General features: G+C 43.5%; 2 protein-coding genes across 2 annotated transcripts; both read right to left on the bottom strand.

Annotated features, from left to right (window-relative positions):
• Nucleotides 1–32,325: 32,325 nt before the first annotated feature.
• LOC123180521 (heavy metal-associated isoprenylated plant protein 35) lies at nucleotides 32,326–34,446 on the bottom strand. The gene is made up of 3 exons (XM_044592588.1): nucleotides 34,246–34,446; nucleotides 34,040–34,115; nucleotides 32,326–33,454 (listed from the first exon to the last, which is right to left on the bottom strand). Exons 1-3 carry the CDS (start codon nucleotides 34,285–34,287, stop codon nucleotides 32,523–32,525), a joined length of 1,050 nt encoding a protein of 349 aa, XP_044448523.1. The 5' UTR covers nucleotides 34,288–34,446; the 3' UTR covers nucleotides 32,326–32,522.
• An 8,803-nt stretch (nucleotides 34,447–43,249) lies between these two features.
• Nucleotides 43,250–53,646, bottom strand: LOC123180520 (starch synthase 3, chloroplastic/amyloplastic). The gene is made up of 16 exons (XM_044592587.1): nucleotides 53,299–53,646; nucleotides 52,277–52,340; nucleotides 49,106–51,808; nucleotides 48,630–48,847; nucleotides 48,022–48,292; nucleotides 47,072–47,247; nucleotides 46,850–46,957; nucleotides 46,494–46,603; nucleotides 45,496–45,598; nucleotides 45,061–45,231; nucleotides 44,807–44,935; nucleotides 44,536–44,718; nucleotides 44,287–44,418; nucleotides 44,079–44,190; nucleotides 43,865–43,988; nucleotides 43,250–43,783 (listed from the first exon to the last, which is right to left on the bottom strand). The coding sequence occupies exons 1-16, from the start codon at nucleotides 53,395–53,397 to the stop codon at nucleotides 43,651–43,653; spliced, it is 4,836 nt and encodes a 1,611-aa protein (XP_044448522.1). The 5' UTR covers nucleotides 53,398–53,646; the 3' UTR covers nucleotides 43,250–43,650.
• Between the last annotated feature and the right edge of the window lie 18,443 nt (nucleotides 53,647–72,089).

Below are 72,089 nucleotides of genomic sequence, written 5' to 3'. Positions count from 1 at the left end.
GACGGCAATACCATCCTTGGAAATGACATGCCCAAGGTAGGTCAGTTCGGGTAGCCAGAATTCACACTTGGAATACTTAGCATATAGTTGATGTTCTCGAAGCTTTTCCAGAACAAGTCGAAGGTGTTCAGCATATTCTTCTTTATTCTTGGAATATACAAGGATATCATCTAGATAAACTACGACGAACTTGTCGAGGTATTCCATGAATATATAGTTCATCAGACGAGATAATGTCGCTGGAGCATTTGTCAAACCAAAGGACATGACGGTGTACTCGTATGAACCATAGCGAGTAACGAAGGCGGTCTTGGGAATATCCTCTTCACGAACCCGAATCTGGTGGTAACCCAACCTCAAATCAAGTTTTGAGAATACTGAGGAACCAGCAGGCTGATCATATAGATCGTTGATTCTGGGAAGCGGATACTTGTTCTGAATTGTTGCCTGGTTGATAGGACGGTAATCTTGGACCAAACGATTTGTACCATCCTTCTTCTTGACAAAGAGAGAAGGTGCTCCCCAAGCAGAGGAACTAGGACGAATGAATCCCTTGTGAAGAGATTTGTCAATTTCCTCCTTAAGTTCAAGGAGTTCATGTGGCGGCATCTTGTAGGGTCGCTTGGCAATAGGAGTTGTGCCCGGTTTCAAGTCTATGACGAATTCAACAGCTCTAGTAGGGGGTATTCCTGGAAGTTCTTCTGGGAAGACATCTTTGAATTCACGAACAACTGGAATGTTCTCTATTCCCTCAAGAGGTGAAGCATTCAATGCATTCAGAACATATATCTGATTCTCGGCATCCTGAGCTGCTCGGGCTGAGTATTGGACTGTCTGACCAGAAGGGTGAGTGAGGTGGACTGTCTTGGTAGCACATTCAGTCAAAGCATTATGGGTTGTCAACCAATCCATACCAAGAATGATGTCTATGTTGGAAGGTCCGAGTACAATGAGAGAAGCCGGAAAAAGTAGACCTCCAACCTCGATTTGGTTGCGAGGGCATAACATTGTGGTTTGCCACTTGGATCCCGGAGATTGAATCGCTAAAGGAGTGGGCAAATTTTCCATATCTAACCCATGCAACTTAGCAAATTGTTGGGACACAAAAGCGTGTGATGCTCCTGAATCAAAGAGAACAGAAGCTGGCACTGAATTAACGCGAAGGGTACCCATCACGATTTTTGGGGACTCACGAGCTCCTTCAATCTTGACATGGGTGACTTGACCACAACTCATGGCAAGTGTCCTGGCACTACCTCTTCTGGAATGACGGTTTTGGCTGCTCTTCTTACAACCAACAGGAAGACATGATGCATTCTGCGGCTGACCCTGGTGACAATCGAGGGTAGGGTGTCCTGACTGTCCACCCTGAATCGTTAGTTGTCTCGACGGCGGAGGCACACGAGGTGCAACATAAGACGGCCTTGGTGTTCGAGCAGGTCGATGTTGAACATTGTGTGGGATCCAGACTCGACGTTTCTGAGCAGGCTGACTCGAGGATGAGCCAACATCTCGAGTACGCTTGAGCGATTCCTGGTACTCGGTCAGACCAGTTTCAGCTCGGAAAGCTTGGCTGACAAGCGTCGCAAAGTCTGCGCAATCATGAGCAACCAGTGCGAGCTTTATATCGGGACGCAGTCCTTCACGGAATTTCTCCTGCATGCGAGCGTCAGTGCAGACGTCATCCGCAGCATAGCGAGATAATTCAAGGAATTTCCTCTGATATTCATCCACAGTCATTGTGCCCTGTGAGAGTTTGCGAAACTCCTTCTTCTTCTGGTCCATCATACCTTGGGGAATGTGTCGTGCACGGAAGGCTAACTGAAATTCCTGCCAAGTGGTTACAGTCTCTGTAGGCAGCATACCCCTGTGGCTTTCCCACCATTGAGCAGCTGGACCCTTCAAGTGAAATGTCGCAAAGGTGACATAACTGGCAGGGGCAACATTAGCTGACTCCATCTCAAACAGGATGTCACGAAGCCAATCATCAGCATCCATAGGATTGGTGGAGTTGCGGAAAATGGATGGGTTGAGGCACACAAATTCTGGCAGTGTTATTGGGGCAGGCTGTTGATGAGCATTCTGGTTTGGAAACTGGGCCATTACCCCAGTCATAAACTGACGATTCAGCTCAAACTGATGCATCATTGTGGCAATATAAGGTGGAGGTGGAGGATCATCAGCCATCCTGCTAAAAACATCAGGGAGTAGCTTTAACAAGAGGTTGGAGCAGGTGTATGGAGTCATTCATGATGTAACTTGAACAATGCGCAAAGGCGCATTATGTACAAAGTAGTAGTCATTAAAGACATACATATACATCTACAGAGCCATTTACACGTTGTTAGTATGAGTTCGGACAAGAGAATCATCCTAGACATACTAGGCGGCACGCTGGCACGCGATGGAAGGATACAACAACGGGACATAGCGAAGGCTACATCAACGTCGGAGAGAACCACTAGAGTGAGGAATCTGCAGGGGACGACACAGGGTGCCCTCGATAAAAGGATCCTGCGGCCCGTGAACAATGTGAAGCAGATCCTGGCTTCCAATTCAAGAAAGGCATAATACAAATCTCCGGATGGATGTGATCACGAGACCCTAAGATAGAGTTAGCAAAAACATTTAACCCGAATAGAAGAGAAATCAGAGTCCCTGAGTATAGGCGAGGAATAAAAGATCCTAATACCACCCAATCGGCGACGTGGTCCCGTAAGCCACACAGCCATGTTAGTAAATCAGTTTTTCAAATACTAGACACAGCTTCGGCCAAGGAGTTGGAAAGGGGGATTCCTACAGGCAGTCGGCTCTAATACCAACTTGTGACGCCCCCGATTCGACCGTACACTAATCATACACGCAAATGTGTACGATCAAGATCAGGGACTCACAGGAAGATATCACAACACAACTCTAGACACAAATAAAATAATACAAGCTTCATATTACAAGCCAGGGGCCTCGAGGGCTCGAATACATACTCGATACACAAGCGTCAGCGGAAGCAACAATATCTGAGTACAGACATAAGGTTAGACATGACTGCCTTAAGAAGGCAAACACAAAAGCAATAACGATCGAAGAGGCAAGTTCTCCTGCCTGGGACCTCCTAACTACTCCTGGTCTTCGGCGGCCTCCACGTAGTAGTAGGCATCGGCGGTGGCACCTGGCTCCAGAGATCCACCATCTGGTTGCAATAACCAGAAAGGAGAAAGAAGGGGGAAAGGGGGAGCAAAGCAACCGTGAGTACTCATCCAAAGTACTCGCAAGCATCAGATCTAAACTAAGTATGCATTGGTATCAAATGGAAGGGTTGTATCTGTGGACTAAACTACAGAATGCCAGAATAGGGGGGGAAGGCCTAGCCTATCAAAGACTAGCATCTTCAAGCAGCTCCAAGCATCTTACAGAATGTGGAAGAGTAAAGAATAGCATTTTAATATTAACAAGCATGTTGTAGTAACAAAGCCCAGAGATCCTTCCTCGACTCCCTGCGAGAAAGCAATCCCGGAGCCACATATCTTAAGTATCCAATTCTAGTTGTAAGTCTGAACGTCCGTTACCGTGGACACGCCTATTAATAGATAATCTTCCCTGCAGGGGTGCACCACGTTTTCCAACACGCTTGATTACTCTGGCCAGACACACTTTTCTGGGTCAATGCCCGGCCTCGGAAAATCAACACAGCGTAGCCCTACCTAGGCTCAGCAGAGAGGTCCCCGCCGGTCTACATCCTAAGCACTCCGGGGTCTGGGCCCATCACCCATTGCACTCCGGATCGTTGCGCGCAGGGTGAATACCAGCACCGCCTCGGATGGCCAGCACGATCCGACCGTGCCGCAATGCTGAACTGGACGTCTGACAAAGCTTCGGCTGATACTACGTCGTCGAGGCCCATAACTATTCTCGCGTGGTGGTTAGTGCGTAAAGGCCAAAGGCCAACTCAGAACAAATACCCAAACCTGTTAGTGCATTAACAATTAAAGTAGACGGCTGTCGGTACAAGTCCGGAGCTATCACCCCCTCTTGGGTGATACCGCTAAATAGCCAGCCGCCACCGTCACATCGCACGGGTGCTCTCCGGGCCCGCCCGGCTTTCACAACGGTCTCAAGTAAAGTCAAGGTAACTGTGTGTCCAGACATCAAGGGGAAAACCCGAGGAATCACCCCCGGTGGATTCCACTCAATGTAATCATCAAGGTGAATGTAAGAGGGACCACCCTCGAGGTTCACACTTGAGGTGTTGCACGACAGAGCCGTATCGGGAATGGTGAAAGAGGAACCACCCCCGTTGACCACGACCGAATAGCTACACTACAGAATTATCATCAGGAGTGCGTTATGAGGGATCACCCTCGGCACTCGATAGTAGCTCTACAGAGTCGAGCAACAAAAGGGGCGTGATGTGATGTGAGGTGTCGGGCTCTGGTCGTCGATCATGTTGATCGAGTCGTCGATGATGAAGCAGGGGCAATAAGGACAAGGTGGGGGTCACTGATGGATCACTAACCAACCTATACTAAGCAGTTTAGGATAAGCAAGTAGGTACAATGAGCAGGTTACAAAAGTAGGCTATGCATCAGAATAGGAGCAAACAATAACGGTAGCAAAATCTAATGCAAGCATGAGAGAATGGAATGGGCGATATCGGGATGATCAAAGGGGGGCTTGCCTGGAAGCTTTGCTGAAAGGGAAGAAGGGGTCGTCGTCGATGTAGTTGATCACAGGGGTAGCATCAGCAGCAGTCTCGGGGTCTACCGGAGAGAAGAGGGGGAAGAAACAGTAAATACAAGCAAGCAAGTGCATAACAGGACAATGGGCAGAGCTAGACGTGTTCTAACGCGGTGCTATACGTTACCGGTGAAGGGGATAACATCCGAGAATGATTTCCCGAAGTTTGGCATTTTTGGACAAACGAAATGGAGGGGGAAAGTTCCATGTTCGCTATGATAGGGGCACGTGATAGATGAATGGAGAGCGTATTTGGATTCGTCTCGTCGTTCTGAGAAACTTTCATGTATAAAACTTTTTCATCCGAGTTACGGATTAATTTCTATGAATTTCTAAAGTTCTAACAATATTCTGAAATTAATATTAATTCAAAATTAATTGTTAAAATGCTAGGGGCACCCAGCACAGCGTACACAAAAGTGCACATAGTGGCTGACAGGTGGGCGAGGGGGTCCCAGTTGGCCAGTCAACTTTTGACTGGTCAACAGGGGTGGGGCCCCGTGTCATTGACTGAGCTAGTTAACTAATTCGGTTTTAACTAATCCAGTGATTTGGCTAATTAATCCCAAGTTAATTAAGTTAATTAACTTTTTACTTAATTAATTAACAAATTAATTAATATATTTTTTAACCTTTTTTTACAGGGGGGTTTGGGCCCCACGTGTATGTGGCCCACTGGGGGCCTTAGCGGGCGAGTGGAGCGGGGCGAGCGTAGCGGTTGCGGGCGGTAGCCGCTGCAGCGAAGCAGCAACGCTAGCCGGGGGCTGCGAGGGTGAGGCCCTGCCTGTAGGCGGGCGAGCGCGGACGGCGACGGCGGAGGGGCACGGCCGTGGGCGGGGCAGGCGAGGCGAGCGGGATGGAGGCCGAACGGCGGTGCTAGGCGCGGAGGCAGCGGCAGGGCTGCACGGGCGGCGACGCAGGTGGAGCAGAGCCGCGGGGAGAGGGGCGCGGCTCGCGGACGCGCTCTGAGGGCGGCCGGTGAACGGGGCCACTGCGGGCGGCGCGACAACGGCGAGGTCACGACGGGGGGGGGGGTTGCTCACCCGCGTTGAAGGGGAGGCCCGATGCAGGGGAACGCGACGGCGGGGAGGTGGCGCGTCAGGGTCGAGGAGGCGAGGTGACGCTGAGCGGCTCCGGCGAGCGGCGTCCGTCGACGAGTTCGGGGCGGGGAGGCCCTTTCGGATCCAGGAACGGGGAGGAGGATGGGGCCGCGAGTAGGACGACGACGGGGCAGCGGCAGGCGGCGTCGGCGAGGTAGCGCCGGCGTGGTGGTGCCGGGAAGGGCGGCGGCGGGGTCGCGGGATCGGGCGTCGGGGCGCCGTGGGATCTGGCTCCTCAGCCCCGATCCAGACGGGGGAGGAAGGGGATGGGGAGCGAGAGGGTGAGTGGGAGGGATCGTGGGGAGTGGGGTTGGGCTCTAGGGTTTCTGGGGAGTGGGAGGGTGGTTATGCAGGGAGAGGTGGGCCGGCCGGGGTGGGTTGCTTGGCCCAGTTGGGCCGGGGGCCTTCTTTTGTTTTATACTTTTTTTCTGTTTGCTTTCTCCTTTTCTTTTATTCGTTTCTGCTGTTTGATTTAAATTTGAATTTTGAAAACGAACGGGATTGAATCATCGCGAGGTTAACAACAGTAATTGCGGTGATGTGGCAACATTAGCATGGGATTACTATAGCATAAATATCTGGGCGTTACACATGACCGAGACACCTCTCCGGTCAATAACCAATAGCGGAACCTGGATGCTCATATTGGCTCCTACATATTCTACAAAGATCTTTATCGGTCAAACCGCACAACACAGACGTTGTTCCCTGATAACCCACAAGTATAGGGGATCAATTGTAGCCTCTTTCGATAAGTAAGAGTGTCAAACCCAACGAGGAGCTAAAGGTAGAACAAAATATTCCGTCAAGTTCTATCGACCACCGATACAACTCTACACATGCTTAACGTTCGCTTTACCTAGAACAACTATGACACTAGAAGTACTTTGTAGGTGTTGTTGGATAGGTTTGCAAGAATATAAAGAGCACGTAAATAAAAAACTAGGGGCTGTTTATATAAAGACACAATAAAGTTAGTATAGCGAGTGTGGAAAAGTGGTGGTAGGAGTTGCGAAATTGTCCCTAAGCAATTGACTACTTTACTAGACCGATAGCAAGTTTTATGTGGGAGAGGCCACTTCTAGCATGTCATCCCTGACTTGGAATTCTATGCACTTATGATTGGAACTATTAGCAAGCATCCGCAACTACTAACGTTCATTAAGGTAAAACCCAACCATAGCATTAAGATATATTGGTCCCCCTTCAATCCCGTATGCATCAATTTCTATGCTAGGTTGAAGCTTTTGTCACTCTTGCCCTCCAATACATAGTCCTATCAGCAACATAACCACAAGCAAATTAAATCAATCATAGCAATTCATCAACCACCGATAGGACAACGAAAATCTACTCAGAGATCATAGGATGGCAACACATCATTGGATAATAATATGAAGCATAAAGCACCATGTTCAAGTAGAGGGTACAACGGGTAGGGTTAGTTGCATGCTGATAGGACTATGTATTGGAGGGCAAGAGTGACAGAAGCTTCTACCTAGCATAGAAATTGATGCATACGGGATTGAAGGGGGACCAATATAACTTAATGCTATGGTTGGGTTTTACCTTAATGAACGTTAGTAGTTGCGGATACTTGCTAATAGTTCCAATCATAAGTGCATAGAATTCCAAGTCAGGGATGCCATGCTAGCAGTGGCCTCTCCCACATAAAACTTGCTATCGGTCTAGTAAAGTAGTCAATTGCTTAGGGACAATTTCGCAACTCCTACCACCACCTTTCCACACTCGCTATATTTACTTTATTGTGTCTTATCTAAACAGCCCCTAGTTTTTATTTACGCGCTCTTTATTATCTTGCAAACCTATCCAAAAACACCTACAAAGTACTTCTAGTTTCATACCTATTTTAGGTAAAGCGAACATTAAGCGTGCGTAGAGTTGTATTGGTGGTCGATAGAACATGAGGGAATATTTGTTCTACCTTTAGCTCCTCATTGGGTTCGACACTCTTACTTATCGAAAGAGGCTACAATTGATCCCCTATACTTGTGGGTTATCAAGACCTTTTTCTGGCGCCGTTGCCGGGGAGCAATAGCGTGGGGTGAATATTCTCGTGTGTGCTTGTTTGCTTTATCACTAAGTAATTTTTATTTGTTGTTCTTAGTTGTTCTCTATCTTTTGTTATGGATATGGAACACGAAATACCAAAAAAAATAGGTTTACTTGCTACTCATGGAGATGGGGAACCTCCTAAAACCCTTGATTCTGGTTATGTGAAAGATATTATGTACTACTTTGATAATCCTGAGAAAACCCCATTCAACTATGTAATGGGAGACACGTTGGATCAACGTGGATACTTTAGGTATTATGGCTTGACTCAGAAAGGGAAACTATTATGGGATCAAATTCATATGTTGCATTGGTATGCTAGGCAACTATGCTTGAGATATGATTATACTTGTTGCTCTAGGATGAAGGCTCCACACCTTCCCTTTTCATGCAAATTTAATGATAATGAAACCTTGGCTTCTTATGCTAGAGGTATATATGATTACTATGATGTGGAACAAATAGAAGAATTTGTTGCTTTTATGGGTGCTTATGAAATTGAATCTATGTTCAAAGAGTTTGAAAATCTTTATGATGTTGTTTATAGACCTGAAAATTTAGCTATCCTTAAATATTGCTATGCCAATTATGAATTCAATTCTGATATTGATGCATTTATTGAGAAAGTCTCCGCTGTCCAAGAAGAGACTAATATTTTGTAGGAGTCTATGGAGGAAGAAACTGATGAAACTATGAGCTCATTGGATGAAAAAGATGATGAGGAGAGAGAAGAACAAAAGGAGGAAGAGCGGATTAGCTACCCGTGCCCACCTTCTAATGAGAGTAACTCTTCAACTCATACATTGTTTAATTTCCCTTCGTGCTTACTGAAGGATGATTGCTATGATGATTGTTATGATCCCGTTGATTCTTTTGAAATATCCCTTTTTGATGATGCTTGCTATGCTTGTGGCCAAGATGCCAATATGAATTATGCTTATGGAGATGAACTTGCTATAGTTCCTTATGTTAAACATGAAATTGTTGCTATTGCACCCACGCATGATAGTCCTATTATCTTTTTGAATTCTCCCGACTACACTACATCGGAGAAGTTTGCACTTATTAAGGATTATATTGATAGGTTTCCTTTTACCATTGCACATGATGATTTTGACGAATATAATATGCATGTGCTTGCTGCTCCTACTTGCAATTATTATGAGAGAGGAACTACATCTCCGCCTCTCTATGTTTCCAACATGATAAAATTGCAAGAAACTGTTTATACTATGCATTGGCCTTTACTATGTGTGCATGAATTGTTCTTTTATGACATGCCGATGCATAGGAATAGAGTTAGACTTCGTCATTGCTTGATATATGTTACTTTGTGCTCACTACTAAATGCCAAATCATTGCTAATTAAAATTGGCTTTGATATACCTTGGGATCCGGGTGGATCCATTACTTGAGCACTAGATGCCTAGCTTAATGGCTTTAAAGAAAGCGCTGCCAGGGAGACAACCCGGAAGTTTTAGAGAGTCATTTATTTCTGTTGAGTGATTTTATATAGTTTAAAAACAAAAAAAATAAAGAGGGGAACCCAAAACTTTTCAAAAAGAAAAGTGAAAGTGAGATAGACGAGCATTGTGAAAGTGGGGGACGTCCTTGAACCTTGTTCATGCCCATGGAAACTTTGTGAATCTTAATTACAGAAAAATTTCAACAAAAATAATTATCCCCTTGTACAATTCCATTGTATTATAAAAATAATGTGCCAAGGTTTGCCTTTAGGATGTTTACAATGCTTGTTGGTTTGTACGGTGCAGGACAGAAACTTTGGCTGTAGTACGTGATTTTTCATTTTTTACTGAAACGTCAAACGGTTCTGATTCTTTTTGCACTGTCTTTATATACAGATTGTTTATTTTTCCTAATTTTGGCAGAATTGTTCAAATAGAATAAGTATGGTGAATGTTCAGATTATTACATACTGTTCTGTTTTAGACAGATTCTGTTTTTTATGCATAGTTTGCTTGTTTTGATGAAACTATCAATTTATATCAGTGGATTAAGCCATGGAAAAGTTATATTACAGTATCTACAATGCCAAAACAAAATATGAATTGGTTTGCAACAGTACTTATAGTAGTGATTTGCTTTATTATACTAACGGATCTTACCGAGTTTTCTGTTGAAGTTTTGTGTGGATGAAGTGTTCGATGATCGAGAAGGTCTCGATGTGAGGAGAAGAAGGAGAGGCAAGAGCTCAAGCTTGGGGATGCCCGAGGAACCCCAAGTAAATATTCAAGGAGACTCAAACGTCTAAGCTTGGGGATGCCCCGGAAGGCATCCCCTCTTTCTTCAACAAATATCGGTATGTTTTTGGATTCGTTTTGTTCATGCGATATGTGCAAATCTTGGAGCGTCTTTTGCATTTAGTTTTCATTTTTCTTTTATGCACCATGCTGGTATGAGATAGTCCTTGGTTGATTTATAGAATTCTCTATGCACTTCACTTATATCTTTTGAGTATGGCTTTATAGAATGCTTCATGTGCTTCACTTATATCATTTGAAGTTTGGATTGCCTGTTTCTCTTCACATAGAAAACCGCCATTTGTAGAATGCTCTTTTGCTTCACTTATATTTATTAGAGCATGGGCATATCTTTTGTAGAAAGAATTAAACTCTCTTGCTTCACTTATATCTATTTAGAGAGATGACAGGAATTGGTCATTCACATGGTTAGTCCTAAAATCCTACATAAAACTTGTAGATCACTGAATATGATATGTTTGATTCCTTGCAATAGTTTTGTGATATAAAGATGGTGATATTAGAGTCATGCTAGTGGGTAGTTGTGGATTAGTATAAATACTTGTGTTGAGGTTTGTGATTCCCGTAGCATGCACGTATGGTGAACCGTTATGTGATGAAGTCGGAGCATGATTTATTTATTGATTGTCTTCCTTATGAGTGGCAGTCGGGGACGAGCGATGGTCTTTTCCTACCAATCTATCCCCCTAGGAGCATGCGCGTAGTACTTTGTTTCGATGACTAATAAACTTTTGCAATAAGTATATGAGTTCTTTATGACTAATGTTGAGTCCATGGATTATACGCACTCTCACCCTTCCATCATTGCTAGCCTCTTCGGTACCGTGCATTGCCCTTTCTCACCTCGAGAGTTGGTGCAAACTTCGCCGGTGCATCCAAACCCCGTGATACGATACGCTCTGTCACACATAAGCCTCATTATATCTACCTCAAAACAGGCACCATACCTACCTATCATGGCATTTCCATAGCCATTCTGAGATATATTGCCATGCAACTTCCATCATGATCATATACATGACTTGAGCATTCATTGTCATATTGCTTTGCATGATCGTAAGATAGCTAGCATGATGTTTTCATGGCTTGTCCGTTTTTTTGATGTCATTGCTACGCTAGATCATTGCACATCCTGGTACACCGCCAGAGGCATTCATATAGAGTCATATCTTTGTTCTAGATATCGAGTTGTAATATTGAGTTGTAAGTAAATAAAAGTGTGATGATCATCATTATTAGAGCATTACCCCAGTGAGGAAAGGATGATGGAGACTATGATTCCCCCACAAGTCGGGATGAGACTCCGGACTTTATCAAAAAAAAGAGGCCAAAGAAGCCCAAATAAAAAAAGAGGCCAAAGAAGCCCACCAAAAAAATTAAAAAAAGGAAAAAAAGAGAGAAAAAGAGAGAAGGGGCAATGTTACTATCCTTTTACCGCACTTGTGCTTCAGAGTAGCACCATGTTCTTCATATAGAGAGTCTCTTGAGTTATCACTTTCATATACTAGTGGGATTTTTCATTATAGAACTTGGCTTGTATATTCCAATGATGGGCTTCCTCAAATGCCCGAGGTCTTCATGAGCAAGCAAGTTGGATGCACACCCACTTAGTTTCCAGTTTGAGCTTTCATACACTTATAGCTCTAGTGCATCTGTTGCATGGCAATCCCTACTCCTCACATTGACATCAATTGATGGGCATCTCCATAGCCCGTTGATTAGCCGCGTCGATGTGAGACTTTCTCCTTTTTGTCTTCTCCACACAACCTCCACCATCATATTCTATTCCACCTATAGTGATATATCCATGGCTCACGCTCATGTATTGCGTGAAAGTTGAAAAGGTTTGAGAACGTCAAAAGTGTGAAACAATTGCTTGGCTTGTCATCGGGGTTGTGCATGATGTGAATATTTTGTGCGGTGAAGATGGAGCATAGCCAGACTATATGATTTTGCAGGGATAACTTTCTTTGGCCATGTTATTTTGAAAAGACATGATTGCTTTATTAGTGTGCTTGAAGTATTATTGTCTTAATGTCAAAATATAGACTATTGCTTTGAATCACTTGTGTCTTAATATTCATGCCATGATTAGATATGTGATCAAGACTATGCTAGGTAGCATTCCACATCAAAAATTATCTTTTTATCATTTACCTACTCGAGGATGAGCAGGAATTAAGCTTGGGGATGCTGATACGCTTCCGTCGTATCTCTAATTTTTGATTGTTCCATGCCAATATTATACAACTTTCATATACTTTTGGCAACTTTTTATACTATTTTTGGGACTAACATATTGATCCAGTGCCCAGTGCTAGTTCCTGTTTGTTGCATGTTTTATGTTTCGTAGAAACCCCATATCAAACGGAATCCAAACGGAATAAAAACGGACGGAGAATATTTTTGGAATATTTGGAAAATATGGGAAGAAGAATCAACGCGAGACGGTGCCCGAGGGGGGCACGAGGCAGGGGGCACGCCTGCCCCCCTCGTGGGCCCCCCATAAGGCGGTTGCTGCTCTTCTTTGGCCGCAAGAAAGCTAATTTTCAGGAAAAAAAATCTCGGCGAAGGTTTCAATCCAATCGGAGTTACGGATCTCCATATATATACGAAACGGTGAAAGGGCAGACCAGAGAACACAGAAACAGAGAGAGACAGAGAGACAGATCCAATCTCGGAGGGGCTCTCGCCCCTCCCATGCCATGGAGGCCAAGGACCAGAGGGGAAACCCTTCTCCCATCTAGGGAGGAGGTCAAGGAAGAAGAAGAAGAAGAAAAAGAAGAGGAAGGGGGCCCCTCTCCCCCTCTCTTCCGGTGGCGCCGGAACGCTGCCTTGGCCACCATCATCATCACCGCGATCTTCACCAACACCTCCGCCATCTTCACCAACATCTCCATCACCTTCCCCCCTCTATCTACAGCGGTCCACTCTCCCGCAACCCGCTGTACCCTCTACTTGAACATGGTGCTTTATGCTTCATATTATTATCCAATGATGTGTTGCCATCCTATGATGTCCGAGTAGATTTTCGTTGTCCTATCAGTGGTTGATGAATTGCTATGATTGATTTAATTTGCTTGTGGTTATGTTGCTATCCTTTGGTGCCCATCATATGAGCGCGCGCGTGGATCACACCATAGGGTTAGTTGTATGCTGATAGGACTATGTATTGGAGGGCAAGAGTGACAGAAGCTTCTACCTAGCATAGAAATTGATGCATACGGGATTGAAGGGGGACCAATATAACTTAATGCTATGGTTGGGTTTTACCTTAATGAACGTTAGTAGTTGTGGATGCTTGCTAATAGTTCCAATCATAAGTGCATAGAATTCCAAGTCGGGGATGACATGCTAGCAGTGGCCTCTCCCACATAAAACTTGTTATCGGTCTAGTAAAGTAGTCAATTGCTTAGGGACAATTTCGCAACTCCTACCACCACTTTTCCACACTCGCTATATTTACTTTATTGTGTCTTTATCTAAACAGCCCCTAGTTTTTATTTACGCGCTCTTTATTATCTTGCAAACCTATCCAAAAACACCTACAAAGTACTTCTAGTTTCATACCTGTTTTAGGTAAAGCGAACATTAAGCGTGCGTAGAGTTGTATCGGTGGTCGATAGAACTTGAGGGAATATTTGTTCTACCTTTAGCTCCTCGTTGGGTTCGACACTCTTACTTATCGAAAGAGGCTACAATTGATCCCCTATATTTGTGGGTTATCAGGCATCCCCAAGCTTAGATGCTTGAGTCTCCTTGAATATTTACTTGGGGTGCCTTTGGCATCCCCAAGCTTGAGCTCTTGCCTCTCCTCCTTCTCCTCACATCGAGACCTCCTCGATCTTCGAACACTTCATCCACACAAAACTCAACATAAAGCTCGGTAAGATCCGTTAGTATAATAAAGCAAATCACTACTCTAAATACTGTTGAAAACCAATTCATATTTTGTTTTTGCATTGTAGCTACTGTAATATAACTTTTCCATGGCTTAATCCACTGATAGAAATCGATAGTTTCACCAAAACAAGCAAACAATGCATCAAAAACAGAATATGCCTTAAACAGGACAGTCTGTAGTAATCTGAACATTCAACATACCTATGGTACTCCATAAATTCTGAAACAATTAGGAAAAATAAAAATTTTGTATAGAAAGACAGTGCAAAATGTTTCAGAACCATTTGACGTTCCAGTAAAAAAATGTAAAATCGCGCACTACAGCCAAAGTTTCTGTTTTGCACCGCACAAACCAACAAGCAATCTAAACATCCTAAAGGCAAACCTTGGCACATTATTTTGATCTTTAAACTTTATAAAAGCACACAACAGAAATGAATGACTCTCTAAAACTTTCGGGTTGTCTCCCTGGCAGCGCTTTCTTTAAAGCCATTAAGCTAGGCATATAGTGCTCAAGTAATGGATCCACCCGGATCCCAAGGTATATCAAAGCCAATTTTAATTAAAAATGATTTGTGATTTAGTAGTGAGCACAAAGTAACATATGTCATGCAACAACGAAGTCCAACTCTCTTCCTATGCATCGACATGTCATAAAAGAACAATTCATGCACACATAGTAAAGGCCAATGCATAGTATAAACAGTTTCTTGCAATTTTATCATATCGGAAACATGGAGAGGCGTAGATGTAGTTCCTCTCTCATAATAATTGCAAGTAGGAGCAGAAGCACGTGCATATTATATTCATCAAAATCATCATATGTAGTAGTAAAACGCAACCCATCAATATAATCCTTAATAAGGGCAAACTTCTCCGATATAGTGTAGTCGGGAGAATTCAAAAAGATAATAGGACTATCATGTGTGGGTGCAATAGCAACAATTTCATATTTAACATAAGGAACTATAGCAAGTTCACTCCATAAGCATAATTCATACTGGCATCTTGGCCACAAGCATAGCAAGCATCATCAAAAAGGGATATTTCAAAAAAAAATAACGGGATCATAACAATCATCATAGCATTCATCCTTCGGTAAGAACGAAGGGACATTAAATAATGTATGAGTTGGAGAGTTACTCTCATTATAAGGTGGACACGGGTAGCTAATCCGATCTTCCTCCTTTTGTTCTTCGCTCTCCTCATCATTTTTTTCATCCAATGAGCTCACAGTTTCATCAATTTCTTCTTCCATAGACTCCTGCAAAATATTAGTCTCTTCTTGGACAGCGGAGACTCTCTCAATAAAATCATCAATATCGGAATTGAATTCATAATTCTCATAGCAATATTTAAGTATAGCAAAAAAATTAGGTCTGTAAACATCATCATCAAGATTTTCACAGTCTTTAAACAAAGATTCAATTTCATAAGCACACATAAAAGCAACGAATTCTTCTATCTGTTCCACATCATAGTAATCATATATACCATTAGCATAAGAAGCCAAGGTTTTATCATCATTAAATTTGCATGAAAAGGGAAGGTGTGGAGCCTTCATCCTAGAGCAACAAGTATAATCATATCTCAAGCATAGTTCCCGAGCATACCAATGCAACATATGAATTTGATCCCATAATAGTTCTCCTTTTTGAGTCAAGCGATAATCCTAAAGTATTCACGTTGATCCAACGTGTCTCCCATTACATAATTGAATGGGGTTTTCTTAGGATTATTAAAGTAGTGCATAATATTTTTCACATAACTAGCATCGAGGGTTTTAGGAGGTTCCCCATCTCCATGAGTAGCAAGTAAACCTAATTTTTTTGGTATTTCGTGTTCCATATCCATAACTAAAGATAGAGAACAACTTAGAACAAAAAATAAAAACTACTTAGTGATAAAGCAAACAAGCACACACGAGAATATTCACCCCACGCTATAACTCCCCGGCAACGGCGCCAGAAAAAGGTCTTGATAACCCACAAGTATAGGGGATCAATTGTAGCCTCTTTCGATAAGTAAGAGTGTCGAACCCAACGAGGAGCTAAAGGTAGAACAAATATTCCCTCAAGTTCTATCGACCACAGATACAACTCTACGCACGCTTAATGTTCGCTTTACCTAGAACAAGTATGAAACTAGAAGTACTTTGTAGGTGTTGTTGGATAGGTTTGCAAGAATATAAAGAGCACGTAAATAAAAACTAGGGGCTGTTTAGATAAAGACACAATAAAGTTAGTATAGCGAGTGTGGAAAAGTGGTGGTAGGAATTGCGAAATTGTCCCTAAGCAATTGACTACTTTACTAGACCGATAGCAAGTTTTATGTGGGAGAGGCCACTGCTAGCATGTCATCCCTGACTTGGAATTCTATGCACTTATGATTGGAACTATTAGCAAGCATCCGCAACTACTAACGTTCGTTAAGGTAAAACCCAACCATAGCATTAAGATATATTGGTCCCCCTTCAATCCCGTATGCATCAATTTCTATGCTAGGTTGAAGCTTCTGTCACTCTTGCCCTCCAATACATAGTCCTATCAACATACAACTAACCCTATGGTGTGATCCACGCGCGCGCTCATATGATGGGCACCAAAGGACAGCAACATAACCACAAGCAAATTAAATCAATCATAGCAATTCACCAATTACCGATAGGACAACAAAAATCTACTCAGACATCATAGGATGGCAACACATCATTGGATAATAATATGAAGCATAAAGCACCATGTTCAAGTAGAGGGTACAGCGGGTTGCGGGAGAGTGGACTGCTGTAGATAGATGGGGGAAGGTGATGAAGATGTTGGTGAAGATGACGGAGGTGTTGGTGTAGATTGCGGTGACGATGATGGCCCCGGCGGTGTTCCGGCGCCACCGGAAGAGAGGGGGAGAGAGCCCCCCTTCTTCTTCTTCTTCCTTGACCTTATCCCTAGATGGGAGAAGGGTTCCCCCTCTGGTCCATGGCCTCCATGGTGGCGGAGGGGTGAGAGCCCCTCCGAGATTGGATCTGTCTCTCTGTCTCTCTCTGTTTCTGCGTTCCCTGATTCTGCCCTTTCACTTGTTTCTTAAATTCCCGGAGATCCGTAACTCCGATTGGGCTGAAATTTGGACATGATTTTTATGCGGATATTAGCTTTCTTGCGGCGAAAGAAGGGCACCAACTGCCTTACGGGGTGACCATGAGGGCCCAGGGCGCGCCTGACCCCCTGGGCGCGCCCCTCACCCTCGTGGGCCCCTCAGGCATCGTTTCGCGTTGATTCTACTTCCCAAAATTCACATATATTCCAAAAAAATCTCCGTCAGTTTTTATACCTTTTGGACTCCGTTTGATATGGATTTTCTGCGAAACAAAAAACATGCAACAAACAGGAACTTGCACTGGGCACTGGATCAATATGTTAGTCCCAAACATAGTATAAAAAGTTGCCAAAAGTATGTAAAAGTTGTAGAATATTGGCATGGAACAATCAAAAATTATAGATACGACGGAGATGTATCATTCCCTTTGTCATCGGTATGTTACTTGCCCAAGATTCGATCATAGGTATCACCATACCTAGTTCAATCTCGTTACCGGCAAGTCTCTTTACTCCTTCCGTAATGCATCACCCCGCAACTAACTCATTAGTCACATTGCTTGCAAGGCTTATAGTGATGTGCATTACCGAGAGGGCCCAGAGATACCTCTCCGATACACGGAGTGACAAATCCTAATCTCGATCTATGCCAACTCAACAAACACCATCGGAGACACCTGTAGAGCATCTTTATAATCACCCAGTTACGTTGTGACGTTTGATAGCACACTAAGTGTTCCTCCGGTATTCGGGAGTTGCATAATCTCATAGTCAAAGGAACATGTATAAGTCATGAAGAAAGCAATAGCAATAAACTAAACGATCATAGTGCTAAGCTAACGGATGGGTCTTGTCCATCACATCATTCTCTAATGATGTGATTCCGTTCATCAAGTGACAACACATGTCTATGGTCAGGAAACTTAACCATCTTTGATTAACGAGCTAGTCTAATAGAGGCATACTAGGGACACTTTGTTTTGTCTACGTATTCACACATGTATTAAGTTTCCGGTTAATACAACTCTAGCATGAATAATAAACATTTATCATGATATAAGAAAATAAAATAATAACTTTATTATTGCCTCTAAGGCATATTTCCTTCAGTCTCCCACTTGCACTAGAGTCAATAATCTAGTTCACATCGTCATGTGATTTAACACCAATAGTTCACATCTTTATGTGATTAGTTCACATCTCCATGTGACTAATACCCAAAGGATTTACTAGAGTCAATAATCTAGTTTACATCGCTATGTGATTAACACCCAAAGAGTACTAAGGTGTGATCATGTTTTGCTTGTGAGAGAAGTTTAGTCAATGGGTCTGCCACATTCAGATCCGTATGTATTTTGCAAATTTCTATGTCTACAATGCTTTGCACGGAGCTACTCTATATAATTTCTCCCACTTTCAATATGTATGCAGATTGAGACTTAGAGTCATCTAGATGAGTGTCAATCTAGCTAATTGCTCCCTCTTGCCAAACTCATGGTGATGTACACAATAGGTCTGGTACACAGCATAGCATACTTTATAGAACCTATGACTGAGGCATAGGGAATGACTTTTCATTCTCTTTCCATTTTCTGCCGTGGTCGGGTTTTGAGTCTTTACTCAACTTCACACCTTGCAACACAGGCAAGAACTCCATCTTTGACTGTTCCATTTTAAACTACTTCAAAATCTTGTCAAGGTATGTACTCATTGAAAAGACTTATCAAGCATCTTGATCTATCTTTACAGATCTTGATGCTCAATATGTAAGCAGCTTCACCGAGGTCTTTCTTTGAAAAACTCCTTTCAAACACTCCTTTATGCTTTCCAAAAAATTCTACATCATTTCGGATCAACAATATATCATTCACATATACTTATCAGAAATGTTGTAGTTCTCCCACTCACTTTCTTGTAAATACAGGCTACACCAGAAGTCTGTATAAAACTATATGCTTTGATCAACTCATCAAAGCATATATTCCAACTCCGAGATGCTTGCACCAGTCCATAGATGGATCGCTGGAGCTTGCACACTTTGTTAGCACCTTTAGGATTGAAAAAACCTTTTTGTTGCATCATATACAACTCTTCTTTAAGAAATCCATTAAGGAATGCAGTTTTGACGTCCATTTGCCAAATTTCATAATCATAAAATGCGGCAATTGCTAACATGCTTCGGACAGACTTAAGCATCACTACGGGTGAGAAAGTCTCATGTAGTCAACTCATTGAACTTGTCAAAAACCCTTTTCGACAAGTCGAGCTTTGTAGATAGTAACACTACTATCAGCGTCCGTCTTCCTCTTGAAGATCCATTTATTCTCAATGGCTTGCCGATCATCGGGCAAGTCCACCAAAGTCCACACTTTGTTCTGATACATGGATTCTATCTCAGATTTCATGGCCTCAAGCCATCTGTCGGAATCTGGGCTCATCATTGCTTCCTCATAGTTCGTAGGTTCATCATGGTCTATTAACATGACTTCCAGAACGGGATTACTGTACCACTCTGGTGCGGATCGTACTCTGGTTGACCTACGAGGTTCGGTAGTAACTTGATCTGAAGTTTCATGATCATCATCATTAACTTCCTCACTAATTGGTGTAGGCATCACTGGAACTGATTTCAGTGATGAGCTACTTTCCAATTCGAGAGAAGGTACAATTACCTCATCAAGTTCTACTTTCCTCCCACTCACTTCTTTCGAGAGAAACTTCTTCTCTAGAAAGGATCCACTCTTAGCAACAAAGATCTTGCCTTCGGATCTGTGATAGAAGGTGTACCCATCAGTTTCTTTTGGGTATCCTATGAAGACGCACTTCTCCGATTTGGTTTGAGCTTATCAGGTTGAAACTTTTTCACATAAGCATCGCAACCCCAAACTTTAAGAAACGACAGCTTAGGTTTCTTGCTAAACCACAGTTCATACGGTGTCGTCTCAACGGATTTTTAGACGGTGCCCTATTTAACATGAATGCAGCTTCCTCTAATGCATACCCCCAAAACGATAGTGGTAAATCGGTAAGAGACATCATAGATCGCACCATATCTAATAAAGTACGGTTACGCCGTTCGGACACACCATTATGCTGTGGTGTTCCAGGTGGCATGAGTTTGTGAAACTATTCCACATTGTTTTAATTGAAGGCCAAACTCATAACTGAAATATTCGCTTATGCGATCAGATCGTAGAACTTTATTTCCTTGTTACGATGATTCTCCACTTCACTCTGAAATTCTTTGAACTTTTCAAATGTTTCAGACTTGTGTTTCATCAAGTAGATATACCCATATCTGCTCAAATCATTTGTGAAGGTCAGAATGTTGGGGATCGTAGCGGAAATTTAAAATTTTCTACGCATCACCAAGATCAATCTATGGAGTCATCTAGCAACGAGAGAGAGGAGTGCATCTACATACCCTTGTAGATCGCGAGCGGAAGCGTTCAAGTGAACGGGGTTGATGGAGTCGTACTCGTCGTGATCCAAATCACCGATGACCGAGCGCCGAACGGACGGCACCTCCACGTTCAACACACGTACGGAGCAGCGACGTCTCCTCCTTCTTGATCCAGCAAGGGGGAAGGAGAGGTTGATGGAGATCCAGCAGCACGACGGCGTGGTGGTGGAAGTAGCGGGATTCCGACAGGGCTTCGCCAAGCGCTGCGGGAGGAGGGAGATGTGTCACGGGAGGGAGAGGGCGGCGCCAGGGGCTGTGTTGTGGCTGCCCTCCCTCCCCCCCCCCACTATATATAGGGGCCCTGGGGGGGCGCCAGCCCCTGGGAGATCCAATCTCCAGGGGGGCGGCGGCCAAGGGGGTGGCTTCCCCCCCAAGCCAAGTGGGGGGCGCCCCCACCCCTAGGGTTTCCAACCCTAGGCGCAGGGGAGGCCCAAGGGGGGCGCACCAGCCCACCAGGGGCTGGTTCCCCTCCCACTTCAGCCCATGGGGCCCTCCGGGATGGGTGGACCCCCGGGACCCTTCCGATGGTCCCGATACAATACCGGTGACCCCCGAAACTTTCCCGGTGGCCGAAACTGGACTTCCTATATATAATTCTTTACCTCCGGACCATTCCGGAACTCCTCGTGACGTCCGGGATCTCATCCGGGACTCCGAACAACTTTCGGGTTACCGCATACTAATATCTCTACAACCCTAGCGTCACCAAACCTTAAGTGTGTAGACCCTACGGGTTCGGGAGACATGCAGACATGACCGAGATGACTCTCCGGTCAATAACCAACAGCGGGATCTGGATACCCATGTTGGCTCCCACATGTTCCACGATGATCTCATCGGATGAACCACGATGTCGAGGATTCAATCAATCCCATATACAATTCCCTTTGTCAATCGGTACGTTACTTGCCCGAGATTCGATCGTCGGTATCCCAATACCTTGTTCAATCTCGTTACCGGCAAGTCACTTTACTCATACCGTAATGCATGATCCCGTGACCAACCACTTGGCCACTTTGAGCTCATTATGATGATGCATTACCGAGTGGGCCCAGAGATACCTCTCCGTCATACGGAGTGACAAATCCCAGTCTCGATCCGTGTCAACCCAACAGACACTTTCAGAGATACCTGTAGTGTACCTTTATAGTCACCCGGTTACGTTGTGACGTTTGGGACACCCAAAGCACTCCTACGGCATCCGGGAGTTACACGATCTCATGGTCTAAGGAAATGATACTTGACATTGGAAAAGCTCTAGCAAACGAACTACACGATCTTTGTGCTATGCTTAGGATTGGGTCTTGTCCACCACATCATTCTCCTAATGATGTGATCCCGTTATCAATGACATCCAATGTCCATAGTCAGGAAACCATGACTATCTGTTGATCAACGAGCTAGTCAACTAGAGGCTCACTAGGGACATGTTGTGGTCTATGTATTCACACATGTATTACGATTTCCAGATAGCACAATTATAGCATGAACAATAGACAATTATCATGAACAAAGAAATATAATAATAACCATTTTATTATTGCCTCTAGGGCATATTTCCAACACAGAAAACAATGATACCCGCTGAGCCTCAACACTCATCGGACCGCATACATCGGTATGTATTATTTCCAATAAGTCAGTGGCTCGCTCCATTGTTCTGGAGAACTGAGTCTTAGTCATCTTGCCCATGAGGCATGGTTTGCAAGCATCAAGTGATTCATAATCAAGTGATTCCAAAAGTCCATCAGCATGGAGTTTCTTCACGCGCTTTATACCAATATGACCTAAATGGCAGTGCCACATATAAGTTGCACTATCATTATTAACTTTGCATCTTTTGGCATCAATATTATGAATATGTGTATCACTACAATCGAGATTCAATAAACCATTTATATTGAGTGTATGACCATATAAGGTTTTATTCATGTAAATAGAACAATAATTATTCTTTGACTTAAATGAATAACGTATTGCAATAAACATGATCCAATCATATTTATGCTCAACTCAAACACCAAATAACATTTATTTTAGGTTCAACACTAATCCCGAAGGTAAAGGGAGTGTGCGATGGTGATCTTATCAACCTTAGAATTACTTCCAACTCACATCATCACCTCACCCTTAACTAGTCTCTGTTTATTTTGCAACTCCCATTTCGAGTTACTACTCTTAGCAACTGAACCAGTATCAAATACTGAGGGGTTGCTATAAAAACTAGTAAAGTACACATCAATAACATGTATATCAAATATACCTTTGTTCACTTTGCCATCCTTCTTATCCGCCAAGTATCTAGGGCAGTTCCACTTCCAGCGACCATTTCCTTTGTAGTAGAAGCACTCAGTTTCAGGCTTGGGTCTATCTTTGGGCTTCTTCATGGGAGTGGCAACTTGCTTGCCATTCTTCTTGAAGTTCCCTTTCTTTCCCTTGCCCTTTTACTTGAAACTAGTGGTCTTTTCAACCATCAACACTTGATGCTTTTCTTGATTTCTACCTTTGCTGATTTCAGCATCGCGAAGAGCTCGGGAATCGTTTTCGTCATCCCTTACATATTATAGTTCATCACGAAGTTCTAGTAACTTGGTGATAGTGACTAGAGAACTCTGTCAGTCACAATCTTATCTCGAAGATTAACTCACACTCGATTCAAGCGATTATAGTACTCAGACATTCTGAGCACATGCTCACTGGTTGAGCTATTCTCCTCCATCTTGTAGGCAAAATACTTGTCAGGGGTCTCATACCTCTCGACTCGGGCATGAGTCTGAAATACAAATTTCAGCTCTTGGAACATCTTATATGTTCCGTGGCGTTCAAAACGTTTTTGAAGTCCCAGTTCTAAGCCGTAAAGCATGGTGCACTAAACTATCAAGTAGTCATCATACCGAGCTTTGCCAAACGTTCATAACGTCTGCATTTGCTCCTGCAATAGGCCCGTCTGTCGGATTTTGGGTTCCGGCAAACCCTTGAGGTTCGAACACTGGGGTGCGCACGAAGATCTCTCTCCCTCTCTAGCTCACTCGCACAATGATCTCAAGGCCTAGCCCGCCGAACCGAGGAACAAGGGACACAAGAGTTTATACTGGTTCGGGCCACCGATGTGGTGTAATACCCTACTCCAGTGTGGTGTGGTGGATTGCCTTGTAGGCTGGGGATGAACAAGTACAATGGGTGAACTGCCTTAGGGGGAGAGGTGTTCTTGAATTCTATGAGCTGGTGAGGATGGTCTTGGTAGAATGGATCCGGTCCAAGATCAGTTGCCTCCTTCGGTGGTGGCTAGTCCTATTTATAGAGGCCCCGGTCCTCTTCCCAAATGTTTAGGTGGGAAGGGATCCCACAACAGCCAATTTGAAGGGGGACAGCTAGTACAAGCTATCCTGACAAAAGGTGGTCTTCGCCTGCCAAAGGCTCCGGTGGTGACGCCGTCGTGGGCTCCGCGATGACCTCCGTCCTGCCGTCCTGCTGGTCTTGGTCTCGTTGCACCGATATGGAAACCTTTGCCTGATGCCTCGGGACTCCTCGCCTGCACCTGCCCCTTTAGCACCAAAGAGGCAACCGGTACTCTGCGCCCGCTGGCACCCGCCTGGCCTTGATCGTCATGGCTCACGTCCCGGAAACCTCGCGAGGTGACCCTCGCCTTGATCTCTCTGCTCCTCGCGAGCCAGCCTAGTGAGGCTGCCCCTGAGGAGGTCTTGTGTCGTCCGCCTCGCGAGGCTCGGCCCCTCGCGAGGGTCTTGCTGATGAAGATGGGTCGTACCAGGCCGTTAGTGGAGCCACACCGCGGGCCGCAGGAAGGCAAGTCTGGGGACCCCGTTCCCAGAACGCCGACACCGTCACCTAGCAGTGCATCAAGGACATAATTCTTCTGTGCAGCAATGAGGATAATCCTCAGATCACGGACCTAGTCCGCATCATTGCTACTATCATCTTTCAACTTATTTTTCTCTAGGAACATATAAAAAATAAATGGGGAAGCTATACGCGAGCTTATTGATCTACAACATAGATATGCAAATACTATCAGGACTAAGTTCATGATAAATTTAATTTCAATTAATCATATTACTTAAGAACTCCCACTTAGATAGACATCCCTCTAGTCATCTAAATGATCACGTGATCCATATTAACTAAACCATGTCCGGTCATCACGTGAGATGGAGTAGCTTTCAATGGTGAACATCACTATGTTGATCATATCTACTATATGATTCACGTTCGACCTTTCGGTCTCAGTGTTCCGAGGCCATATCTGCATATGCTAGGCTCGTCAGGTTTAACCCGAGTATTCTGCATGTGCAAAACTGGCTTGCACCCGTTGTATGTGAACGTAGAGCTTATCACACCTGATCATCACGTGGTGTCTCGGCACGACGAACTATCGCAGCGGTGCATACTCAGGGAGAACACTTGTACCTTGAAATTTAGTGAGAGATCATCTTATAATGCTACCGTCGTACTAAGCAAAATAAGATGCATAAAAGATAAACATCACATGCAATCAAAATAAGTGATATGATATGGCCATCATCATCTTGTGCCTTTGATCTCCATCTCCAAAGCACCGTCATGATCACCATCGTCACCGGCTTGACACCTTGATCTCCATCGAAGCATCGTTGTCGCCTCACCAACTATTGCTTCTACAATTATTGCTACCACTTAGTGACAAATTAAAGCAATTACATGGCGATTGCATTTCATACAATAAAGCGACAACCATATGGCTCCTGCCAGTTGCCGATAACTGTTAAAAAACATGATCATCTCATACAACAATTTATATATCATCACGTCTTGACCATATCACATCACAGCAAGCCCTGCAAAAACAAGTTAGACGTCCTCTACTTTGTTGTTGCAAGTTTTACGTGGCTGCTACGGGCTTCTAGTAAGAACCGTTCTTACCTACGCATCAAAACCACAACGATTTTTCGTCAAGTGTGTTGTTTTAATCTTCAACAAGGATCGGGCATAGTCACACTCGATTCAACTAAAGTTGGAGAAACAGACACCCACTAGCCACCTGTGTGCGAAGCACGTCGGTAGAACCAGTCTCATGAACGCGGTCATGTAATGTCGGTCTAGGCCGCTTCATCCAACAATGCCGCCGAATAAAAGTATGACATGCTGGTAAGCAGTATGACTATTATCGCCCACAACTCTTTGTGTTCTACTCGTGCATATAACATCTACGAATAGACCTGGCTCTGATGCCACTATTGGGGAACGTAGTATTTCAAAAAAATCCTACGATCACGCAAGATCTATCTAGGAGAAGCATAGCAATGAGCGGGGAGAGTGTGTCCACGTACCCTTGTAGAACAAAAGCGGAAGCGTTAAGTAATGCGGTTGATGCAGTCGAACGTCTTCGCGATCCAACCGATCAAGTACCGAACGCACGACACCTTTGTGATCTGCACACGTTCAGCTTGGTGACGTCCCTCGAACTCTAGATCCAGCTGAGGCCGAGGGAGAGTTTCGTCAGCACGACGGCGTGGTGACGGTGATGATGAAGTTACTGGCACAGGGCTTCGCCTAAGCACTACGACGATATGACCGAGGTGTAAAACTGTGGAGGGGGGCACCGCACACGGCTAAAGATCAACTTGTGTGTCTATGGGGTGCCCCCCTCCCCCGTATATAAAGGAGGGGAGGAGGAGGTCGGCCGGCCACAAGGGGCGCGCCCAAGGGGGGGGATCCTACTCCAAGTAGGAATAGGTTCCCCCCTTTCCTAGTCCAACTAGGAGAAGAAGGAAGGAGAGGGAGAGGGAAAGAGGGGCCGCCCTCCCCTCCCCTAGTCCTATTCGGACTCCCCTTGGAGGGCGCCACCTCTTGGCTGCGGCCCTCTCTCCCCCCTAAGGCCCACTAAGGCCCATAACTTCCCGGGGGCGGTCCGGTAACCCTCCGGCACTCCGGTTTTATCCGAAACTCTCCAGAACACTTCCGGTGTCCGAACAACATGGTCCAATATATCTATATTTATGTCTCGACCATTTCGAGACTCTTCGTCATGTCCGTGATCACATCCGGGACTCCGAACAACCTTCGATACATCAAATCACATAAACTCATAATACCAATCGTCATCGAACGTTAAGCGTGCGGACCCTACGGGTTCGAGAACTATGTAGACATGACCGATACACCTCTCCGGTCAATAACCAATAGCGGAACCTGGATGCTCATATTGGCTCCTACATATTCTACGAAGATCTTTATCGGTCAAACCGCACAACAACATACGGTGTTCCCTTTGTCATCGGTATGTTACTTGCCCAAGATTCGATCGTCGGTATCACCATACCTAGTTCAATCTCGTTACCGGCAAGTCTCTTTACTCGTTCCGTAATGCATCACCCCGCAACTAACTCATTAGTCACATTGCTTGCAAGCTTGTAGTGACGTGCATTACCAAGAGGGCCCAGAGATACCTCTCCGATACACGGAGTGACAAATCCTAATCTCGATCTATGCCAACTCAACAAACACCATCGGAGACACTTGTAGAGCATCTTTATAATCACCCAGTTACGTTGTGACGTTTGATAGCAAACTAAGTGTTCCTCCGGTATTCGGGAGTTGCATAATCTCATAGTCAAAGGAACATGTATAAGTCATGAAGAAAGCAATAGCAATAAACTAAACGATCATAGTGCTAAGCTAACGGATGGGTCTTGTCCATCACATCATTCTCTAATGATGTGATCCCGTTCATCAAGTGACAACACATGTCTATGGTCATGAAACTTAACCATCTTTGATTAACGAGCTAGTCTAGTAGAGGCATACTAGGGACACTTTGTTTTGTCTATGTATTCACACATGTATTAAGTTTCCGGTTAATACAATTCTGGCATGAATAATAAACATTTATCAAGATATAAGGAAATAAAATAATAACTTTATTATTGCCTCTAGGGCATATTTCCTTCAAAAATTGTCTAAGACCACAAAGGTCTCGGCAATGTCGCCCACACACATCACATGCCACCTATCCACCATGGCTTACGAACCACCAAGGCCAAGCCTCGGTCGGGGTAGAGCTTCCACAAAGAAGGTGATCTCCGTCCCTTGTACAAACTCTTGATTCCTTCATATCATCAGCTAATGGCTCTAAAGTGACTCTGAACCTATAAGGTGGCGCAAACCCACCAAGAATAACAAGCAAAGAAAAGTCACATGGTATGATTTCTCAAAATATATTCAGTGAAAGCACTCTCAAGAATCAATATGAATTCTCTCTCACAAAGGATAGGCTTGAAGCAAAGAGAGATGAACTTTTATATTCGTGAACTATTTGCTCTTCAGGGCTCTCTCAAAGAACTCACACAATTTGGCTGGATATGTGATAGAATGGCTTCAGTTCATTTGCCAAAATGAATGGGTGTGTGGTTTTATTTATTGAGTGAGTGAAAATTTGTTAGTTACTCAGGAAAAGTAACTTGCCAGAAGTACTGGACTCGTTCAAAATTTGAACAACTCGAAGGGAGATGCACGTTCCCGGAAGTGCATAGTACCCAGTGTGGTACTAGGTTGTCCAGTGAACCTCTTAAAGTCACAGAACTCATAAGTACTAGGAAATAGAACACAGAGGCATGAGACCACAAAGGTGGCTCGTTGTCCAACAAAGTTTGAACTAGGTCAATATTACTAGAGAAAAACCAAGTCTTCGAGTTATCAGGTTTGATATAGTAATTAGCAATGAAATATTTGTAGAAATGCCTAAGTCCTAGCTCATATGTTCTGGATAGATTTGGTCGGAAGTACCAGATCTATATCGAGACACTAGTGCAGAAGCAAATCAAAGGAGTCGAAAGTGTTGGTGAAAATGTTATGCTTGGAGTGTAAGAGCTAACGAACATGGTCTCAAAGGAGCATAGCTCAACAGTACCAGAAAAGATTTATCGGTATTTTCCATGCTATATAAAGCATGGTTTACTTAGCAAGACTAATTCAATCTTCACAATCTCGGGTAGTACGGACGGAGAAATTACGATGTATCGGGGCAGCGAAAAACAAAGGAATTGAATGGGAAGAGTGAAATACTTGCGAATTTTGGTTGAAGATCTTATCTTAGAGTTTAACCAAAGATCTTTCCATATGTCGTCTCTCTTAATAATGCAATATCCTATATTAAATGTGAATCTTTGACTTAGTATAAATTACTTCCTCCGACCCATAATATACGAGTGTTTTTACACTACACTAGTGTTAAAAACATTCTTATATTATGAGACGAAGGGAGTACATGCCAAGCTCATGGAGTAGATAATCACTTGAAAATATGTAGGTTGGGGTCACCGGTGATGTTTCCACTCAAACATGACGACTAAATACTTGAAATAACTTTGATAACATGTTAGTCATCTCCATTGGTTTGCCATTAATCACAAAACACAATTGGGGTATATAAGAGATGCATTTTCACTGTGATCTCTCCCCACTATTTCCTCACTCGTTGCCGACTGTCCATGACTCCACCATCACCTCACACCTTGTCCACCGACCCGCCTTGTCAATGGCTCACCCCCACGATCACAACAAGATTTTCACGTCACATCCTGGTTCTTCCCTTTATCATCCATGACCTCTGCACCCGCTCCCCTCCGCCTACCGCAATGTCCACAGCGTTTTCAGTGAAATATCGATCTCCGATGAGTATCATTGCATGATGATTATGGCATAGTGTTCGCACACGAACACGTCACCGTGTACCTCTAACACCGAGGGTGATACACCGCAGCTCACGTCGAAAGATACCCGTCCGGAAGCGCGGTACGCAAGCAATCCGGCGGGCGCTTTGTAGACCCGAAACCCCACATGCCCAGGAGGGATCCCGTCAAGCAATCCGGCTGCTATGGGCTGCCCTAGGTCGATGTGATCGCCCCTAGAGCCTCGAGGTTCGCCGCCCTGCAACAAGAAGAACGAACAAAGAATGAGGAAGAAGAAGAACAAGGGAGAGAAATAAAAGTAAAGGTAAAAAGTGGTAGATGATTTGTTCGATTGTGTGTTCTTCAATCGGACGTCACCTCTTGTCTATATAAGAGGCAGATGGACTTCCCGTATAAGAAAAGAACTCCAAATCTCGTCCAAATCCTTCCAAAATTAGCCGAACTCGGATTAGGTATGTCTGAGACATCAGTTTGGTTTCGTGTTTCACAGGCCAAACACGACCTCGGATGAGGATGCGCCCAAAAGAAAATATAACCGTTTCAACGAGACAAATAACTTTTGTGTTGAACAATTTTCAATTTGAGGCCGTTTTGATGCTCAATCGCTCGCGCGACCCATCAGACATCACCCACACAGGTGTCTGATACCCCGGGCCAGTTTTTACTCATGATAGGTCTACAGTGCATTGGCTCCAACTTTTGCATATGACCTCGAATTGAGACGATTTTTTATCAAAATCGATCGTTTCAATGAGACGAAGACAATCCATGTATAAAGTTTTCTCATATGAGGCTGTCTTGGAGACCTAATCTGCCGAACAGTACTCTGCATACAAAATCCTAGTGCTTTGAGCACAACATCGGCCCTCGAGATGAGATCAGATGGCGATGGCCCAAACTTCAAAGATGTTCATGTTGACAATACGGAACCTTTTCATGTATATCACTTCTCCATTTGAGTCCATCTTAATTAAGTTCTTGACCGTGCAAAATCCGGTGTCAACACATAGGTAGAATCTGGCGCTGTAGCCTAGGATGTTGAGGAGAAGATTGTCGCGACCATTACTGCCTCTTAAGTTGAGAACGCCACCCAGACCACCGCACGGGCTGACATTGGTGTCCAAAATAGGAAGGTTGAAGAAGCCTTCTCCAAGCTAAAGGCTGATATAGATGAGAAGGAGACTACTGAGGCTTTGAAGAAGGGCAAGGCCATCATGGTGATCTCCTCCTTCGACTCTCACAACAGTGACTACCCTATTAATGTTGTGGAAGACTCCCAGAGGGTACAAAAGGGAGGTGCCTAACACCAAATAAGACTAGCATGCGCCCTATGGAGGAGCCTAGGAGGTACATTACTGGGTTTGAGTTGAAGAAGAAGTGAGAGTCATGTCATGTCTATGTTTAACTATGCTTTTATGTTTGATCATGGAGTTTATGCCATGTTGTTTAATCATGGATTTTATGGTTAATTGTGTTTAATGGATTTCAAATGAAGCTTAATTGTTTTTATGCAAAAAGTAGGTTTGGGGAGTTAAGTTTAGGGGATGGACTAGTTTGACGTGCAAGCTCCCCAGAAGCTAGAAATTATTGAGAGTTAAATCTAGGGAGGTAGATTGGGAGTTAGAGATAGAAGAAGCTCAAGATGTTCTTAGCTATCTTGCCCACCCACCGTAATCTCAAAAGTGTGATTGATGCAAATTTAGAGAAGTCTTCCACAATTTCAGTATCATTCCATGGAGATTACCAAACTTCACAAATCCCCCTTTTCACATATTCCACAATTTTGATACCATTTCAAGAAAATAAAACATGTCATAAATTATGAACTTGATCAAAATTGGAGTGAAAAAACGATTTTGATTGAAAATACAAAATTATTACGTAACTAACTTTGACCAAATGCCATCGGTATAGAAATAAGTATATGAAATGTATGAAACAACGGAAGTGAAACAAATGATCAAATTATTGAAATAAATGTTACAGATGACAATACTGCTTAAGTGAAACTTGTGAAAATTGGTTGAAATAAGTGTAATAAAACAACTGAAAATGAAACTGGTTGGATTTTAAACTAGTAAAAGCATCCAAGATTTGTATTTCTTAAAAGCTCTTGGCGAGAGTAATTCGAATATATACTAAAAAAACTAGGAACACAAATTTGGTTCATTTACATTACCACAAGAAAATAAAATGCATGGGGTTTGGTTTCAGGATAGAATCTTTGAGTATGCATGCCACTCTCTCACCATTTTTCCTTTTGACAAAAAGTACTTATGCCTGGTATTCTTTCTGAAACATATGCAAAAGATTTACCCCATCCATTAATTAAGTAGAAGGGAATTGCCCAGTTATTTAATGAAAAACGATAAAAATTGATACATATATTCCACTTGTGGACTACTCATAAAGCATAAAACCCCATGACCACATTGTCAACCCGACAAACATTTCCAAATTGCAACAATCATGTCGACACTTCTAGATCGCAAAGGAACCCCGGATGAGAACACCTTGGCAGAAGACAATGTATACCACAAGGTATTTTTGTATGTATTGGAAATTAACCCCAACATGTATTGCAACACTATGCACTAGTCGCACGAATCGCAACACTATACCACAAATGAAAGGGGCTTTTTTTTTCTCCCCTACCTTCAGATGCCATTAAAAATCCGATCTCAAATTGCCAAAGTCAATGTTCAATGCCAAAATTTCCATCAACTCGCAACATTGACCAGCAATTTGGTTGACACAGCCAATTGTCATGCCATGAATAGGTTGCAACACAAGCAAGCTCCAAGAATGTTGCAGCTTGCAACAGCAAGATGACCATACTAACACTAGCTAAAGTTGCTTAAGACTAGCCACAATGGGTAGTAACATAGAGTAGTAACATTAGTTACTACTTTATGTTACTACCTCTATAGTGGGAAATAACATATGTGTAGTAACATGCAAACACTTCATTTATTATGTTATAGACTCATCTTGCCTTGATATATGTGATGTTATAGTAACTAGCTAAGTTACTAGAACTATCTCTCTTTTCATTAACTTATTGCCACATAGACAAATTTGCTGAGTTGGACTTGAAGTTACTGCTGAAGTTACTCCCATCGGCTAGTCTAAATACTAGCAAAGTACCAGTTAATTAATCATCTAACCTCGATTAAATAACACAAACAATCTCACATGACGCTGCATGCGTTGGCATTCTCCTCGCTGAACATGTAATACGACCCCGGCGCCGCCGACACCGGTGCCGTTGAGTAGTAGTACCCCGCGCCGCCCGTGTAGGCCGCGCCGGCCATGGGGTGGTAGTACGCGCTGCTCCGGTGCGGGTGCGAGGTGCTGTAGCTCATGGCGTACGGCATGTGCCCTGCGCCGGCGCCGCCGCCGTAGTAGCCCGGGTAGCTCATCGCCGTGGCGGGCGGGTAGGCCCCGGCATCGACGACGGCGGGGGCGTTCTGACTGGCGTTTCCTGTGGCGGGATTCGCGGGCGCGTCGTGTGGGCTCATGTGCGCTGTTGCACCGGCGCCGTCTCCGCCGTTGGCATTGGCATTGCCGTTATTGCCTCCCTTGCCTTTCTTTTTCTTCTTGCCGCCACCGCCGCCACCGGAGGCATTGGCGCTGGGTGCCATAGGCTGCATGCCTTGCGGCGTCATGGCGAAAGGGGCGACCATGCCGGCCCGTCCGTCGTGCGGGTCTCCGGCACCCGGGTTCTTCGGTGGGTCGCCGCCTCCACCACCGCCGCCTTCAACCTGATGAGGCTGCTCGTCGCCGGACGCCTCATCGCACGTGCCCGCGTGGTCGTGATTCTCCGGGGGAACAGAGCCTCCGGCGCCTTCCGCCGTCGGGGCACCCGGCGCCGCCGGCTCGGCGGTCTTGTTTTTGTTCTTTTTTTTCTTCTTCTTCTTGCCGCCACCGCCACCACCGCCGCCGCCGTCACCGCCGCCTCCGCTGGCAGTCGGGTTAGCGTCAGAGAGAGGAGGAAGGGGCTCCGGCCACGGCTCGGCGTGCTTGCCGGTCTTGATGAGCTTCTTGACGAGCGCGTCGACGGAGACATTGCCAACGACCACTACCTTGTGCTGCTGGGTGTCTATGTCCGTCTTGTACACACCTGCTCAGTCGATGCAAAGAACGCAATGAAATTAGCAAAGAACACACTCTTCTGAATCCCTTACAGTTTATAGAACCCATAAGCACTTTCATGTGCAGAATAAACCTACTAAACATTTTTCCACCAATTCAATGCGTTTTTTGTGTGAAAAAATTGTAACAGATTGCAGAACTTTGGGGCGAGAGTTTAGAAGGGGTTTAGTGAGGGAAACAGGGACCCTCTGCTTTCCCCCTTCATAGTAGATACAGGGGTACACACATAAAGCAGAGGGAAACAAACAGGGGACCCTCTACAGCATGTTATTTTGTTTACATAACTGAAGTTGGAATCCAAGCTTTTTTGCAGAAAAAAGGCATACTGAGAAAAAAAAAACTCTGGAGACCATTTCAGTTCATTCAATTTTTGAAATCCTGATTGGAAAATAGAGAGAAAAATCTAACGACACTACCACTGCTTTCCTGGGAGCTTTCACAGGATTTGGCGATACAGATTTGCTGAACACTTCCAAGTGTTTTTCTGCTTTGTTTTTCTCTTCTTCTTCTTCATCTAAGCATTACTATATTTTTCTTCTTGATCTATGCCTACCTTCTATGGTGTGGAGCACCTTCTTGACCTTCTTCTTGCAGCCCTCACAGTGGATGCTGACCTTCAGAGCCACAGTCTGAAGAAAAACAGCAAAGCCCAAACCATGGAAACCTCATAAGAATCTTGCAGTGATAATAAGAAACCCAAAGCAAAACATAGCAGACAAACGAAGATGATAATATCTTGAAAAATCCTGAACTGCTTACCTGATACATGAGTGGCTGTGCGCCTTCTTCAGCAGCCGCCATGGCTGGGGAGTGAGGAGAATGGAGAGAGGTCACAGGAAAGTGAGACTGCTTATCAGTGTTGGTGCAAGTGAGGAGGGGAGTGAAGAATGGTGGAACCAAGAGGCAAGGCGAGCAAAAGGGGGGCAGAACCGAACAAAGTGGCAGAGTTTGGTCCTGGGGAAGGGCATGGCTAAATAGCATCCATCAAGGAGTGGGAGAGGTGACAGTTGCATTGGTTTTGTTTTCCTTTCCCCCCCTTTTTTCTTCCTTTTGTTTTTCGGGTGTGTAGTGGAATGAATGGGTGAGGTAATTGTTCCCCACATCTGGTGGCTAGATGCCCATGTATATGCATGTAGGCCAAGGAAAATATTTGTCTTGGGATTCTCCTGTTTTTTTTTTTTTGCAGAAGGTTGTTTAGAAAAAAATTAAAAAAAGTAAGCAAGTGGAGCGGAAATGGTTTGGATATTTTTTACCAATAAAGTAAGATACACTTACTTTGTCTAAGGCCTTGTAACGCTATAATGTAACACTAAAATGTTTCTTGTATTGTGTTATGAAAATTTCAAATAAGTTCTTGTTGATTCAAAGTCTACTCTGGTCTAATTGATGCGACTAAACCATTATTGTAAAAAAAACAACCATCCATGGTGTTTCTCAACTTGTTCCAGAATAAATTCTTCAGTACTATATTATTCCATCACTCGTTTGTGTTTCAGTCCGACAAACAAGTGCAACAACTCATTCAGCGGTTCGATGTGAAAATAATCCATCTTTCTCGATAAGCATAAAAATAGATGTGAACAGTGATTATTTATCAACGAAAAACTAGGTAGTTTCATATTTTATACAGTACTCCCTCCGGTCCTTTATACTCTGTGTAATAGATTTGTGTCAAGTCAAATTTTATGAAGTTTGACCAAATTTATATTAATAAATATCGACATCTACAATACCAATTATATATTACCACATGATTAAGATACTTTGACTTCGGACAAAATTTATTCATCAGAAATCTTATATATAATATATGGGCATACTTATAATAATAAAGTAGTATATAAAATATCATATGGTAGTATATGAGACATATGGGGTAACTACCCCTAGGTGGTAGAATGGATTTTCCCTATATATATAAATATAGAACAAATTTTATCTACAAGCAGTGGTAGTTACCACCACCTTCTTTGGCCTCCACGTGTCCCTCTTCTCCCTCCCTCAAACGTGGCATCAAAACAACCGGGTAATGGATAGTGTTAACGGGTGCCAATGCAATTTAGTAGGCAGAAACTAATTCAGTTTTTATAATTAAATAATCCGGCAAGCCGGTGACAGGCTGTTGCAACTATCTCCTCAATCTTGGGTGCGTGCAACAATATTTTCATCGGATAAACCTGTGAACGTGATGCTCATTATTTATCTCTTTTTTTAACAAGTAGTTTTTGTTGGAAATAGGTAGTCTGGGAACGTATAACTTTTTTTTGTTTCTTCTATTATACTATGAAATATATTGTCTTTTTTAGAAACGCATAGAGTATACTCATGTATACCTAGTATGGAGTAACATGTAACTTTTGTAGTATGGAGTATGCACTACTAAGTAAAATTGGAGTGTGAAGTATATATAAGCATTTGATTATTTGAGAATGGATTATTAACACCAAGCTGGAGTATTAATACTCTTTTACGTGAATGTACAAAATATGTGTCCCAAAAAAGTAGTATTTCATATGTAATTTATAGTTCGTTTCAGAATTATGGTGCGTACTACATACTACTATACTGCTATAGTATGGAGTATATTTACAAATTTTCACGTGGAGTATGTGCATGTGTACATATAATTGTTTTTCACAGAGAGTATGCAGTATATCTTTTTGAAGTAGATATAGTTTTTTTAGTATGCAGTATATTGTATGAACTGCCAAGTAAAAAAAATAGTATGTAGTATATTAAATTTGAATTTAGTATGTAGTATATTAATTTTGAATCACAGAGAGTATGTATTTCTTAGAACATGGAGTATATATGCTTTTTTATGGAGGATGGAGTATATGTATCTTGTAGTATGAACTAATATACTTCTTATTATAGAATGGTGTATGTAGTATTTACGGTGGACTGTTGTAGCATATATAATATAAACGAGATATTTATGGAGTATCCGACAGTGTATGTATTTTTTTGAGAAAATTTAGATGGGAGTATGTGTTACAGGTTCGTTAGTGGACACATATTCTTTTTAGAAGGGAGTATATATATGTACGCATGGAGTATGGAGAATGTCATGTACATTACGTTTGTACAGTTAGTTGATGCGTCCAGATCTGATGCACGCTCGTTGGCCAATTGCATGCATCCATGAATGCATCTCTTCTAAACTAGCGATCCAAATCCTACATGCACGAGCATTAGATCGATTCTAGTATGCATATACCTATGCTAAATCTAGCAAATAAGAGAAGGATACATCAAAGATTAACCTGCGTATTCAAAACTAGAGAAGAAAGGATGCTTGACGCCAGCGGCCGGTGGATAAATTTTCATATATAACTTGCTTGTTTTACTGGTGGTAGTTATATGGTGATTATCTCCCCACATAAATCGGGTGGGTGGGGTGGGGGTACGGGCTGGTTACTTTATCGGGTAGAGAAAGTGTGGAAACTCGTTAAACCGAACCCGTTAATCAACGCTCAGATCTGAAGAGATCGGAGGGCAGCTAGGGTGGTGATAGTATATATTTTCCATATATAGGTAAATTGTTTGGGGCACCTAGATGCCTGGGCACCTAGGGCTGTTATGGCAAGTCATATTCATTAGTGCATGTCATAAAATTGACAAAATAATGGCTTTCCATATTTTGTTTGCATGCACTAGTATCCTAAATGGTCAATGATTTCTTTCCAAAACACAAATAATCTGAACATTCGTACTTGGGTGGGTATATACGTACATGTACCCATGATATAACCACGTGTACATGTTATTTGACCATGATACTAGTTAGTGGGTATTATACCTAAGGAAAATATGTACGTGTTGTTTTATACTCAATGAAAATATAGACATAAATGTCATATCTTTTAATACATGTTGGTGTTATACCCAATAGAAATATACACATAAATATATATACCTTGATGTGAATATACACATGAATAAACATAACTCGATGTTAGTATACACATGAATATCTACGCGTTAGTGTTATACCCAATAGAAATATACACATAAATATACATACCTCGATGTGAATATAAACATGAATATACATACCTCGATGTTGGTATACACATGAATATCTATGCGTTCGTGTTATAACCATAACCGATGAAAATATTCACATAAATATATATAACTTGATGTGGATTTTATTTGTACATTTTATTAAACCGTGATACCAGTTAGTGAGTATTATACCTAATAAAAATATGCATGTGTTGGTGTTATAACCCAATGAAAATATGTACGTGTTGGCGTTATACCCGATGAAAATGTGTACATGCTAAAAATATTACATGGTCTTTTCTTAATTAATTATCTTGCATTTACCATACATGCCAAAAAGTACGATAATTAATTAATTACAATTTCCTATTAGAAAGGGACAAATAATGACATGTATTAATTAGACAACATTATTACTTTCCATAGTAGTAACGCCATGCAAACAAATAGGAAAGTAATAATGCAGGTATGCATGCCAAATTTAAACACATCTTATCAGCGAAAGCTAGTGTGATCCAACGGCATCTAGGCAAGGAGCATGGGCACCTAGGTGTCCCAAACTTTCCTATTTGGCATTGTGAACCTTGATGCTTCTTCTATAAATTTGGTCAAAATTGAGATACTTTGACTTCGGACAAAATTTATATGCAAACTAAAAAGGACTGAAGAGAGTATATTCTAAGCGGGTGATTCACATGAGGGTTTGCTACACGCTATGGCAATATGCTTGACGACCACTTACAGGTGCACCTTGTTTTGGTAAACGAGAAGGCGGGTTAGTTTGCACTTTTTCTTGATTGTGCTCCATTCTTTAATATCAATGCCTGCTATAGCTTAGGTTTATTCATGTGCCTTTCTTTTTTCAGATTTATTCATGTGTCTTTCATGATAAAATACATGTTGTGTGTTGTTTGGGCAAGTTACTTCTCTCCCTTTTTTTTCTAATGTGTCTATTTCTTTGTTTGTTGTTTCAACTTTCAAGCCGGTGGAGGATGTTCGATTTTGTGAAAAACGTCTTTTGATTCCATAAACGTGTTTTATGCTTTTTGTGCAGGCCGATGAGGTTCATGTTATGAGATTTGACCACGGGAATAATCTTTAGGTACTGAAGATAATACACATGCCCCTCCCCAATGAGCTTCTGAAACAACACCGAACATTCATCGTCTTGAAACAACAAACAAAGCTATTTTTCGAGAATATGCAATGGTGCGTATCAGTTCATTGATAGATAGAGAGCATAACAAAGTAGGACTTCCTCCACTACATACGCTAGATGGCGTAGTTGAGGGTGGCAGTGAGTAGAAAGAGGAGGTTGCTCAGCCCTGATACAGAGGGTTTAATTTACAGGGATGATGTTATCTAGGTTGTGGCACCAGCGCGTGCCCAAAGTTTGTTTTCTTGTTGGATATCTCGAACGAGCTCAGCAGTAGAGGGGCGCGCAGCGTCGAAGATGCAAACATTCCGGTGCTTCCAAATAAGCCAGGCAGTGAGGGTGATGAGGGAACGGAGCCCTTTGTGCGGCCGGCAGGGATGTCTCCATAGTCTTGTTCCACCAGTTGAAGCAGATGGAGCCGTCAGACGGTGAGCGAATAAGTAAATTTAGCGAAACCGGTAGGTACCGGTTGGAAATCCACCGTCCACTGTGTCATTCAGATTGGTGCTTCCAGCTCAGGTATAAACATGCGATTCAATTTCTTGCAGATATACATCATTATACGTACTGACAAGGCTGACACCATCTGGCCATACCTGAAGATGCCCTACTCGCTTTATGTCCAATCATGCATGTGTACTCCCACATCTCTCCATCCCATAGAAAAGCTAGCACTTAATTTTAGTGTGAGATATTAATTGATCGATATCTTTTAAACAAATTTTTTATCTTTAAATCTATTTATATATTTCAATTTCTGATGACAAGATCTTTAAAACAAGATCAATCTTGAATATATTTAAACGAGTTAAAATTTCATGGATAATTTTTAAAAAACTGAAACTTATTTTATTCATTTTAACAAAGTAATTTCAATCACTTAAAAAAACTGATTTCACTTTTTTTTAATGATGTCACACATTTCAGAAAAGTAGTTTCAGAAACATATTTCACTTAGTTGAGAAACCTTATTTCGAAATTGATTTCACTCAATGCAAAAAATGATTTGAATTATTTAAGAAACCTATTCCACTCAATTCAAAAAGATCACCGACTTCATAAAAACAGATTTCGCTCGTTTATAAAAAAGATTTGAAACAATCAGTTTCACATGTTATAAATAACTAGTTTCAAAATTTTGAAATAACAAGTTTCACGTATTTACACTGAAATATGTGTCATGTGTATAAAAAAGGATTTCACTCATTTCAGAAATTAGTTCACTCAACTAAAATTTGATTTCACTTATTTAAAAAAAATCAGTTTCACACATGAAACAATCCATTTCACATACCAAAATAACCAGTTTCACATATTAAAAAATGGACCTAAATTGTTGCATAAAACTCACTTCACTCATTTCAGAATATAATTTCACTCATTTCAAAAAACTTATTTCAATCATTAAGAGACTGATTTCGTATGTTTTGCCAAAAAAAACTTGATTGAGTCGTTCAGAATAACTAATTTCAATTATTTTGAAAAAATATTTCAAAAAACAATTTCACTCGCTTCATAAAACAGATTTCGCTCATTTAAGAAGTTTTGAAATAATCATTTTCACATGTTTGAAATAAATAGTTTCAATATTTTGAAATAACAAGATTCATATATTTCACACCAAAAAATGTGACATGTGTATGAAAAAAGATTTCACTCATCTCAAAATATTGGTTTCACTTATTCCAGAAAAATGATTTCACTTATTAAAAAAATTACTAGTTTCAAAACAATATTTTGTGTATTTTAAAAAATAAATTGAAATAATCGTCTTCACATTTTTAAATAACTAGTGTCGCATTTCTGAAATAACAAGTTTCACATATTTCACACTGAAATACGTTTCATATGCATGATATTTTTCTACAAAAGTGGTTTCAGTAACTGATTTCAATTTTTTTGAATAAATAAATTTTAAGTAAGTGAAATTAAAATTTTGGTATGATTGAAATAGCAAAAAAGAAACTAGTTTAAATATATTCAAGATTGGTCTTGTTCTGAAGACCGTGTGTTTAGGAATAATATATATAAAAAATTCAATACTAGAAAATTACTGTTGAAGATATTGGGCATTTCCAATTTAAAACAAAGATAAAATACATGAATATGTTGGAAAGAGGGAGAGACAAGAGATGCTTCATGCATGCATGCATCGCACTTGTTAAAAAAGTACTACACTATCGTGACATTGATTTGACTAAAATCAGAAATACAAGAGATGCATTTGCACTAAATATTTTCATATACACATGCATATGGTCCCACAACTTTATGTATGGCAGCACCTTATTGGTAACAAGACCACCGGTACCTACCGGAACCGGTAAAAATGACTTTGCGGGGCGGTGAGGCAGTGGTTCTGCACCATGAGAGGATCTCATGCCAAGTTATCCTGGAGAAGACACAACCCACGAGCAGGTGGTGCAGGGTCTCCAGTTCTTGCACCCAGAGGGTGCAGAGAGGGTCGTGCTGGAGCCCATGTCGTGCAAGGTCAACAGACCAGTAGCGATCGAGTGAGACCATCCAAAGGAAGAATTTCACGTTGAGGGGAGCCCAATTCTTCCATGCCAATCTCCAATGTGGCGCCATTGTCGATCTGTGGAAGAGGGCCCGATGGCATGAATGGAAAGAATAATTCCCGCTGGCAGTCCAGCGCTAGGAGAGCGTGTCCGGGAGGTCATTGAGCGCGGTCTGTTGTAGGCGCCGTCACACGTTGATGTACTCCATCCTGGCCAGGGGCCCAAGTGCACCACTGATGTCCCGAGTATGAGGCGGTCGTGCAGGCCATTGCAGAGAAGGCGTTGCCGGCGCTTCAATTTGGGGACAATGGAGACCAGGGTGGGAGCAATCTCAGTGATGGACCGACGGTCAAGCCAGTGGCCAGACTAGAATTTGCACGTACTGCCATCGCCGATGGTCTAGGTGGTGGAGGCGTGGAAAAATTGCGCCACCGCGGGATAATGGCTAGGTGGAGGAGGCGCCAGGGGCAGCTGTCATTGGTAGCCTTAAGCCACGTCCATCGAATATGCAACGCAATACCAGTCCGCTGTAGATCACGCACTCCAAGCCCCTCCTAGCTTGAGTGGGTGACAGACTCGTGGACTGGAAACAAGGCATGATCAGCCTTGGTGTCCTTTCTACCGTGCCAAAGAAATTCTCTCATGACGCGAATCACCTTCTTGAGGATGGGCGGGTTGATGGCCATAGTGAGGAGGAGGTACACCGGCATGGCCGATAAGACGTGCCGCACTAGGGCGAGGCGCTCACCACAGGAGAAAAGGGAAGCCTTCAAAGTAGCCAGTTTCTTCAGCATTCTCTCCACCAGTGGAAGCAAAGACGGAGAGGGGGTCTTGCAGATGGAAAGTGGCAAGCCTAGGTAGGTGAACGGGAATGGCGTCACCGGGCATGCCAGGGCATCGCCAATGCCAACACATGCATCCAGGGTGCACTGAATGGGAGTGGCTGAGCACTTCGCAAAATTTGTGCAAAGGCCTAATGCATCACCAAAAGTCTGCAGGATTTGTCGCACTACCGCTAGCTCATGGGGGTCTGGGTGGCAGAAGACGACGACATCATCAGCAAACAGAGAGATCCTCGAGGCGGCATGCCGGTTAGTGAGCCGATGGAGAACGCCATTGGTCATCGCGAATCGAAGAAGGGAGTTGAATGCCTTAATGGCGATGGTGAAGAGCATAGGTGACAAGGGGTCACCTTGGCCCAAACTGCGCGCATGGTGGGTCGGAGGGCCAGTTGATGAGGACCCGTGTTGAAGCCGTGGATACGAGAATGAAACCCAGTTGCACCAGCGGTTTACAAAGCCCAAGTGTCACAGCATGTCGATCAGGAAGGGCATGACACAGAATCGAAGGCCCATGCCAATGTCAAGCTTGAGGAGCACACGCGGTGATTTGAGATTATGCAGCAGACATGCCGTCTGTTGAACCAGTAGGAAATGTCGTGGATGAACGCGCTCTGGTTCACCGAGATTATCTCACCAAGTCGCGGTGCGAGACGGAGGGAGAGGACATTGGCGAAAAGCTTCGCAATCAGGTGGATCAAGCTGATTAGTCAATGGTTGAACAATGAGGATGCGCCCGCTTTGAGAGAAGGGTGAGTAAGGCCTCATTCAGCTTTTGGAATCCACGCCCATTCAAAGAGAAGAGCTTGTCGAAGGCGTCACAAAGATCTCCCTTGATGATATCCCAGCAGGAGCGCAAGAACTGGGCCGTGAAACCATCAGGGCCGGCACCTTCCCATTGGCCAATTGCTTGAGCGCTTCCTAAATCTCGGCCAGCCTTTTGCCCACAGGTCATAGTGAAATATCCACACACACATAAAAAAAAAATCATTGCAGCCTAGGCGGCGCAGAAAAGCGCGCTTATACTTCTAGTGAATGTCTACAACCAAACGGAGTTTAGCTCGTAAATCTTCACCGTTGATGTACCTTAGTTTATACTAATAGATGTTAACAATGCTGTTTTCAGAGCTCACAGTCACAGCTTAGAGGAGCGTGTCTGTTTCAGAACCAGTGAATCTGCATAATCATGGCCCTGCCATTTCACAAAACAGATAGCAGAAACCAAGTGCAGTAGCTCATCCACAAATGTAAATATCATTGATGTATACCATAAGTAACATATAACAAAGCTTCCACATGATCAGAGAGCCTAGCATGCACATAAGTTTGCACAAGATGAGAGAATATACAAAGCTACTCACAAAATGTCACTGCGGTTCTTATATTGCCGATGCGCTTAACCATTTCCAGGTGCAGGGAAGGAAAAGAAAAGGAAAATCTTAACAATATACATAAAAGTCTTCCCAATGCACTCATGCATTTCTGCTTTGTTCCCCCTGGTGGAGGAGGCAAGAGGATCCTCAGCTATGTACGACTGCAGTGCGCTTGGAACTAACTGAAGCAAGACGATCTGCACAGCCCTGTATGACTGTAGTCGATCCCACAATGCGCTTGTTCTTGCCATTGGTTCAGTTGGGTGTCAGAATTTTCGAGCGGCATGGTACAATTCAATGTAGTCCAGTGCGGGCCGGTTCCATGACCAGTCTTGTTCCATGACCCTCTTACACAGGGAGTGGAACCAATCACGGGCATCGAACCAAGCGCCGATTGCTCTGAAATGAGGTATGGAACATGCAAGGTAAATAACCTAGCACTACTGCTGAATTCAGGGCTAATTGAGGAACGATACTTGCCTGTTGAGGGCATAATCCACGCCGTTGCTGTCGGCTCCGTCGAAACTGAACCCATTTGGTTCAAGACCAAGAGACCGAGCCCGGTCCTTATCATTGTCTACGTCGAAGACAGTGTCGTAAAGTCCTGCGATACCAAAGGATAGTTTCCATTTCATGTCCAACAGCTCGACATATGCAAATCAGTGCAGCATAATGGAGAGAAATAGTCACACACCTCCGGTTTTCCGAACTATAGGGATCGATCCATAACGCATGGCAACAAGTTGTGTTAAGCCACAGGGTTCGAAGATTGAAGGGACAATAATGAAGTCGGAGCCAGCGTATATCTGCAGCATGATCGATCATCAACCTAAATTATAAAGTAGTCTCCAGCTCCCATAATGGAGGGCTGGCTAGATGGTGTGTAGGATATTGGAGCTCACCAGGTGAGAAAGAGGCTCATCGTAGGTTAGAACAAGCTTCACCCTACCGTGGTAAACACCGTGAAGAGCATCGGCCAATCTGCAAAAATCGCCTTGTATTCGATGATCTGGAGCTGAACCAAGCAAAACCACCTAGGAACCAAACACTTCATTTTCAGACTTTTGTTTTGAAGTAAACAAAAACAAATAGTAAGCAACTTTTTATAAACAAAACGTTTGATGTTTATTCGTTCACAAGGGATGATGAACCTGTCCGTTGCTTTCGAGGGTTCGGTGAATTGCGTGCTTGATGAGGTGGATTCCCTTCTGGGCTGTCAGACGGGTGATGATTCCGACAATAGGGACATCAGTTTGCTGTAATCCAAACTTCTGCTGCAAGGCCCTTTTTGCAGCTCTCTTGCCTTCGACAACATTCTCACAAGTATAAGGGACCTGAAGTAGTATGAAACACATAGTTAAGCATAAAACTATCTGTGGCCTTGGTATATATCTACTTGCACTCTGGGAAAAAATCTGGTACCGGGATAAAATTGTCAGTGTATGGATCCCAGATATCTGGATCAATTCCATTGAGAATGCCGTAGAATTTCTCACGATGAGGAGCAATGGCACCATGGCCTGCCACGTCCCTTGAATATGTAGGAGAAACCTGAAAAGTTTGGGTGGAAATAGTTGAATACGTACAAAACACAAGAACATGATTCTGTAAAATGTGGAAGATTTTCTGTGCGCCAAACAGAAAGATTAAAAATTACAAGACAGTAAGGCACTCACAGTTGTGGCTTTATCACAGTATGTCATTGCTTTACCAATATAATGTGCTCCAAATTCAAGATTGTGGATGGTAAATACAACCCGAGTGCTTGCCATTCTGGATTGGGAATAGTGTTCCTTATATAGCCAGGCGACCGGAGCACTTGACCAATCATGGCAATGTATTATATGCTGTCACGTGAATACAGATGCAAGTTTTTTTAACTGAGAAATGGAAGGGGATAAAGAAGCAACTGTTGCGAAAACACAAGTAGCATTCAGATAGTAGAGTAGGAAAGGAAACACCAATGCACCAAATAAGCTAGTAGTAAAGAAACTGAAAGTAACGCGCTGAATACAAGATTTTGAACATGGTGCACTGGAATGGTAAACAAGAAAGTGTAGTCTCACAAAGAAAAAGTCAATATAGCAGCTAGTATTCTAAATAATACGTACTGGAGAAAATTCATTCTGGAGGATAAACTCAAGAGCAGAATGACAGAAGAACCCAAATCTGCGGTCATCATTCCTTCCATATACACATCCGACGCCAAACATCCTAGAAAAGGAAATGTCAAAATGAATAGGTTGTGAAGAAAAATCCTCAGGAGAGTTCTTGAGATATTGGCATCCACTTACAGGAAGAGAACCAAAAAGAGACAACTAGACAAGTAAATCATTTATTTTTGATAAATGGTGCTGATTGCTTGTGCCTTTTAAGCTCTAACATTCAGGTGATAACATTTCTTTCTTTCATATTTCTCTTAATTGAAATGCAAATCCCATGCCAGATAATGGAAGGTGTACACAGCACGTGCAAGTGTGTCTGCAATCTAGAGAAACTGAAATTTGACAATCAAACGCATCCTCAAGCATAAATAAAGGTTGAACATCTTAAAGGGAAAGGAAAGATTGTCTACCTTATCATTGAGTGACAGATGGCAATAGTTTGCTACAGGTTACAAGCGTTTGGTAGCGTCATATGGGCGCAAGAGATATCAGAATAAAAACTGTAAGGAGCCCCATGGAGTCCTTGACAGCCACTGACCAGGGCCTAGCCTTAATGCACAACCTTTTGTGCCCACGCGATGATCTTAGCTGTGTTCTTGGTTGTGCAGGCTGCGTGTCCAAGGGTGATCATGGAATTTAAAATTAGTTGGATTGATTGGCTCATCTAGCAGCAAATTCCTTTAGCTCAAAAGTGGTTATAGAGCCACTAATCTCACATATCATTGTTATAACTAGCTCTCAGCCTGGAATGCCAAGGCCAATGTATTGTGTTACTAATTGGCTTCTATAGTCTACGATAAGTAGTTATATGAATGAGAAAAAGGTACACATTATTAACCAGTACAAGGCTCTAGCCTAATAATTTTGTGAAAAGAAGTAATATGTTTTATATCACTCAACTATACATTTCCCACAAAAAAAACTATACATTAGCTGATTCATACCCATTTTGAGGTTCCAGGAAGTAAACGGTCAGGTCTTCGACTCGTCCAACCCATACTTTTATTTCTGTACCACCCCAAGAAAAACTTTGATATAAATGTAAATCCTTGACCTGCATTGAAATAGATGTAACTTGATTAATAATGTATAATGGATATAAAACAAAGGAAATTCATTAGTGCCTACTGATCTTGGCACCCCCTTATTGGTCATATATTGGTTTATTGGGATCTGTGCCACCCTACTGCGCTCCATCGCAGCTCAGAATTCTTTAGCTTCAGTTGAAGCTTCGTGGCATTTTGAGTTGAAATTTTAAAGACTAAGTGAATAGATTATGTAGTACAGTACTTCAACTTACACTGCTTTGGTTCAAACAGTCGTACTTCGGGAGAATAACCTCGACAGTATGCCCTAGATCTTGAACGGCACGTGAAAGACTTGTAACAACATCCCCGAGACCTCCAACCTATGAGATCATCGATCATGACAGAGCATAGTATTATGGCATAGAATGAAAAAAAGGCATAAGGTGATGAGATCTCGCCTCGCATCAAAGAAACTAGCCTTAGAATTATATTACCTTTGCAACGGGGGCCATCTCAACGGCAATGTGGATAATACGCATGTAATTCTCTGTTTCAATTGAATCAGAAACAGGAATATGATAGTCCATCCCATTCCTGTTGTCATAGATCCCATCTTCTTCCCACTCGGAGAAAACAAAGTCCATCATATAGGCATCCGGTGGAACATTAACTAGACAAGGAACACAGATAAACATAAGGAAGTAGGAAGGATACAGCTTTTCGGTGCTCTGTATTGTACTCAGTAATTACAAGGCAAGTAGGATAATTAACTTCATTGTAGAAAATGGAAGCTTTATTACCCCCCGGACTCTGCGCCATCGATGCATCTAGTACACAGTAAACCAATTTAACAGGGATTTGGCCAAGTTGCGGAACTAAGTTTCTACGTTTTAACAAGGCTTAAGTGACTTCACAATATATATCAAAGTAAGCCTATAGGCCTTATACAGAAAGACGCTCCCATTCACGCTCCGAAAAAATAGCTACAAGCTCGACCAGCCGAGAATTTCCCTTGGTGCCATAATTTTTAAGAAGAAAGGTGACCACTCACCCTATGGAGGGGGCGGGGGGGCTGCAAGCACTTTTTTTTAGAGAAGAGGTGCCTGCAAGCACTTCAGCCCGCTCCAGCTAGCCACCCGAGCAGACACTCGGTCTCAAAACAGCTACAAGCTTATATAGTACTCCCTCCGGTCCATATTACTTGTCACAGCTTTAGTATAACTTTGTACTAAAGTTGTACCAAAGTTGCGACAAGTAATATGGATTGGAGGGAGTAGTTGCATATCTGTTATGGGCTTATGGCATTAAACTAGCTAATTATTACCAATAATAGAACAAGAAATATTGGATCCTATCTGTGCATCATTAGTTGCACTTGACTCTATTGATTGCATAAAAATGGTTATATATATACTAATAACAGTGATGTAATAACGCAATAAACCTGTGGCTTTTAAGAGCGGCCCATCCCCTGATTTCACCATCTTCTGGGGTGGCAATGCTCCACTTGGATGCATCCAAAGGTTAAAAGAGCATCTAAACCAAACCTCCGGCTTTCCATTTAGCACTGTGTTAGAGGGATTGTATAGCACATCCACTGTGGTTCCGGCACGTATTTCAAGCGGTTCGGTATAAACAATGTGTTTCTGGGAAAGCAGAAACCTTCGCATAGTTTTTGCCTTCATCTCAGCTTTGATATTTGCACTTCTCTCAGCCTGTGTAGGTAAAAAGGAACATGAGTCAACCCAAACAACCCTGATCATATGTTTTGTTCCAAACATCAGATATATCTTTTCTTTGTTAATTGCCAGTTACTCATCAAGCCAACCAGCCTCGAAAGGGAGTTACCTTGCAAATTTTAAGTAGGAATGTTCTTATGGTAAACAAAGTTATGTTGTGATTGGTATATTATCAAGTGATTTTGGATAAGCTTGCATGGAACCATGCATTTTGAATTTGGAAAATAGACGAAAGGGAATATATTTGCCATCACTCAGGGGTTAACTGCCAAAATTATAGAGATCTATATGCAAAGATTTTGTTGCAACTCACCTTTCTTTTCATGGTTTCTTCCTTTTCTCTCCTTTCTTGCAGAAGCCTTGTATAGATGTTTTGCTCCTCTTGCACCCAGAAGCCTTCCTCGGTTACATTGTTGTTTGGAAGAATAGCATGGAAATCTTGTCGAGCATTGTTGTCATAGTTCCTTGCATTCCCAGCTGGCCCATCAGCAAAAACCCAGTCCAACACAAGTGCTTTTTCAGGTGGAATAACTGTACATATAGAGAAAAGACAGGTATTACATTACATATATGATCCACGGAATACAAATGATCTTTAAGCGTCTGTCTATGGTAAATGTTGAGCTTCCATGGCCTTCGAGTTAATAAAATACTTTCTCATGACATCAATAAAACAAGGAAATTCATGCCATATTTGTAGGAGCATTATGCTAGAATCAAAACAAATGTTTCCTCAACAAAAAAAATCAAAACAATGTTGCCTTATGTACAAAGGTTGAGGTGTCGTACCATCTGCATACCACCAATCGCCGTCTCTGTCATTGCACTTGACAAAGCTTTCAACAATAGAGAGTCCATCTGACCAATTGTTGTAACCACCATGCATCCAAATCTCAGTACTATGCGCAAGTGGCCTCGAGTTTCTGTTATAGTATAACCTGATAGTATCTCCGCTTGTATCTGTGCTAGCCTCTATGTACCACAAATTATCAACACATGTTCTGGCCAAACTCAACATACTCTGCAATTTTTTGTTCTTGATCTCTATCTCGGCCTTCGCTTGTGCCCTGACAGCTTCATCTGCAGCCCTTGCTTCCTTACTTCGCCGCTGTTCTTCAGTCTGTGTCCTCCTTTCAGCTTCTTCCATGGCAAGTTTCTCAAGCTCCCTTTGCTTTTCTTTAACCAAGAAATCCTCAAACAGATCTTCATTCATAGTGCCTTCTATTCCTATACAGAAATCATTGTTGCCATTGTTCTCATAGACCGTGCGACCGTTGAAGAACACAAAGTCTAATCTGTAGGCCTCCTTGGGTATGTACAGTTTGCAAGACCACCAAACCCCTCCAAGGTCACTCTTATGCAATCTTTCAGTGAAAAGCCTCCATTTCCAACCATTGAATGCTCCTTTGATGACAACATCGGGTTCATTCGCCAAAGCTGTTAGGTCACGATTGAAATAAAGATCAATAACTGAATCAGCTTTCACTACCTCTGGAAAAACAAACAGCTTGTTCCTCATCGAATAATTTTTCTCAGCGAGTTCTTGCAGCATCACCTTTAGTGCTTGCGGATCCACAACATCCTGTGGTGACCCCTGGATATCTTGTTCAACGTTAACGGACACAGAGGTCTCATCAACTTCATATTGTCCATCATCCTCAATTAACTGCACTTCATCTTCAGACCATGAAAGCTCTTCCTCAGAAAGCACATGCTGAATTTTATCACCTCTCCCCATTCCAATTTCAGTTATAGAAAGCTCATCCTCGTTAACTACCATCTGTCCTTCGGCAGCACCTATCTGATGTTCAGTCATGTAAAGATGTTCCTCATCAACTTTCTTCCAAGTTATCGTTTCCACTGCTTGGGTTCTATCTGCCTGATGCTTCCGCAACACATTGTCAACATTAAATTTTACATGAAGCACATCCTCATCGGTTTTCTCGGATGTGTGATCTCCCTCCTTAGCTTCCAGTCCATTCACATACAACGCATCCTGTCTATCAACAACAGGAACTTGCTTTGTTTGACCCTCTCTCGACGTACCAACAATTGGTACGTTTTGTTTAGGGAGACTAACAGCCGAAAGATCTTGACTACGGAATCCAACTATGGACTGCTTTTGCTCAGTGACACTAACAATTGACTGGTTTTGTTTGGGGAAAGCAACAATTGACCGGTGTTGTTTACTAGAACCAAAAATTGATTGGGTCGGTCCCGCAACATCAGCAATTGATTTATCTTGTTTATAGGAACCAATGATCGATTGGTTTTGTCCTGGTAAATCATCAATTGACAGGTCTTTTTTATCACTAAAATTTACTTTGCCTTGTTCTTCAACCCTGACAAGTCGCAGCTCAGGATTCAAACTTACACCTGTTTTAGCAATAGCCTTGTCCCACATAGAGAATGAAGACGGTACTGGATATTGCTGTTGGTAAGTCTCTTCTTCATCGGTAGCTTCACCCACATGATCCACTGCCATATGTTTCTCATGGCCTGATTCACTTGCAAACAAATCCATCGCAAATGTTTCCTCTTCTGATCTAGTTTCATCCACCACATCATCCACTTCTCTGTATGTCGCGCAGCTTGAAGCATTTCCCGACAAATCCGCCTCAACTGCGTCTTGATCAGCCACGGTTTCATCAATTGCATCCCACATCGTCGCACTTGTTGAAACATTTCCTGACGAATCCGTCTCAAACCTGTCTTTTATAGACCCAGCTTCATCCACTGCACCCACTTCCACTGTTGTACTGCTTGAAAAAACATTTCCTGACAAATCTGCTCTAAATATGCCTTGATCATTCCCAGCTTCAGCACTCGTATCCACTTCCCGTACCGTTGCACTGTTTGAAACATTTCCTGACGAGTTCGCCTCAAATGTGTCTTGAACAGGCCCGACTTCGTCAACCGCATCTAGTTCCACGGTCGTCGCACTGCTTGAAATATTTCCTGACAAATCCAGCTCAAATACGTCTTCTTCAACTCTAGCTTTGTCCGCCGCATCATCCATCACATCTACTATCACACTTCTCAATGTCTCTTGTACAGTCCCATTATGATCCATCACATCCACTATCACACTTCTCAATGTAGTTGCTGGCAAATCCAGCTCAAATACGTCTTCTTTAACTCTAGCTTTGTCCACTGCATCCACTTCCTTCTTCGTTATACTGCTTAATGAATTCACTGTCAGATCAGCCGCAAGTATATCTTCATCCGCCACATCCACTCCCCCGATTATAGAACTGCTTAAAGCATTTTGCGACGAGTCCGCTTTAGCAGTCTCGGCTTCTCTAGTATCTGTCCATTCTGCTGTCTCGGTACTTAATAGCGCATTGTATGTATCAAGAGTTTCTTCATCCCGATTATTGTGTTCTATATTCTCGGTGCTTGGTTCAACAATGAGTCTTGTCGTATATCCTCTAGAAGAAATGACTTTAACCTGAGGTGATACCATCTTTCTTGATTTCCTATTAGGAGGATCTGAATGATGCAATTTGGAAAGACATGAAGTTAACAGAACATCTGGGCTGTGTTTCGTTGCAAAGTATTCTCAAAGTATTTCAAGGATACTACAGTTTTTCTAAAAACTATGGTTTTAAATACTTTGAGGTGTTTGGCTGTAATAAAAATTGTAGTATTATAAACTACAGTATCCACAAAACTGTAGTGTTTTTGCAGTATTAAAAAAAGTAGTTGGGACCTCTTTTTAAAAAACTGAGAAACGCAACAAAGGCCTTGTCTACTGGTGGCCTATTGCAACGCTGTATACTTTTGATTGCCAAACATACCACTGTTGCCGAAATACTTAGAAAGACTGTTGGTTTCATAAACTACAGTATTCATTGTCATCGCTATAGAAAACCGTAGTATCAAAATACTGAGGTTTGAATAAGACATTGCTTCCAAACAGATAGAATGATAGGCCATTTGACAGATTATTCCTCAAACCTGAACTTGCTACCATGCATCGAAGGGTCCTGCTTCGAGTAAATCTGCCATTCATCAAAAAAGGCTGGAAAACACAAAAGGGAAAATAAGTTGTGCAGCTCAACATGTTTGAGCGTAAAAAGGAAACCTTCTTATAGATAATGCTTGAGAAAATCCGAAGGTATTTGCGAACAATCGGAACAGAATTATCAAGGTCATTTAATCCTACCAAATTATTTATGCCTCTCATATAAATTCTACTGAAATCGCCTTCTGACCTCACTTCTTCTTTTTAGCATAATACAGTAGGGAAGGTCCCCACTGTATCTCATTTTCTGACCTCACTTCTAAGCAAGGATAAATTTCTCCGTTCAACAGAAAGGATGTAATCCAATTTATATCGTCTTCATAGTTTCGTTTCGTCAAAAAACATTAGCGCAATTCGAACTACTGATACACTCGCTATCTGGCAGACAAATACCAGCTTATAGAAAGATGGCAATGCTCGCCTTACATACGGAAGTAACTTTATCGCAAAAAATATATGGAAATAACTTCATCACAAACATACAAGGTGCAGACAATGTAAATACTCTCCGAATTCGCTCCACCATTTTTTCGCAATGAATTTCTGTTTCTTGTTCGAAACTCTTGCCGTGGAAATCTTCACTCCAAATTAACCAGCATTAACATTAACATTTCCATGATCATGCAGACTGAAACGCTAGAACAGGGGATTTTTTTTAACAAATATAACAGAATTCATGTTCTTTACCTCTTCCAGCAATTAAAATCACGTCGTTTTAAGCCAGTATGAATTCCAGCTCACCACATTAATAAATAACCAATATGTTCCGCATGCAAATCAAAACCAATGCCCTTTGACTCCCAGATATAAAAATGTTCCCGAGATGAAAGAAATCAAAATCACTATAAACCTTTTTTTTTTGCGGAATAAAATCACTATGAACCTGACCCGGGACAGAACCAAATCAAACAACATTCCGTGAACCGACCGAATCAAGAACCATAATCACCCGTACCTGCGCGAGGCCGCCGCCGCGGCCGGCCGGCCGGACGACGACGAGCGGCTGACTGCTCCGAGGGCACAGAGGGCTCCGTGGCCGGAGAGCCATCTCCATTTCCGGGAACCTACTAAACCCCGCCCGCAAAACCCACCACCCACCACACCAGTCAGTCCACCACGCAGCGGCGACTGCCCTATCCCCTCTGCCTCGCCCGCCTAGCCTCCCCTCCTCACGGGGAAAGAACTAAAATTGGAATACAACGCTCTGGCGTGGAGATCTGCGCACCAAAAAGGCTCCTTCGTCCTTCAACCATTTTGTCCGAGAGCAGCTTCGATCCTTTATTTTCGTTTGGTTTTTTTGTTCGAGCTGCTTCTCCGTGTGCGCACACATGGAAATGCAGGTGGACCAGTAACGGACGGTGGTGGATGGCTGGTGTTTTTTGTACTTGCTTTCTTTTTCCAGCAAGTATATTGTTTTCTTTTGAAAAAACTTCAACGCGAATGTTCGTGCAGGAAGCGGAAGACAGAGCAGAAGGTAGGAGGAAGAAGAGTGAGGGGCTGAGGGCCACTTCTGATTATGGGAAACTGCACACAAAATCAGCTAGAATAAACCGTCCAGTTTTTTCTGAGATTGTTGTACGAGTTTTTTTTTAAATAACCATACATATATTGAAAAATACACCAGAGCTCCTGGATGCTCCACCCCTATACGAATATTAATTTCAAAAAATACTAGGAAAATTCGAAAGAACTTGGAATATGGGGATATCAAACTTGGATGCCCAAATCTACTCTCATGTGAAGTTTTGTGAAAAAATACCATGACATGTATCCATGGAAGAAAATATAGTCTGACCTATGATCCACCCAAACAGTTTTTTCTGTGCATAAGAATTTTTTGTCTGTTTTTACTGAGAATACGTTTCCTGATATTTTTTTCATGAAACTTCACATGGGAGTAGACTGAGCATCCAGGTTTAGTATCCCAAAATTGTAGACTTTTTGAATATCCTCGGTTTGTTTTTTGAATTTAATACTCATATAGGGGGGGGGGGGTGGAGCACCCCAATGCTCCAAATCCTCTCCCATCACATATATTTCATTAGACAAACGGATTACAATGGGTACACATGTTGTCACCACAACACACATATATAGATGCCTTGCAATATCCATCAAAGACTCCGCAAGAAATAAAACTAGAGTTTCACACTGGCAGAATCTTTGTGCCACACTGAAACATCGTCCTCCTTCGTCGCTGATGCAACACTGAAGCAAGAGGGGCGCCGTCATATCTAGATCTGGAGGAGCACCGTCTCGTACAAGGATGCTTTTTGAGCCGATGAACTAGACCTCATAAGCGACGAGATCGAGACTTTGTGGCACGTCAGCTGGGGAGTCTTCCCCATGTCTGCTAGATCCCGACGCCATCTGGGAGAGTGTTGTGTGCCAACCATCAAACACAAGTCTCGGCGGATCTGAAGAACAGTAGGAAGACCGAGCCACCTGCTCCTCGACGTCGCCCATTAAAGCACCACCGAGATGAGGGAGGAGCAGAAGCAAATTATTTTGATGCGATGTTGTCCTCGTCATTGATGTAGCACCTCTTAAAGCAAACTACGCCGACTCTATCTCGCTACCGGAGAGAAATTGTCGGGGTCCCCGCACACTCCCGCCATTGGACCAACAAACAGAGAGGACGAGGACCCACAACAGGACACCGATGTTGAGATTATGAGAGGATGTCGCCTCTCGATCACTTTTCTGGAGCGGTTCCATGAGAGAATGATACGTCCATTTTGCATCATATTTTTATGTTGATATTTATTGCATTATGGAGTGTTATTTCACTTTATGATACAATTCTTATGCATTTTCTCTCTTATTTTGCAAGTTTCACATAAAGAGAGAGATTGCCGGCAGCTGGAATTCTGGACCGGAAAGGGCCATATCGGAGGCATTTATCTGAACATCTCCAAATGAGCTGAAAATTGACGAGAATTATTTTGGAATATATTAAACTTATTGGCGAAAGAAATACCATAGGGGGACCCACCAGGCAGCCACAAGCTTGGGGGGCGCACCCCACCCCCTTGGACGCGCCCCCCCGAGCTTGTGGCGCCCCTGGCAGGCCTCCAGGGCCCATCTTCTCCTATATGATGTCATTTGCCCTAGAAAATATCAAAAGAAAGGTTTCGGGACGGAGCGCCGCCGTCTTGAGGCGGAACCTAGGCAGGAGCACTTTTGCTCTCCGGCAGAGAGATTCCGCCGGGGAAACTTCCCTCCGGGAGGGGGAAATCGAAGCCATCGTTATCACCAACGATCCTCTCATCATGGGAGGACCAATCTTCATCAACATATTCACCAGCACCATCTCATCTCAAACCTAGTTCATCTCTTGTATTCAATCTTTGTCTCAAAACCTCATATGGTACATGTGGGTTGCTTGTAGTGTTGATTACATCTCGTAGTTGATGCTTGTTGGTTTATTTAGTGGAAGATCATATGTTCAAATCTATTATGTTATTCAATACCCCTTTGATCTTGAGCATGAATATGTTTTGTGAGTAGTTATGGTTGTTCTTGAGGACATGGGAGAAGTCTTGTCATAAGTAATCATATGAATTTGGTATTCGTTCGATATTTTGATGATGTGTATGTTGTTGTTTCCCTCAGTGGTGTTATGTGAACGTCGACTACATGACACTTCACCATATTTGGGCCTAAGGGAAAGCATTGTGGAGTAGTTATTAGATGACGGGTTGCTAGAGTGACAAAAGCTTAAACACTAGTTTATGCGCTATTCCGTAAGGGGCTGATTTGGATCCATATGTTTCATGCTATGGTTAGATTTATCTTAATTCTTCTTTCGTAGTTGTGAATGCTTGTAAGAGGGGGTAATCATAAGTGGGAGACTTGTTCAAGTAAGAATAGCACCCAAGCACCGGTCCACCCACATATCAAATTATCAAAGTAAACGAACGCGAATCAAACAAACATGATGAAAGTGACTAGATGAAATTCCCGTGTGTCCTCAAGAACGCTTTGCTTATTATAAGAGATCTTTCCGACCTGTCCTTTGGTACAAAAAGGATTGGGCTACCTTGCTGAACCTTTGTTACCGTTACTATTACTTGCTCGTTACAAATTGCCTCGCTATAAAACTATCTGTTACCGACAATTTTCAGTGCTTGCAGACAATACCTTGCTGAAAACCGCTTGTCATTTCCTTCTGCTCCTCGTTGGGTTCGACACTCTTACTTATCGAAAGGACTACGATAGATCCCCTATACTTGTGTTGGAAATATGCCCTAGAGGCAATAATAAAATGGTTATTGTTGTATTTCCTTGTTCATGATAATTGTCTATTGTTCATGCTATAATTGTATTAACTGGAAACCGTAATACATGTGTGAATACATAGACCACAACATGTCCCTAGTGAGCCTCTAGTTGACTAGCTCGTTGATCAATGGATGGTTATGGTTTCCTGACCATGGACATTGGATGTCATTGATAATGGGATCACATCATTAGGAGAATGATGTGATGGACAAGACCCAATCCTAAGCATAGCACAAGATCGTGTAGTTCGTTCGCTAGAGCTTTTCTAATGTCAAGTATCATTTCCTTAGACCATGAGATTGTGCAACTCCCGGATATCGTAGGAGTGCTTTGGGTGTATCAAATGTCACAACGTAACTGGGTGACTATAAAGGTGCACTACAGGTATCTCCGAAAGTTTCTGTTGGGTTGGCACGAATCGAGACTGGGATTTGTCACTCCGTATGACGGAGAGGTATCTTTGGGCCCACTCGGTAATGCATCATCATAATGAGCTCAATGTGACTAAGGAGTTAGCCACGGGATCATGCGTTACGGAACGAGTAAAGTGACTTGCCGGTAACGAGATTGAACGAGGTATTGGGATACCGACGATCGAATCTCGGGCAAGTAACATACCGATTGACAAAGGGAATTGTATACGGGATTGATTGAATCCCCGACATCGTGGTTCATCCGATGAGATCATCGTGGAACATGTGGGAGCCAACATGGGTATCCAGATCCCGCTGTTGGTTATTGGCCGGAGAATGTCTCGGTCATGTCTGCATGACTCCCGAACCCGTAGGGTCTACACACTTAAGGTTCGGTGACGCTAGAGTTGTTATGGGAAATAGTATGTGGTTACCGAAGGTCGTTCGGAGTCCCGGATGAGATCCCAGACGTCTAGGGCCCATGCGCCTAGGGTTGGGGGGAAACCCTAAAGGGGGCGCCCCCCTTGGCTTGGGGGCAAGCCTCCCCCCTTGGCCGCCGCCCCCCCTCTAGATCCATCTGGAGGGGGCCGACCCCCCTCTCCCTTGCCCCTATAAATAGAGGGGGGTGGGAGGGCAGCCGCACCACATCCCTGGCGCAGCCCTCTCCTCCTCCAACTCCTTCTCCTCCTCCGTAGTGCTTAGCGAAGCTCTGCCAGAGAACCACGAGCTCCATTGCCACCATGCCGTCGTGCTGCTGGAGTTCTCCCTCAACTTCTCCTCTCCCCTTGCTGGATCAAGAAGGAGGAGACGTCCCCGGGCTGTACGTGTGTTGAACGCGGAGGTGCCGTCCGTTCGGCGCTAGATTGGATCTTCCGCGATTTGAATCACCGCGAGTACGACTCCATCAACCGCGTTCTTGTAACGCTTCCGCTTAGCGATCTTCAAGGGTATGAAGATGCACTCCCTCTCTCTCGTTGCTAGCATCTCCTAGATTGATCTTGGTGACACGTAGGAATTTTTTTAATTATTGCTACGTTCCCCAACAATGGCATCATGAGCTAGGTCTATGCGTAGATTCTATGCACGAGTAGAACACAAAGTAGTTGTGGACGATGATTTGTTCAATTTGCTTGCCGTTACTAGTCTTATCTTGATTCGGCGGCATTGTGGGATGAAGCGGCCCGGACCGACCTTACACGTACACTTACGTGAGACAGGTTCCACCGACTGACATGCACTTGATGCATAAGGTGGCTAGCGGGTGTCTGTCTCTCCCACTTTACTTGGATCGGATTCGATGAAAAGGGCCCTTATGAAGGGTAAATAGCAATTGGCATATCACCGTTGTGGCTTTTGCGTAGGTAAGAAACGTTCTTGCTAGAAACCCATAGCAGCCACGTAAAACATGCAACAACAATTAGAGGACGTCTAACTTGTTTTTGCAGGGTATGCTATGTGATGTGATATGGCCAAAAGGATGTGATGAATTATATATATGTGATGTATGAGATTGATCATGTTCTTGTAATAGGAATCACGACTTGCATGTTGATGAGTATGACAACCGGCAGGAGCCATAGGAGTTGTCTTAATTTATTGTATGACCTGCGTGTCAATGAAAAATGCCATGTAATTACTTTACTCTATTGCTAACTGTTAGCCATAGTAGTAGAAGTAATAGTTGGCGAGACAACTTCATGAAGACACGATGATGGAGATCATGGTGTCATGCCGGTGACGAAGGTGATCATGCCGCGCCTCGAAGATGGAGATCAAAAGGCGCAAGATGATACTGGCCATATCATGTCACTTTATGATTTGCATGTGATGTTTGTCATGTTTACATCTTATTTGCTTAGAACGACGGTAGCATAAATAAGATGACCCCTCACTAAAATTTCAAGAGATGTGTTCCCCCTAACTGTGCACCGTTGCGAAGGTTCGTTGTTTCGAAGCACCACGTGATGATCGGGTGTGATAGATTCTAACGTTCGCATACAACGGGTGTAAGCCAGATTTACACATGCGAAACACTTAGGTTGACTTGACGAGCCTAGCATGTACAGACATGGCCTCGGAACACAAGAGACCGAAAGTCGAACATGAGTCGTATAGTAGATACGATCAACATGAAGATGTTCACTGATGATGACTAGTCCGTCTCACGTGATGATCGGACACGACCTAGTTAACTCGGATCATGTATAACTTAGATGACTAGAGGGATGTCTATCTAAGTGGGAGTTCATTAAATAATCAGATGAACTTAATTATCATAAACATAGTCAAAAGGTATTTGCAAATTATGTCGTAGCTTACGCTTTAGTTCTACTGTTTAAGATATGTTCCTAGAGAAAATTTAGTTGAAAGTTGATAGTAGGAATTATGCGGACTGGGTCCGTAAACTGAGGATTGTCCTCATTGCTGCACAGAAGGCTTATGTCCTTAATGCACCGCTCGGTGTGCTGAACCTCGAGCGTCGTCTGTAGATGTTGCGAACATCTGACATACACGTTTTGATGACTACGTGATAGTTCAGTGCGTAATGCTAACGGTTTAGAATTGAGGCGCCAAAGACGTTTTTGAAACATCGCAGAACATATGAGATGTTCCAAAGACTGAAATTGGGATTTCAGACTGGTGCCCACGTCGTATGAGACCTCTCACAAGTTTCTTAAGCCTGCAAACTAAGGGAGAAAAGCTCAATCGTTGATCATGTGCTCAGATTGTCTGAGTACTACAATCGCTTGAATCGAGTGGGAGTTAATCTTCCAGATGAGATAGTGATGGTTCTCCAAAGTCACTGCCACCAAGCTACTAGAGCTTCGTGATGAACTATAACATATCAGGGATAGATATGATGATCCTTGAGCTATTCGCGATGTTTGACACCGCGAAAGTAGAAATCAAGTAGGAGCATCAATTGTTGATGGTTAGTAAAACCACTAGTTTCAAGAAGGGCAAGGGCAAGAAGGGATACTTCATGAAACGGCAAATCAGTTGCTGCTCTAGTGAAGAAACCCAAGGTTGAACCCAAACCCAAGACTAAGTGCTTCTGAAATGAGGGGAACGGTCACTGAAGCAAAACTACCCTAGATACTTTGTAGATGAGAAGGCTGGCAAGGTCGACAGAAGTATATTGGATATACATTATATTAATGTGTACTTTACTATTACTCCTAGTAGCACCAGGGTATTAGATACCGGTTCGGTTGCTAAGTGTTAGTAGCTCGAAATAAAAGCTGCGGAATAAACAGAGACTAGCTAAAGGTGAGATGACGATATGTGTTGGAAGTGTTTCCAAGGTTGATGTGATCAAGCATCGCATGCTCCATCTACCATCGAGATTGGTGTTAAACCTAAATAATTGTTATTTGGTGTTTGCATTGAGCATAGACATGATTGGATTATGTTTATCGCAGTACGGTTATTCCTTTAAGGAGAATAATGGTTACTCTGTTTAATTGAATAATACCTTCAATGGTCTTGCACCTAAAATGAATGGTTTATTGAATCTCGATCGTAGTGATACACATGTTCATGCCAAAAGATATAAGATAGTAATGATAGTACCACATACTTGTGGCACTGCCATTTGAGTCATATTGGTATAAAACGCATGAAGAAGCTCCATGTTGATGGATCTTTGGACTCACTAGTTTTTGAAAAGATTGAGACATGCGAACCATGTCTATTGGTATATATGCATGAAGAAACTCCATGCAGATGGATCGTTTGGACTCACTTGATTTTGAATCACTTGAGACATGCAAATCATACCACATGGGCAAGATGACTGAAAGGCCTCGTTTTCAGTGAGATGAAACAAGAGAGAAACTTGTTGGAAGTAATACATTTGATGTGTGCAGTCCAATGAGTGCCGAGGCACGCAGTGGATATCGTTATGTTCTTACTTCACAGATGATTTGAGTAGATGCTAAGAATATTTACTTGATGAAACACAAGTTTGAATTATTGAAAGGTTCAAGTAATTTTAGAGTGAAGTTGAAGATCGTCGTGACAAGAGGATAAAATGTCTATGATATGATCATAGAGATGAGTATCTGAGTTACGAGTTTGGCACACAATTGAGACATTGTGGAAATTGTTTCACAACTAATACCGCCTGGAACACCATAGTGTGATGGTGTGTCCGAACATCATAACTGCACCCTATTGGATATGGTGCATACCATGATGTCTCTTATCGAATTACCACTATCGTTTATGGGTTAGGCATTAGAGACAACCGCATTCACTTTAATAGGGCACCACGCAATTCCATTGAGACGACGCCGTATGAACTATGGTTTAGAGAAACCTAAGTTGTCGTTTCTTAACAGTTTGGGGCTGCGACGCTTATGTGAAAAAGTTTCAGGCTGATAAGCTCGAACCCAAAACGGATAAATGCATCTTCATAGAATACCCAAAACAGTTGGGTATACCTCATATTTCAGATCCGGAAGCAAAAGTGATTGTTTCTAGAAACGAGTCCTTTCTCGAGGAAAAGTTTCTCTCGAAAGAATTGAGTGGGAGGATGGTCGAGACTTGATGAGGTTATTGAACCGTCACTTCAACTAGTGTGTAGCAGGGCACAGGAAGTTGTTCCTATGGCACCTACACCAACTGAAGTGGAAGCTTATGATAGTGATCATGAAACTTCGGATCAAGTCACTACCAAACCTCGTAGGTCGACAAGGATGCGTACTACTTCAGAGTGGTACGTAATCCTGTCTTGGAAGTCATGTTGCTAGACAACAATGAACATACGAGCTATGGAGAAACGATGGTGGGCCAGGATTCCGACGAATGGCTCGAGGCCATAAAATCCGAGAGAGGATCCATGTATAAAACCAAAGTATAGACTTTGGAAGAACTACTTGATGGTCGTAAGGCTGTTGGGTGCAGATGGATTTTAAAAGGAAGACGGACAATGATGGTAAGTGTCACCATTAAGAAAGCTCGACTTGTCGTTAAGGTGTTTTCCGACAAGTTCAAGGAGTTGACTACGATGAGACTTTCTCACTCGTAGTGATGCTAAGAGTCTGTTGGAATTATATTAGCAGTTACTGCATTATTTATGAAATCTTGCAGATAGGATGTCAAAACATTGTTTCCTCGACGATTTTCTTGAGGAAAGGTTGTCTGTGATACAACCAGAAGGTTTTGTCAATCCTGAAATATGCTAACAAGTATGCAAAGCTCCAGCAATCCTTCTAAGGACTGGAGTAAGCATCTCGGAGTTGGAATGTACGCTTTGATGAGATGATCAAAGATTTTGGGTTTATACAAAGTTTATGAGAAACTTGTATTTCCAAAGAAGTGAGTGGGAGCAATATAGAATTTCTGATGAGTATATGTTGTTAACATATTGTTGATCGGAAATGATGTAGAATTTCTGGAAAGCATATAGGGTTGTTTGAAAAGTGTTTTTCAATGGAAAACCTGGATTAAGCTACTTGAACATTGAGCATCGAGATCTATAAGGATAGATCAAAAACGCTTAATAGTACTTTCAAATGAATACATACCGTGACAGGATTTTGAAGGAGTTCAAAATAGATCAGCAAAGAAGGAATTCTTGGCTGTGTTACAAGGTGTGAGTATTGAGTAAGACTAAAGACCTGACCACGGCAGAAGAGAGAGAAAGGACGAAGGTCGTCCCCTATGCTTTAGACGTAGGCTCTACAGTATGCTATGATGTGTACCGCACCTGAAGTGTGCCTTGCCATGAGTCAGTCAAGGGGTACAAGAGTGATCCAGGAATGGATCATAGGACAGCGGTCAAGGTTATCCTTAGTAACTAGTGGACTAAGGAAATTTTCTCGATTATGGAGGTGGTAAAAGAGTTCGTCGTAAAGGGTTACGCCGATGCAAACTTTGACACTAATCTGGATGACTCTAAGTAGTAGACCGGATTCGTATAGTGGAGCGGTTATTTGGAATAGTTCCAAATAGCGTGTGGTAGCTGCATCTAGGAGAAGACATAGAGATTTGTAAAGCACACACGGATCTGAAAGGTTCAGGCCCGTTGACTAATAACCTCTCTCACAAGCGTGATATGATAAAACACCATGGGTGTTGGATTCATTACAGTCACATGGTGATGTGAACTAGATTATTGACTCTAGTGCAAGTGGGAGACTGTTGGAAATATGCCCTAGAGGCAATAATAAAATGGTTATTATTGTATTTCCTTGTTCATGATAATTGTATATTGTTCATGCTATAATTGTATTAACTGGAAACCGTAATACATGTGTGAATACATAGACCACAACATGTCCCTAGTGAGCCTCTAGTTGACTAGCTCGTTGATCAATGGATGGTTATGGTTTCCTGACCATGGACATTGGATGTCATTGATAACGGGATCACATCATTAGGAGAATGATGTGATGGGCAAGACCCAATCCTAAGCATAGCACAAGATCATGTAGTTCGTTCGCTAGAGCTTTTCTAATGTCAAGTATCATTTCCTTAGACCATGAGATTGTGCAACTCCCGGATACCGTAGGAGTGCTTTGGGTGTATCAAACGTCACAACGTAACTGGGTGACTATAAAGGTGCACTACAGGTATCTCCGAAAGTTTCTGTTGGGTTGGCACGAATCGAGACTGGGATTTGTCACTCCGTATGACGGAGAGGTATCTCTGGGCCCACTCGGTAATGCATCATCATAATGAGCTCAATGTGACTAAGGAGTGAGCCACGGGATCATGCGTTACGGAACGAGTAAAGTGACTTGCCGGTAACGAGATTGAACGAGGTATTGGGATACCGACGATCGAATCTCGGGCAAGTAACATACCGATTGACAAAGGGAATTGTATACGGGATTGATTGAATCCCCGACATCGTGGTTCATCCGATGAGATCATCGTGGAACATGTGGGAGCCAACATGGGTATCCAGATCCCGCTGTTGGTTATTGGCCAGAGAATGTCTCGGTCATGTCTGCATGACTCCCGAACCCGTAGGGTCTACACACTTAAGGTTCGGTGACACTAGAGTTGTTATGGGAAATAGTATGTGGTTACCGAAGGTTGTTCGGAGTCCCGGATGAGATCCCGGACGTTGTTCGGGTATATCGGTATTGTACCGGGACCACCAAAAGGGTTCCGGGGGTCCACCGGGAGGGTCCACCTGCCCCGGAGGGCCCTATGGGACGAATATAGAGGGGAACCAGCCCCTAGGTGGGCTGGGCGCCAAACCCCCTAGGGCCCATGCGCCTAGGGTTGGGGGGGAAACCCTAAAGGGGGCGCCCCCCTTGGCTTGGGGGGCAAGCCTCCCCCCCTTGGCCGCCGCCCCCCCTCTAGATCCATCTGGAGGGGGCCGGCCCCCCTCTCCCTTGCCCCTATAAATAGAGGGGGGGTGGGAGGGCAGCCGCACCACATCCCTGGCGCAGCCCTCTCCTCCTCCAACTCCTTCTCCTCCTCCGTAGTGCTTAGCGAAGCTCTGCCGGAGAACCACGAGCTCCATTGCCACCATGCCGTCGTGCTGCTGGAGTTCTCCCTCAACTTCTCCTCTCCCCTTGCTGTATCAAGAAGGAGGAGACGTCCCTGGGCTGTACGTGTGTTAAACGAGGAGGCGCCGTCCGTTCGGCGCTAGATCGGATCTTCCGTGATTTGAAACGCCGCGAGTACGACTCCATCAACCGCGTTCTTGTAACGCTTCCGCTTAGCGATCTTCAAGGGTATGAAGATGCACTCCCTCTCTCTCGTTGCTAGCATCTCCTAGATTGATCTTGGTGACACGTAGGAAAATTTTGAATTATTGCTACGTTCCCCAACACTCTGGATGATCGAGGTCAGACGTAGAGAATGCCTTGGCCTTCTTTTACGGGGCGGTATGGGCCATGGCATAGAGATCGAACACCTCTGGCACCGGTGCCATATTGTATCCCGCTTAAAAGAGAGAAACATAGTATTACTAATTAAAGGGCTCAAGCTAGCATGACAGAATGAATTGCAGGAATCATGAAGCAAACCACATACCAAGTTCCGCCCGTATTGATATAAGTTGGCGTTTCCTTGATGGTGTGGCACACCTCTCATTTGGGCATGCCGGTCCTTGGCATTGTTGTGGACGGCTAACCATGCGTCTGAGCACCACTCATCCACCAACGCCTCCCAACAATCCATCTTATCCGCACACCATCTCGGGGGCACCTAAGTTAGTAAAGAGAAACTTGAGCGCTACACCTACGAATCAAATCAATGAAACTAAGAACAAGGCCTTAAGAATATAGGCAATTACCGTCATGTACTGCTCCTTGTTTAGAAACTTTCCACGACACTTCTTCTTGGGCTTCCTAACACCACGCGAGGCGAAGTAGTCTCGAACAGCCTGCACCCGAGCCTCGTGCCATAAGTTTTGTAGTAGGTGCCTGCACTCGTCATTGATAACCCGTGCACAGGCCTCCTCGTATCCCTCCTCACACCTGTAGAAGGTCTGCAATCAAACGAGACAACATTGATTAGTACAACAACTAAGCTTATTCAAAGATTTTTTTATTGTGTAAAGGAGAAATTACCCAAAACGTTCTGATCACCATGTCGGCCCTCGTGTGGCACAAGATACCGTCGATCATCTCCTCCGGCTGGGCCGGGGTAGCCAAGTAGTGCTCCCAGCTCAATCCTAGCTCTAGAAGCTGACCCTCACCGGGCAACGTGACAAACCCCGGGAAGTTTTGTCGGCAAATCACACCAAGGACTTGGTTGGGCCTGCGGACATCCTGAGCGTGGTCCCAACCCCTGCGGTATGACAAGGCCAACACATTAGATATTTTAAGAAACATGATGGCAAAAGGTACAAAAAGAGTAAATGCACTTACCTCTACCCATCAGGCCAAATCAACCACCTCTGCTCGCGGGTCGCCGGCAGGGACGGGAGCCGTGTACTACCACGCTGGTAGACGGTGGCCCCCTCAACCACCTCGCCCTCGCTGCTATCAGAAATCGGATGCCCGCCACCATCAGCATGGCCACTCGGCCCCTCAGGCGGATCCTGTCAGGTACCCCATCCGGACGTCTTCTGGGACGTAGCCTTGTCCGGAGTCACGTGGGCCCAAGTGTCCTAGCCCAAAGTCTCGTGGGCCGAAGGCCCGTCGACCCGAGGCTCATGGACCGGAGTCTCGTGGGCCAAAGGCCCGTCGACCTGAGGCTCGTGGACCGGAGTCCATGTAGCTCCTCCTCAGACGGGTCACCCCTAGCAGTCGTGTGCTTGGGTGACTCAGCTGGGGGTGGCGGCAAGGAAGGCGTAGGAGCCTGCCTACCTCTCCCGCGGCCACGTCTTGATCTACCTCCTCTATTCTTCCCTCCCCGACCTCCTCTCCCGGTGGGCAACGACGCCGACAAAGAAGTGCACGCCGCTGTCCCCAAACTATCTAACAACGCTCTTCAAAGAGGTGTGAGTGGAATGGAAGAACCCCTCCCACCACGCTCCGGACCCGCGCCCACCATCTTTCAACACCTGTCATGATAGAAGACTAAACGGAACTAATACAACATAAAAAATTTAAATGCCGACATGAATAATAAAATGTATATTCATCAGATAATAGGTAAAGATAGGTCCATCAGCATGTATATTCATCAGTTAATCTAGTTTGTCAATTTTGAAACTTCAAACAACCAAACTGACTCATGACAAAAGATCCTCGACCCCTCGGCGACCATCGACCCCTCGGCGGTCCTGTCAAACACCTTCACTGTTAGCATGGTGCGGCTATTGTCGTAGCTTAAGATGCGGACGTGCACGAGGTGAAGGTCATCAGCGCGGGCGAACTGCTTCCATCCGTTCTTCGCGCACGGATGGAAGTAATTCACCCGCGCTCATGACCTTCAGCTCGGGGACGTCCTCATCTTAAGCTACGACACCAGTTGGTCAGCACTTGGACCGGAATATCCTCGACCATCGACCCTCGACCCCTCGCCCCTCGACCCCTCGGCGGTCCTGCGAACACCTTCACTATGAGCATGGTGCGACTGTTGTCGTAACTTAAGATGCGGACGTGCCCGAGCTGAAGGTCATCAGCGCGGGTGAACTGCTTCCATCCGTTATTTGCACATGGATGGAAGCAGGTCTCCCACGCTCATGACCTTCAGCTCGGGGACGTCCTCATCTTAAGCTACAACACCAGTCGGTCAGCACTCGTACCGGAAGATCCTCGACCATCGACCCCTAGACCCTCGACCCCTCGCCCCTCGACCCCTCGGCGACCGGCGATCCTCGACCCTCTGCCCCGACCCTCGACCCCTTGGCGACCGGCGATCCTCGATCGGGTTCCGTCGGTGCCGACGCACCCCTAACCTCGACCCTCGACCCTCGACCCCTTGACCCTTGGCAACCCTCGACCCTCGAACCCTCGGCGACCCTCGACCCCTCGACCACTCGGCGACCCTCGACCCTAGACCCCTCGACCCTCGATCCTCGACGCCTCAACCCTCGACCCTTGACCCCTCGACACCTCGATCCTCGACCCCTCGACCCTTGATCCTTTTTCCCCTCGACGACCCTTGGCCCCTCGGCAATCCCCGACCCTCGACCCCTCGGCAACCCTCGACCCTCGGCGATCCTCTTTTTCTACTTTTCCTACTTCTTTTTTCATCTTCTTCTTCAACTTCTTATTTTTTTTCCAACTTATTCTTCCTCCTCCTCTTCTTCTTCTTCTTCTTACTCCTCCTCCTCTTCTTCTTATTCTTCCTCCTCTTCTTCTTATTCTTATTTTTTTAACTTTCTTCTTTCTTCTTAACCTAAACTAAACTAAATCGAAACGTAAACCTTAAAAAATAGAGAAAAAACCTAAACTAAAATAACTCTAAACTAAACTAAACCTAAACTAATTCTAAAAAACAGAAAAAAGAGAATGCCTAGAGCTCACCTTGGGAGGGGGCGGCCGGTGGAGGAGGAGCCCAACGTAGTGGAGGGGGGTGGCACCGCAGCCTGCCTCATGGCAGGGCTCCGGCGGCCGCCGCAGGGGAGGGGGCGGGGCGGCCGCAGCAGCCGGCGGGCGGCCTGGGCCAGGCGGCGGGCGGTCAGGGGCGGTGGGGGTGGCCGGCGGCTACAGTGGGGGATCAGGGGGCGGGGCGGCCTGGGGCAGGGCGGCGGGCGGCTTGGGCATGGCGGCGAGGCGGCGGGCGGCCAGGGGCGGTGGGGGTGGCCGGCGGCTGCGGTGGGGGATCGGGGAAGGAGAGCGAGATGGCACAGGGGAAGAGAGAGGAGGCGTGGGGTGGGGTGGGTCGTTAGTCGAACATTAGGTACTAACCTCTTTGCCGTCCGCTAGCAGATGGCAAAGAGGCGGGGGTGGGCCGTTACAGCGCTGGACCCCACCCACCTCTTTGTCGTCTGCTAGCGGACGGCAAAGAATCTTTGCCGTCCGCTAGCAGACGACAAAGAACTGGCTGATGGCAAATAGTATCTTTGCCGTCTGTCAGTTCTTTGCCGTCTATTTTTTGTAAGCTGACGGCAAAGACCTTCTTTGTCGTCCGCTAGTAGACGGCAAAGAACTGGCTGATGAAAAATTCCCTGATTCCAGTAGTGACACTTGGTTGTTTTCGACAAGCTTCACGTCAAATATGAACACAAAAGCAATTTTACGAATAAGCGCTTAACATTACAATTTTAAAAAGGTTCCAAAGTTTCCTTCATAGTAGAAGGAGAAATAAAAAAGGACTAATCTCAAGGTACAAGACTGACAGCAATAACCTCACGTGTAGCAGCCATGGTACCATCATCTTCTTGTAAAGTGTTGACACATGTAAATGACAATGGAGGTTGAAATACGCATCATTGTCATACATGTCAAAATTCTCATCATGTAACTTTCTATCAAGAATGCAGTCATGGAGACACATGCATGCAGTGATGACCATCTTCTAGTCTCTGGTTTGTACTTTGGTATGCCTTAGAGAACTCGCCATTTCATCTTGAGAACACCAAAGAATCTTTCAATGAAGTTTCACAAAGAAGAATAATGATGGTTGAATGTCTCATGTCTCTCCTTGGGAGAATGTTGTTGGAAATCTAGTATATGATACCGTTGCCTTTGGATGGTGCTAGATATCCAACTCTGTGTTGGATATCTAGAATCGACAAGGTGGTAATATCTACAATAAGACATCAACAAAGTCATTATAAATTTACAAGATAACATTGTATACATAATAATACCGTATCCTCGAAGTCGAGGCTCGTTGTTAGGCTGGAGGATGATACGTCTCAAACGTATCTATAATTTTGGATTATTTCATACTATTATATTATCACTTTTGAATACTTTTCATAACATTTATATTATTTTTCTGAACTTACCTATTAATCTAGTGCTTAGTGTCAGTTCTTGTTTTCTGCATGTTTTTATTTCACAGGAAATCAATATCTACGAATGTCAAAATACCTTGCCTATTTAATATGATTTTTTCGGTCAACGAAGGACCTAGTAAGCTTTGGGAGAGATCGAGAGGAGCTACAGAGATCCCACTTGGACAGGTGGCTCGCCCCTGCCCTAGGGTGCACCCCTAGGCTGTGTGGGGCCCTGCTCCTTCTTGAGCTTGCGTTGGTTTTTCCCTTGAAGAGGAAATGGTGATGCAGCAAAGTAGAGATAAGTATTTCCCTCAGTTTGAGAACCAATGTATCAATCCAGTAGGAGGTACAAGCAAGTCTCTAATCTATGCACCTGCACAAACAATCAAACACTTGCACCCAACGCGATAAAGGGGTTGTCAATCCCTTCACGGTCACTTGCAAGGATGAGATCTGACAGAATAGATATAAAAGATTACTATAACGTAAAACAAAATAAAAGTAAATAAAACTCAGCGAGGTATTTTTGGGTTTTTGGTTTATAGATCTGAAAATATATGATGGAAAATACACCCGGGGCCATAGGTTTCACTAGAGGATTCTCTCTTGAAACAAAACATACGGTGGGTGAACAAATTACTGTCGAGCAATTGATAGAAAAGCGCAAAGTTATGATGATATCCAAGGCAATGATTATGAATATAGGCATCACGTCTGTGTCAAGTAGACTGAGGCAATTCTGCATCTACTACTATTACTCCACACATCGACCCGACTCCTGCCTGCATCTAGAGTATTAAGTTCATAAGAACAGAGCAACACTTTAAGTAAGATGACATGATGTAGAGGGATAAACTCAAGCAATATGATGAAAACCCCATCTTTTTATCCTTGATGGCAACAATATAATACGTGCGTCCCTACCCCTACTATCACTAGGTAAGGACACCGCAAGATTGAACCCAAAACTAAGCACCTCTCCCATTGCAAGAAAAACCAATCTAGTTGGCCAAACCAAACCGATAATTCGAAGAGAAATACAAAGATATTTAATCATGCATAAAAGAGTTCAGAAAAGACTCAAATAATATTCATAGATAATCTGATCATAAATCCACAATTCATCGGATCTCGACAAACACATTGCAAAAGAATATTACATCAGATAGAACTCCAAGAACATCGAGGAGAACATTGTATTGAACATCAAAGAGAGAGAAGAAGCCATCTAGCTACTAGCTATGGACCCGTAGGTCTGTGGTAAACTACTCATGCTTCATCGGAAAGGGTTGATGTAGAAGCCCTCCGTGATCGAATCCCCCTCCGGCAGGGTGCCCGAAAAGGCCCCAAGATGGGATCTCACAGGAACAGAAGGTTGCGGTAGCGAAAAAGTATTTTGGTGGACGCTTCTGGTGGTTTGGGAATATTTTAGGATTTATAGAGCTGAGATGGAGGTCGGTGGACTCCCGAGGGGCCCACAAGCCAGGGGTGACCCCCTAGGGCGTGCCCTGAGGGCTTGTGGAGTCCTCGGGACTCTTCTGGCCCTCTCCCCAAGTCTTCTGGGTGTGTTCTGGTCCAAGAAAAACCATCGCGAAAGTTTTATTCCGTTTGGACTCCATTTGATATTCCTTTTAAAACAAGGAAAAAACAGAAACTGACACTAGGCTCTAGGTTAATAGGTTAGTCCCAAAAATAAAATAAAATAAAATAGCATATTAATGCATATAAAACATCCAAAACAGATAATATAATAGCATGGAACAATAAAAATTTATAGATACGTTGGAGACGTATCAAGCATCCCCAAGCTTAATTCCTACTCATCCTCGAGTAGGTGAATGATAAAAACAGAATTTTTGATGTGGAATGCTACCTAACATATTTATCCATGTAATTTTCTTTATTGTGGCATGAATGTCCGGATCCATAAGATTCAAAACAAAAGTTTAATATTGACATCATAACAATAATACTTCAAGCATACTAATAAAACAATTGTGTCTTCTCAAAATAACATGGCAAAAGAAAGTTATCCCTACAAAATCATATGGTCTGGCTATGCTCCATCTTCATCACACAAAGTATTTCATCATGCACAACCCCGGTGTTAGCCAAGCAATTGTTTCATAATCTTATGTTATCAAACTTTTTCAACTTTCACGCAATACATGAGCGTGAGCCATGGATATAGCACTATGGGTGGAATAGAATATGGTGGTTGCGGAGAAGACAAAAAGAAGGAGAAAGTCTCACATCAACTAGGCAAATTAATGAGCTATGGAGATTCCCATCAATTGATATCGATGCGAGTGAGTAGGGTTTGCCATGCAACGGATTCACTACGCAACAACCCACCTACTCGGGTTTAAGCTTCTGTCACTCTCGCAACCCACCATAAGAAAATCATGAACATATTGCAACACCCTACAGCGGGGGCCCCTCACGTTTGCGCGAGACGGAGGGCACCATAGGACAGCACCATAAATAAAATATACAATCATACCAACCAAGATCACGATTAACCCACAGGACAAAACGGATCTACTCAAACATCATAGGATAACCATAGATCATTGGGAAATAATATATGGAGTTGAGCACCATGTTTAAGTAGAGATTACAGCGGGGAGAAGGGGTGTTACACCAATGCATAGAGGGGGATAGAGTTGGTGTTGACGGTAACAAGATTGTTGATGTAGATTGCCGTCAGGATCCTAGCCCCGGCGGCACTCCGGCACCACC

This window comes from Triticum aestivum, chromosome 1D (assembly GCF_018294505.1).
Source record: "Triticum aestivum cultivar Chinese Spring chromosome 1D, IWGSC CS RefSeq v2.1, whole genome shotgun sequence".
Taxonomy (NCBI): domain Eukaryota; kingdom Viridiplantae; phylum Streptophyta; class Magnoliopsida; order Poales; family Poaceae; genus Triticum; species Triticum aestivum.
The sequence above is the reverse complement of the archived record's forward strand: the minus strand, read 5'-3'. Positions and strand labels throughout refer to the sequence as shown.

Bases quoted from the DNA above. Each gene is read 5' to 3' on its own strand.
- LOC123180521 (XM_044592588.1), bottom strand. From the start codon at position 34,287: ATGGCGGCTGCTGAAGAAGGCGCACAGCCACTCATGTATCAG. The intron at 34,116-34,245 runs GTAAGCAGTTCA...GTTTTTCTTCAG, and splicing joins CACAGCCACTCATGTATCAG to ACTGTGGCTCTGAAGGTCAG. The intron at 33,455-34,039 runs GTAGGCATAGAT...TCGACTGAGCAG, and splicing joins GGTGCTCCACACCATAGAAG to GTGTGTACAAGACGGACATA.
- LOC123180520 (XM_044592587.1), bottom strand. From the start codon at position 53,397: ATGGAGATGGCTCTCCGGCCACGGAGCCCTCTGTGCCCTCGGAGCAGT. The intron at 52,341-53,298 runs GTACGGGTGATT...TGTGTTTTCCAG, and splicing joins GCGGCGGCGGCCTCGCGCAG to CCTTTTTTGATGAATGGCAG. The intron at 46,604-46,849 runs GTAAGTTGAAGT...ATTTCAATGCAG, and splicing joins ACTGTTTGAACCAAAGCAGT to GTCAAGGATTTACATTTATA.